We start from the raw sequence: 72,089 nt of genomic DNA on the forward strand, positions 1-72,089 counted from the left end.
GTTCTAATACATTAATATGTAATCATATTATTTAATTAGTATTGATCAAGAATTAATTTACAATTAATTAAGTGATCAAAATGAACTAATTAAATATGGACTCTTATATATATGGAATGGGCCAAGTTCATTTAGGTTGGGCTAAGCTTTCATGGATAGTCCATGCAGTGTTTAACCCATGTATCATATAAAGATGTCATTAGTAGGTGAAATTGGCACTAGTGGGTACACTAAGGGGGCTAGTCGATTTCACTAGAGAGAACCAAGTATCCATATTCTCTAAAGTCTTCCAAGGTGTTTTGGTGATTTGTTATTCCACTTGAGGCTTCCACACTATTGGGGCTAAGCTCTTAAAGCTTGAAGACATCAAGCTACTTCAAAAGCTATGTCATCTAACTAGTACTTTGTAGTATAAGAACTTCATAATATGCTAGTTAGGATTAAAACCTTGGAAAGTTCTTATTTGCATGTATAATAGTGAAAACATAGATCCAAGGTTTATAGGGTTGCATGTACACCATAGGAGTGTTAGAATGCTCAAAACCCAACAGTGGTATCAGAGCCTAGGCTTGTTTTCTTGTTATACTTGCAAAAGAAGCTGGAAAATCGAGTTTTGATGTTGTCTGCCGAGCAGACTCGCCGAGTCCAAGGCAAAATGCATCTAACTCGCCGAGTTGGTTCGTGCACTCGACGAGTTGGAACCCCAAATAACATAAATTCGACTTTTTTTGGCTGGAATTGGATTAGGAACATTACCCTAAGATGATTTTGGACTTATAAACTTGTTTTTGATGTGGTAATGTTCATGCTAATCCAATTTCAAAGATAATTGTCAATAGATTCAAGTTTTGTATTAGTTTAAGGTTTAGACTAATTACATGAAAAAGTTTGATTTGAATTATCTTGTTCTTATGAGTTGCTTAAATTAATAGAAAAGTTAACTGATTATGTGTGTTCAATCCAAATTAATCTAAGAGTTGATTCTAAAATGTGTTTTTGTAACTTGTCCTCAAGTTATATTAAAAGTCACATTTAAGGTTCATACAACTCATAAAAGTTGGCAAAGGTTACAAAAATGAAGAGTCTTGTCTCATTGGATGGTTTTATGACTCCATAACTTGTCCTCAAGTTATCGAAGTTCAAGAGTCAGTTCATTAAGTAATAAAATATGTAACCTTAATTAATTCCATAAGTTATAAAATAAAGAAAAGTTAATTCTTTTATTAGTTTAAAGTCTTCCATAACTTGTCCTCAAGTTATGGAACTTGAAGAGTTTTTGGATTAAAACTACTTTAAACACATAAGTTATGGAATTAATTAGTTTTGAATAATTTCTAAACTTGCCCTCAAGTTTTGGAATTTGAAAAGTTTTCACTTATGAATACTTTAATTCCAAGTTAATCCCGTAGAATTTTAAAGAGTTAAAATTCAACCCTTATACTTTATAATGTTATAAGTTAATAATAATATATATATATATATATATATATATATATATATATATATATAAGAGCAAGTCAGTCTTACCGTTAGTAGGCCTCATTCACGAAGCCAGTCTATAAGGGGGGGTATCAGGCGACTGCCTATAAAATGCCAGTTTAATGGGTGTCCACTCTCACCCACCGCTTCCTTGACTGGTGGAGGGTCGCCGAATGGGTTTGACATGGCTATAATTCTCCCTTCATTAAAAGTATTAATGATAAATAGAAAGTAACTAAACTCTTAATAATACCCAATCTTAGTTACTTAGGAAAATGTGAATAAGGTGCTAATCCATGAAATTACACTTTGCACTTTGTTTAAGTTAAGTAGTGGAGCATGTGTGGTTAACCGGCACACTAACTCGTATTTAAAAATGTAGGCAAAGGGTAACTTAATGTTTATCATAGTATCGATGGAGCGTGTGTGGTTAACCGACACATCGATTGAGGGGTAAACACTTAATGGTACCAAGTAATTTGCATGGTTACTTCACACCTTGTTTTGTGATCCTCGACATCCCAGTCACAAAACCTGAAGGGCACACTCGAGATTGAAACATGCCATTGAAAGTTCAATGAATCTCAAAGATCTAGGAATTTAAAATCCAATTAAAACCTAATTAATTATTTATTTTTTCATGGTGGAAATTGGTGAATCATCATTCACCTACCTTCAAATATTCTATGGCTTTGATTATGGTGGAAATTGGGTCCTAGCCTTAATATTTCATATTGGGTGTTATATTAAGGACCTTAAATCAACTATCTTGAATATCTCCCAAGAGATGTCAAGTTCAGACATCTATGATCTTTGCAAATATCTTGGAACTTCACTTCCTCCACGTCCTCCTATTATTCTCCGTAACCCACAAGTTCAAGGTCACTCAAGCCCTATTGGCAAGGCAAGGTCTAGCTATGATCACATCTTGGAGATGAAGTCACATACTGACAAGCCGGGAGAGTTGGGTGTCAAAGTCTTGAGAAAGTTAGTGGTTCAATTACTTTCTAAGTTACATGGTGAGTTTCTTTTGGACTCCTATGAAACAGACTATGACAAGACCCTTAATGATCTTATCTATTTGCTAAGATCAACGACCTCAAACTTTATGGACATTAACAATGATGACATTGGATATCCAGTAAAGCTCTCTCTTCCCAATGGAAAGGGATCGACCATAGTCAACTTGGTTGACCAAATGGTAAAGAGAAAAGCGAAGTCTGTGATAGTCCCGTGTACCATTACCAAAGGATCCATATGTTTATATTGCCAAAGGAAGGGGCATTAGTTGCGAAGCTTCCAAATTTACCTAAGGATGTTAAAGTCAATATGTTTGACTCTACTTCAGGTAAAGTCCACTATCTAACTCTGCTAGGTTTCTATTCTGAGATTGTTGATATATGATGTGACTGGGTCACATGTTGAGGTTTTAAGAATCAAAGAAAAGTGATCAACCTTAAAGAAAGAATATGCTGAATCTGATCGTGTAGATGGATTTTCATCGTATAGTTTGAAGATTGGATTCATGAGCTATTTCTTAGGAGATATGATCTATTGCTTAGAAATAGATAACAACAAGTTTTCATATGGATTGTAAGGATAGTTTTTCCGCAAAGTTTTTAAAATAAAAGAAAAATGATGATTTTATTTATTTTAAAGTATCCTTAAAATGGCATTTGATGAGAAATTGTTGCTTATATGATTCCATTAATAGCAAGAATGGAAGTATGAAATTGATTCTTTCATTTGTGGTAATGTCTAAATTTACCAAATAAGGAAAGATTCTCATCACCCAAGTTTCAATTGGACCAGGACATGGAATCATGCAAGGTGTATAGCATGATGAATGAGAACTTCCAATTATTGGAAAATTAAGACTAACTACTTGTTCACATGGATGTGTGAGTCATGTAAAGGACTAAGGGATCGAGTACACATTCTTGTGCACTGGTCAAGTCCACCACAAAAGATCGATAAGATTATTCGTCATAATTTACTAAGACTCAGTAAATATGGTTACACTTACAAGCTTAAGTGTAATTCTGAGACATTGGAAAAGGTTCCTACACTCTGAGACATTGGAAAAGGTTCCAATGTATGACAGAGCAAATAAGAAGAATCAAATTAGCAGAAGGATAAATGTTTCTCAAATCAAAAAAAGATGGGAGAGTACTTTAGTATTAGTTTTTATGATCATCTGGCTGATTTAGAGACCTTATTACAATTCATCCTCTAAGTGCCTTCTTATAGCTAAGAAGAGGAGCTACGAATTGTTGAAGTGGTTAAATCAAGAATATGAGTCATAATTCGTTCCAATACAAGTCTTAGAGTCATACTCGAAGATTGTAATTTGAGTGACATGTCTTAAAGAAGGTTTAAAACACTTGTCAAATGTAAGAGTAAAAGTTTCCTACTCTTGTACATTTGAAATTGGTAAGTTGTGATGTTTTGGATAAAACAAAGACCAACTTAGGTTAATTGTGTGAAGTGTTTGTCTTGATTAGAATCTACATTATCTCTTGAATATCTGACAAGAAAGTTTTATATGTCAACAGGACAGTGGGAGTCTTAAAAGTGTTGAAAGTCTTTAGAACTAATCAAGAATAAAACCTAAAGTTCTTCACTAGCACACGACTTGAGGTTTATAACCTATCATGTTGACATATTTTGTGCCCATTCTAGTTAAAATTGGCTTTGCATATGAGTTCTTAGAGTTCTCAATTGGTTGCACAACAACTTGGAAGCAATGGCAGGCCCTTGAGCTGCCAGATGGCAAGAAATTAGATTGAGTTCAGTCCATATGAGTTTGGATTTGTCACTATCCTTGTCATGTGACTATGTTTTTGACAATTCACATGGATAACAACACATACACCATTAAATCTAAGTGTCATAAGGTGTCTCTCTAATTCATGAAGATGATGGTGAGGAAACACTTTCACAAAGTAGATTTTAGCTAGATAGCAATTGTGATATTTGCATTCTCAAAGTCGTTACTGGAGCGTGTGTGGTTTACCGGCACACTAACATGGACTTGTGAGAAGTGGAAAAGGTCTAAACAATTGAGCCTATGATTACGGCATCCCTTCTCATAGTGCTTAAAAATTGTTTAGACACACCTGTGAGCTATCTAAGATAAGGTGTATGATTATGATAAAGTTTTATCAAAGCAATCTAGTATTAGAAATCTGAACTTTGGTAAGAAAGTCAATAAAGTATTGATTTCTAGAAGTCGAGTTGATTTCTGAGTACGTGTCAAACCTAGTGGGAGCATAAGTGTTATGCTAATAATCATTATGTTAGTGGGAGGATGATAATTATGATAAGTATTGCAAGTTAGCAATGTTAATTACAGAAAACAAAAGGTTTCAATTTGGAAAAAGTTGTTTTGCTATAATTAAGGGAGAGGAAATTATACTTCATCTCAAATCTAAAAGCTTAGATTGAGGTTTTAATCGTATTTAGTCAAGAATATATATGAATTTCATGTTGGAATGGCTCAACATAAGGAAATTCTATATATGGTTTTATTATTTGCGTTCTAAAATTCGATTATGATTACGGCATCCCTTTTCATAATCTGAATTATGAGAACTTGGCAAATAGAAATGGAAATATTATAGCAAAAGACTGGTTTAGTCTTTATGTGAGACATCATGAATCGTGTCCCATATACTTCGGATATAGGATCGATTACATGTGCTATATTCATCCTTTCTAAAACAATTTTAAATGCCCGGGGCATTAAGAAGGGAAAAGGTCTAGAATTGGATATGACTAAAATGATTAAGCAATTGTTGAGGACAATCTAAGGTTTACCAAGGATTGGTTGCTCAATCACAGTTGGAAGTACAGTGTTGACTTTGGAAGGACCATATTGACATAGTCTGAAAAGAGGCAACTCTTGTTCTGAAGTGATAGTCAAAATGGAATATGGAAATGGTTCAAAGTTAGAAAGTATTCAATCTATAAGATTAGGAAACTTAATGCAAGAAGGATGTTTCCAAGGAGTTGATCTCCGTTGGAATACTCTGTAATGATTGTTGCCAAGTCGTTGTGAATTTGTGCATAATCATTAAGAGAGGATCAATGCATATAAGTTTAGAATCTAACAGATTTCAGTCAATGGCATGAATTTGGAATTCTTGCATTTGCAGAATGGAATTGGGATTGTGAAATGAGAATCATTGAAGTTATGTTCAACTGGTCTATTTCGAAAAGTAAAGATCATAGAAAAACATAGTATGCATACTTGGTGTGTGGCTTGAGTAGTGTTTAGAACACATAGTGTACATGCTTGGAGCATGGTACAACTAGTGTTTTAATTCAAGTATAAAGTTGATAAAACCGAAACAATGAATAATGAGTAATCAATATGGTGATAAATAAAAGTGTTTATTTATATTCATAGGGTTTGATACCATATCTGATTCATTTATTCTTGTGTTTCACTTTCCATGTTTTGACTTCCAAAATAAACTAGGTTATTCTTCCGGAACTACTAAGTTATTCAAACCATCCACAGTCGATCATATGTTGGAAGTAGATATGAATCAAGACTTCCACGGGTTGGCTTGTAGAGGTCTAAGATGCTGGAAAAAGGGCTACAACACTCATGAGTGCTCATAAGTTCTGAGTATTGGATTCAACCCGTGCTCATCGGAATCACTGCATGGATTTTATCACGTGTGATCATGAGACGATAATATCTTATATTCTTCAAACCCAGAGATATGAGTTTTTACTATAAGTTGGTTGTACATTGATTACACAAAAACGCATTCGGTAACTCGGTGTTATAAAACGTGCCTTTGTGTATGATTCAACAACTAGTAGAACAAGCCATATAAGTAGAAGTTTATCCATTCCTTTTACCTTCAGGATAAAAGCGATATCTGTGGGCCCCTCGATGATTTAATGATGACACATGTGAATGCTTGGCCAAGCCAGGACTGATTTGATTTGTTCAATATGTCAGTCGTCATGAATCGGAAATCGGGAAACAACAAATGGACAGAGAGAATGATTATAATCCATGTCTCAGTCCATATGATATTTAGAATTGAGGAATATATGATCCCTTATCTAATGGACAAGTTCGTTGACAAGATCAGAGTTCGACGGTGGCTTTAAGAGTTATGATTGCCAGTTAGGTTTTAAATTCATACTCAATAATAGTTTTAGACTTATCCAAGTCGGATACTGTTGGATTGATGTCTAAGTCCATAACTATATTTGGTATGTACTTGACCCGACCCGGCATGGTCCATTTGGGTTGCACTTCACCGACACAATTTATATATATAGTCTTTTGAGAATAATATAATTATGATTTATATTAATATATTATAAGTTCTAATATATTAATATATAATCATATTATTTAATTAGTATTGATCAAGAACTAATTTACAATTAATTAAGTGATCAAAATGAGCTAATTAAATATGGACTCTTATATATATGGAATGGGCCAAGTTCATTTAGGTTGGGCTAAGCTTTCATTGATAGTCCATGGAGTTTTTAACCCATGGATCATATGAAATGAAAGGTCATGGGTTTAACCCTAGTCTTCATATTATATAAAGATGTCATTGGTTGGTGAAATTGGCACTAATGGTTACACTAAGGGGGCTACCCAATTTCACTAGAGAGAACCAAGTATCCATATTCTCTAAAGTATTCCAAGGTGTTTTGGTGATTTGTGATTCCACTTGAGGCTTCCACACTATTGGGGCTAAGCTCTTAAAGCTTGAAGACATTAAGCTACTTCAAAAGGTATGTCATCTAACTAGTACTTTGTAGTATAAGAACTTCATAATATGTTAGTTAGGATTAAAGCCTTGGAAATTTCTTATTTGCATGTATAATAGTGAAAACATAGATCCAAGGTTTATAGGGTTGCATGTACACCATAGGAGTGTTAGAATGCTCAAAACCGAACAATAACAAGCGCACCCGCGAGACACCGCTCCTGCAGATGGACTCTGCTACATTCTAAGTTGCTGTAACAATGACAGTAACCGTTGCTATGGCACAGATCAATGCAAACAACACCAATGAAGGCGGTAATAGCATTGACAACTCCGGCCGAAGGAATCAACACAGAAGCCAACAAGTGAAAGCTTATCAAGGAACACTAAACCCCAAGCTTAAGAGTAGGAAGCAAAATCCTAGAAGTAAGAGAAAGGGACAGCCAATTCAAAGGTTCTCAAAGAAGCAACATGTTTTTGTTGTTCATGCAACCATGATCCCTATCACACCAACATCAATGAGATCATATGCTGGAAGCCTTCCAAAATGCAACCAGTGCAATTTCCATCATAACGGAGCCTGCCGGGTTGTTTATTGTAAGAAATGCAACCGAAAGAATCAAACTGCCAAATAATGTAGAACTTATCCATGTCAGAACAGTCAGCCAAACGAAAACAACAACAACAATTGCAACAACCCTAACAACAACACCAATGATGAGACCAGTCACACCTACTATGGGTATGGAGGAGCTGGTCACTTCAGGCGCAGTTGCCCCAAGGATGACAATCAAGGTGCAGAAGGATCAGAAATGGTACCGACCTTGGGTCAAGGCGAAGCAGTCCAAGACCCGACTGTTGTTACTGGTATGTTCCCATTTAACAACTCTTTCGCTTACCCCTTATTCAATAGTGAAGCTTCGTTGGTAAAAAATTCGAGCACTTAATAAAATAACAACCCAATAGGCTAAACTAAGCCTTAACGGGGGAGATAGCTAATGGGAAAAACCGAGTCGACCAAAGATGTTTATGTAGAGTATGCCTTAACACTAAACAACCATTCATTTCAAATAAAATTTAATGATAGTAAATATTAGGAGTTTTGATGTGATAATTGGCATGGTTGGATTAAGCCCCCTCCGTGTTGATACTATGTGTCGCGAGAAGGTCGTTTGCCTTCACCTTCCCAATCACCAAACCCTAAAAATCTACGGTGATAAATTCACTTAGAGAAATTATCGTTATAAAGTTTACGGAAGACCATTCTCTTTTCTCTTGGATTACTCGGAAACATTCTCTTACAAGTACTCAACCTCGGTGGTTGGTATGGAAACTTTCTCTTTTACAGACAACATCGGGTTGTCTGGGAATATTCTATTTACATACTCTTTACATTCTCTTTACCTTTTTAGTCAAATAAACAATAACATACATGCATTAATACAAGATCTGGCACAAACATACTAAACAATTTTTAAAAAATATCGGATTTTTTGGTGGTTTTCAAAACTATACAAATCATTTTCTCAAACATGCTTATGAACTCACCAACATTTTTATGTTGACCGTTTTCAGAATAACTTGTATTCTTAGGAAACTGTTGAAGCAGGATGAAAGAAACAAACTAATGGATATTGTGTGATATTTTGTTTCACTATACTCTTACTAATTTGGCATGTAATATTCAAATACAATACTCGATGTAAAAAACGAATGTTGTTATATTACATGTGTGATGATGATGATGTTATGTTTCAATTATATTCACTGTAATGATATTTCAAGATGAAGTCACGTAAAAGCCCCCGGACGTTTCCGCCGTTTGGGTCGGGGGTGTGACAAACACTTGGGTAACACTATGACTCATTTCTATGTTGTTTATATTAATTGTATGTTAGTTGTAGGCTTAAAGATTTGGAAACAATATTGCATGTATAATTAGATCCAAAGCTTTTAGGGTTGTATGTGCACCATAGGATGTTGTAGTATACTAAAACCCAATAGTGGTATCAGAGACAGGTTGTTTTGTATTATATTTGATACAAATGTAATTTATAAAGTTAAGAAAATCAATTTTTTGTATCTGGACAGTGAACTCGCCGAGTCCACTCAGAAAAAAGTGCAACTCGACGAGTCCAGTTCATGTACTCGCCGAGTTGGTTCATTAAATTTGATTATGTTGTTATGGTAATGATGATTATCATCCAAATTAATAGATAAATGTCAAAGTTTCAATATTTGTATTAGTTTATATGATTAGGCTAATTTCTTGAAGTTTGTTTGATATGAATTATCTTAACTTATGAGTTTAATTAGATCATAGACAAATTGTTTGGTTTTTTTAGTTAGAATTTTTGATCTAAATGTTATTGATGAAATCCATAACATGTCCTGAAGTTTTGGAAAGTGAAAAGTCTCATTTTTAAATGTCATCTTAAATGGATTTAAGTCTTCCATAACATGTCCTCAAGTTATGGAACTTGAAGAGTCTTTTACATAAATGTTTTATGAACTCCATAACTTTTCCTCAAGTTATGGAATGTCAAGAGTCTATTCATAAAACCTATATTAAACTCATAAGTTATGGATACCAAAAGTTTTCGAATAGTTCAAAACTTGCCCTGAAGTTTTGGAATTTGTAAATGCAAAGTCTCACTTTGGAACATTTAGTTCCAATCCCTAGAGTTTTAAAAGTTTGAAATCAACCCTTATACTTTATCATATTATTATAGGTTTAGTAATACATATGTATAAGACAAGTCAGTTTTATCGTTAGTAGATCCCATTCACGAAGCCGGTCTAGAAGGGGGTATAAGGTTACTATCTATAAAATGGCAGTTTAATGGGTGTCCACTCTCACCCACCGCTTCCTTGACTGGTGGAGGGTTGTTAGCCGAACGGGTTTGACAGGACATTTAAATTCTCATTAAACGTATAAAGAAATACTAAGTAACTAAACGCTTATAAATTCCTAATCTTAGTTACTTAGGAAAATGTGAATTTGGTGCTAACCTATTAAATTGCACTTTGCACCTTGTTAAGTCGTTAGTGGAGCAGATGTGGTTAACCGACACACTAATCTGGGACTGGTAGTGCAAGGCAAAGGGTAGTTTGATGTTAATCATAGATCAATGGAGCGTGTGTGGTTAACCGCCACATTGATTAGGTGGTTGGAACGTTTAGTGTACCATGCTAATTTGCATGCTTATTCTGACCTTGTTTGTGACCCTCGACATCCTAGTCAGAAACATGAAGGGCACAATCAAGATTTAAACATGCCATTGAAAAGTTCAATGAATCTTAAAGGATCTGGGAATTTCAATCCATTTAAAAGCAAATGATCAATTTCGTTTTCATGGTGGAAATTGGTATATTTTCATTTACCTACCTTCAACTATTTTGCATTCGGATTACGGCATCCCTCTTCCGAATTGTAAAATATTGTGTTGGGTCCTAGCCTTAATATTTCATCTGGGTGTTATATTAAGGACTTAAATCAACTAACTTGAATTTCTCCCATTGTAGATGTCTAGTTCAGACAACTATGGTCTTCCAAAATATTTTGGAACACGATTTGCTCTTGAAGATGATATCCTACGTGACGATAAAGGTGAATGATTAATCCCTTTGTCGTGCATTAGTGGAAATGGAAATCATACCTCACTTCCTCCAACTCCTCCAATTATTCTCCCTAACACACAAGTTCGAAGACTTGAAAAGTTCAAGATCACTCATGCCCTATTGGATAGCAAACACAAGGATGGAAAGTCTGTGTCTGCACATGTCTTGGATATGAAGTCACACATTGACAGGCTGCTAATGTTGGGTGTCATGTTCCTAAGGAATTTGGCTATTGACTGGGTTCTCCAGTCACTTCCCGAGTCATATAGTGAGTTTGTTAAAGACTACTATGTGACCGATCACGACATGACCCTTATTGATCTTACCTATTTTCTTGTTGTTGCTTGATCAACAATGATTAGGCGCACTGGAAAAGAATTATTTTGGAAGATCTACTTCTCAAACTTCCATGGGGACTGACAATTGTAAGATTGGAAGTCAATAAAAGATTTCTCTTCCTAATGGAAAGGGATCAGCTATGGTTAACTCGGTTGACCAAATGGTAAACAGAAAGGCTAAATCTGAGATTGTTGCATATGTCATTCCCAATGAGCCTGTTTGATTCTATTGCCAAGGAAAAGCAGCATTGGTTGCGAAGCAATAATATTTACCTGAAAGATTGCAAGGATGATAAAGTCAAAAAGTTTGACTCTGCTTCAGGTAAGTCCATTATCTAACTATATTAAGTTCCTATTTGGAGATTTTTAATACATGATTTAATGTAGTTACATTTTGATGTTTTGTAGGATCAAAGGAATGAAAGCAAATTTAAAGTAAGAGTAAGTTGATTCTGATTGTGAAGAGATGGATTTCGACCGCATGGTTCGATGATCAGAATTTTGAGCTGCTGCTTAAGATTTATGATAAATTGCATAGGAATAGATAACAACATAGTTTTCATATGTACTTGCATTGTAAGGATAATTTTTCTGCAATTTTTATAAATAAAGAAAATTTTGAAATTTATCTTATTTTAAAATTTTCCTTACAATGGCATTTTTCAAAAATTGTTGCTTATATGTTTCCATTAATAACAATATTGGAAAATGGATTTGATTCTTTCATTTGTGGTAGTGTCATATATTACCAAATAAAGAAAGATTCTCATCACCCAAGTTTCAATTGGACGAAAACTTGAAATCATGCAACTTGTTATGTATGATGAATGAGAATTCTCGTCTTTGGGAAATTAAGACTAATTCATTGTTCATATGTATATGTGGATCAAGTGAAGGACTAGGGGATCGGGTACACTGGGTGTGCGCTGGTCAGGTCCACCATGAAGAACGATAAGACTATTAGTCCTGATTTACTAAAGTTTAGTAAATATGGTTATGCTTACAAGTTTAAGTATAATTCTGAACATTGGAAATATTTCAATCTGAAGAGATGGGAGAGTACTTTAGTGTTGTGTTTTATGATCATATTAATGATTATGGAAAACCATATCACAATTGATCCTATAAGAATATCTTAGTGCATTTGTATGGCTAAGAAGAGGAATTGTGAATTGTTGAAATAGTTAAATCTAGAAGATGAATCATACTTCATTTCAAGAAAAAATCTTAGAGTCATACTCCAAGATTGTAGCTTGAGTGACATAATCTTAAGAAAGGTTGATAACACTTGTCAAATGTAGAGTAAAATGTTTTCTACTCTGTACATTTGAAATTGGTAAATTATGATGTTTTGGGTAAAACAAAGACCAACTAAGGCCAAATGTGTGAAGTGTTTGTATTGATAAGAAACCACACTATGTCACACCCCTAAACCAAGGATGGCAGAAACGTCCGGTGGTGGACGACTTCATGTATAGTATCATAACAACAAATGCAATAGTGATTTAAGCAAACACAACCAACATATATATAATTGAAAAAGTTACATAATTATATGAATTACATGTTTCCAAATCAATTACAATATGTTGACAAAATGTGAAAACTTTGACACCTTAACGTCCCATCCTCAAAAGCACTTGGTTACCGGTTTAGTGATTTCCTGAGAATACAAGTTGTTTGAAAATGTGTCAACACAAAAGTTGGTGAGTTGATAAGTTTTTGAAATAAAGAGTTTGGAAAACCTTTCTTTGTAATGTATTGTGTGTCATCAAGAAAAATGCAATATTTTCCTTTAAAAAGTTATGTGGTCCTAAATCCCAGAACCAAGAATGAACAAGTATTTTTCCATACTTAATGATATAACCGTGGTTTTAAATTAGCATAAAACCCTTTTTGATATGAAAGCGTACAAGTATTTTTTTTTTCCATACTTAAAATAATTTTTGTGAGCTAAATCGACATAACTTGCTAATTTGAAGTTAGAACCCGTAAATCTTATGATTTGTTAATACCACATGTGATCTATCATAACCATACTTGACATAGACGACCTCGTAAGACGACATTCTTTAGGCGTCGTCGTTAAATGACACTTGTCACCACAGACCTGCCGGTCTAGCTATTGTAAGCAGCTCAGGTGTGGGTTTGTCAAACCCAATATAGATCTATACACAACTATCACGTTCTCCCTACAAGAGACTCTGGTTACAATTACAGGACTTTTTGACTTTATTACTTTGGAAGTAACCCGAAGCAAATGACTCACAAATTTATTCATTAACAGATTTACGTGAACTAAACTAAAAACCTTTGATAAATAAGTTTGAGAAGTAAATGATACATAAACTATACCTATTATACTTTATTTGAAATGTTTGTAATGTATAAGAACTCTTTTATGAAAACACATTGGTGTTATAAATCCATAACTATGCTTATTATAGCTAATATATGTGTTCTAAATGAATGAATAATCTTATCATGAATGACTAAGTTTAAGTTTATGATGATAAAATAACAAGGAAACACATTCAATATTTAGAACTCATTGTTATACACTTTGCTCAACATAATACAAAGTGTCATGAAAGTTATAAGTTGTTAACAAGTTTTTAACCTTTCTGCGTTGTTTTAGAAAAGTCATAGAAAAATCATACGAAGTCGAAAACTAAATCCGTAAATTCTGAGATTTTCTAAAATGTGTCTAGTTTACTCAAAACTTTTATTATTATTTTTCAGGACATCCAACTTGTGTGAAAAGGTCCATAATCACAGACTGGTCCGGATTGGTTTTTGAAATGATAGGAAGTTTTGTAAAAATCACCATAAATCGTAGAAAAATCGTGTGGAGATGTACAAGTAGTCATTTTAAGTTGCCCACAACAGTCCGTGAATGGAGTCCAACTTTTCTGATGAAAGCTGTTAGAAAAGTTTAGTTATGTTCTTAGTGTTTTAACTTGTATTTGTTGGGTTATGAGCATTCTAACACTCCTAAGTGCACATGCAACCCTAAATTCCTTGGATCTATGTTTTTCTCTATTATACATGCATATATGAACATCCAAGGTGTTATCCTAATCTAGTATATAAAACTATCAATATAACAAGATAGAATACACACCTCTTTGATGTAGAAAGTCTTCATGAAGCTTGAGTGCCTAGTGCCTTAAGTGTGACACCTCAAATGGTTCACACAACACCAAATACACTTGGAATAAGGTGAGAGAAATCCACCACTCATGTAATCGACTAGCCCTTATTTTTACACACTTTAGTGGCCAATTTTGGTCAAGAATAAGATCTTTATATAGTGTTACAATTAGGGTAAACCCTAATTGTCATGAATTTCCATTTCCTTGGATCCATGGTTTCAAATACACCATGGAGCATCCGTGGACCATCCTATGGGATTTAGCCCAACTTGATTATCCATGGAGCATTAGCCCACTATTGAAGTATGGATGATTTACACAATCAACCCATATATTTAATTAGTCTTCTTTTGATCACTTAATTAATCCTAGATTAATTCTTGATCAATACTAATTAAATAATCTTATTATTCTTATTATTAATATACTAGAACTTATAATATATTAATAACCATAAGTGTCTTATTTCTCTCATTATAGTCTATCAAAGTGCATGATGCCATGCAACCAAAATGGACGATGTCGGGTCGGGTCAAGTCTTACCAATTATAGTTATGGACTTAGACATTAATCCAACAGTCTCCCACATGGATAAGTGTAAAACTATTATTGCGTATGACCTCAGGAACCAATTGGCAATCGTAGCTCTCAAAAGCTTCTGTCGAACTCTGACCTTGTCGATGAACTCTGACCATTGTCAGTGATTTGTCCATTAGATAAGGGATCATATATTCCTCCATTCTAGATATCATATGAACTGAGACATGGATTATAATCATTCTCTCTGTCCATTTGTTGTTTCCCGATTTCCGATTTATGATGACTGACTAATTGAACAAATCAAATTAGTCCTGGCCCTGCCGAGCACTTCCATTTGTCATCATCAAATCATCGAGGGGCCCACAGATATCACTTTTATCCCGAAGGTAAAAGGAATGGATAAACTTCGACTCATATGGCTTGTTCTACTACTTGTTGAATCATACACAAAGGCACGTTTTATAACACCGAGTTACCAAATGCGTTTTCGTGCAATCAATGTACAACCAACTCGTAGTAACAATTCATATCTCTATGTTTGAAGAATATAAGATATTATCGTCTCATGATCACTCGTGATAAAATCCATGAAGTGATTCCAATGAGCGCAGGTGGAATCCAATACTCAGAACTTATGAGCACTCATGAGTGTTGTAGCCCTTTGTCCAACACTTTAGACCTCTACAAGCCAACCCATGACAGTCTTAATTCATATCTACTTCCAACATATGACCGACTGTGGATGGTTTGAATAACTTAGTCATTCCGGAAGAATAACCTAGTTTATTCTAGAAGTCAAAACATGCAAAATGAAACACAATAATAATTGAATCCAATATGGTATCAAAAGCTATGAACATAAATAAAACACCTTTTATTTATCACCATATGATTACACATTATTCATTGTATACTGTCTCAGCTATCAACTTTATTCTTGAATTTAAAACAATAGTTGTCCCATGCTCCAAGCATGTACACTATGTTTTCTAAACACTAGTCATGCCATACACCAAGTATGCATACTATGTTTGTCTATGATCTTTAATTTGTGAACTAGATCCATTGAACATAACTTCAATGATTCTCTTTTCACACTCCCAAATCATTACTGCAAGTACAAGAATTCCAAATTCATTTCGTTTACTGAAATCTGTTAGATTCTAAACTTATATGCGTTGATCCTCTTGTAATGATTATGCACAAAGTCAGAAAGACTTGACAACAATCATTACAGAGTATTCCAAAGGAGATCAGGTTCTTGGAAACATCCTTCTTGCATTAAGTTTGCTAATCTTACACAGATTGAATAATTTCTAACTTTGAAACATTTCCATATTCCATTTTGACTATCACTTCTGAACAAGAGTTGCCTCCTTACAGATTATGTCAATATGGTCCTTCCAAAATTATCACTATACTTCCAACTGTCCTTGAGCACCCAATCTTTGGTAAACCTTAGATTGTTCTCGACAATTGTTTAATCCTTTTAGTCATATCCAGTTCTAAACCTTTTCCCTTCTTAATGTCCCAGGCATTTGCAAAATTTTAGAAAGGATGAATATAGAACATGTAATCGATCCTATATCCGAAGAATATGGGAATCGATTCATGATGTCTCACATAAAGACTAAACCAGTCTTTTGCTATAACATTTCCATTTCAATTTGCCAAGTTCTCATAATTCAGATTATGAAAAGGGATGCTGTAATCATAATCGAATTTTAGAACGCAAATAATGGACTCATATACAAAATTTCCTAATGTTCAGCCATTCCAATATGAAATTCATATATATCCTTGACTAAATGATTAAAACCTCACGATCTATGCTTAAAGATTTGAGATGAAGTATAATTTCCTTTCCCTTAATAATAGCAAAATAACTTTTCCCCAATTGAAACTTTTGTTTTCTATAATTAACATTGCTAACTTGCAATACTTATCATAATTATCATGCTGTCTGGGGGTCCAACTCGTCGAGTGCACGAACCAACTCGACGAGTTGGATGCTTTTTGCCTTGGACTAGGCGAGTCCATTCATGGACTCAGCGAGTCTGCTGGGCAGACAACATCAAAACTCGATTTTCCAGCTTCTTTTGTAAGTATAACAAGAAAACAAGCCTAGGCTCTGATACCACTGTTGGGTTATGAGCATTCTAACACTCCTAAGCGTACATGCAACCCTAAATACCTTGGATCTATGTTTTTCTCTATTATACATGCAAATATGAACATCCAAGGTATTATCCTAATCTAGCATATAAAACTATCAATATAACAATATAAAATACATACCTCTTTGATGTAGAAAGTCTTCATGAAGCTTGAGTGCCTAGTGCCCCAAGTGTGACACCTCAAATGGTTCACACAACACCAAATACACTTGGAATAAGGTGAGAGAAATCCACCACTCATGTAATCGACTAGCCCTTATTTTTACACACTTTAGTGGCCAATTTTGGTCAAGAATAAGATCTTTATATAGTGTTACAATTAGGGTAAACCCTAATTGTCATGACTTGCCATTTCCTTGGATCCATGGGTTCAAATACACCATGGAGCATCCATGGACCATACTATGGGTTTTAGCCCAACTTGATTATCCATGGAGCATTAGCCCACTATACAAGTATGGATGATTTACACAATCAACCCATATATTTAATTAGTCTTCTTTTGATCACTTAATTAATCCTAGATTAATTCTTGATCAATACTAATTAAATAATCTTATTATTCTTATTATTAATATACTAGAACTTATAATATATTAATAACCATAAGTGTCTTATTTCTCTCATTATAGTCTATCCAAGTGCATGATGCCATGCAACCCAAATGGACCATGCCGGGTCGGGTCAAGTCTTACCAATTATAGTTATGGACTTAGACATTATCCAACAGTATTCCCCCTAAAAACTTAAGAAAACATGAAAATATAGGGGTATGAACTCACCTTGAGTGATTTTACTGGGTGAATGTTGACGATGAGAAGTGTTCAACTCAAGAACACTTGAAGGATCACTTGAAGATTCGAAGATCTATCATGAATGTGATGATGTTGGTGTAAGTAATCTATGATTTTGAGTGAAAGGAAATGTAATACCCATAAGGAGAATGATGAAACTAACCAAAAATGAGAGAAAGTTTGATGATCAGCCATTAAATCTCGAAATTGGAGTGGGAGGATTTGAGAGAAAAGTGATGTTTGATACTTGGAGAAAATGAGGAAAAATGAGTGAAGTGAAGAGTGAAAGAGAGTTCTCCAACTACTTTGAAAGTGGGTTGCTGGGAAAGGAGTGGAGTAGGGCCTTGAAGTGCCTAGGAGTAGTGGGGAGTACAAGGACTGGTCAAACGAATGGGCATGGGGTGGTGGTTTGTGTCAAATATTATGGCAAGATCCACACTCCACCTCAAGATCTCACTTAAAAAATTTTATTCTTAAATAAATATTTCCATGAAAATAAGTCTAAATTATGAATATTTAAGGTCTTATATGTTAAAATATGATTTCTGGAGAAAATCCCACGTTAAAATAATAAAAAACGGACTTAAAACGGAGAAATGATCGAAAACTGGGTGAAAAAGGGTGAAATCCGAAGTTCATGGCGAAATCTCAGTCATCAGCAGCCTAAAACCGAACAGCGGGTGCGGATCCGGGGGAAGGAGTTGCGGTCCGATGGTCCTGACGCGGCCGTGGCTGTGGCTCGCTGGCTGCGGTCGGGTTGCGGCTCGCTGCTGCGGCTCACACACTGCGGTTCCAACCCAAGAGGGTATGGCCTCTAAAAGGCTTCGGCCCTAGGGGAGGTTCCGAGTCCTTTGGGGTATTTTACCCGTTCTAACCTTGGTTTAAGCGATTTTTGACATGGTTAAGGGTCGGGATGGCTCAAATGATCAAAATAAATCGAAAGGGGGTTTTGAGAGAGATTTTGGGAGAGATTTTTCAACCTTGGAGAGATTTCTCATATAGAGAGATTTGGGAGAGATTCCACATTCTTGGAGAGATTTCTCATACAAAGAGAGATTTGAGAGAGATTCCACATTCTTGGAGAGATTTCTCATACAAAGAGAGATTTGAGAGAGATTCCACATACTTGGAGAGATTTCTCATGCAAAGAGAGATTTGGGAGAGATTCCACATACTTGCAGAGATTTCTCATACAAAGAGAGATTTGAGAGAGATTCCACATACTTGGAGAGATTTCTCATACAAAGAGAGATTTGAGAGAGATTCCTCATTCTTGGAGTGATTTGGGACAGATTTGACATTCTTGGAGAGATTCTTGATAAAGAGAGATAGAGTGAAAACACTACTAGAAATCAGCCATTTATGACGCTTATTGCGCGTCGTAAAAGGCTCAGACGACGCGCAAATGCGCGTCAAGGAAGGCCCTATCATAAACAGAGACGACGCGCTTTTGCGTGTCTTCTATAGACGACGCGCTTTTGCGCGTCTTCTATAGACGACGCGCATTTGCGACGATCATTTACGACGCGCAATTACGACGCGCGTTTACGACATGCAATGCATATCAACGAAGGCCCTGACATAAAGGAAGACGACACGCATTTGCGTGTCGTAACCTTACGACGCGCACTTACGACTCGCATTGCGTATCATTAAAGCTCCTGTCAAGAAAGGCCATGTCATAAAGAAAGATGACACACATTTTTGCGTGTCATAATTTTAAATGTTTTAAAAAAATATATATTTTTCATAGATTTGCTAATTTTCAAATTAAATAACACATTTAAAGTCTCTTAATGCAAAATAAAATACTTATATAACAAAACAATGCATTTCATAAAATAAATGTACTAATATTCAAAACAAATCACATTTAATTGTTAGTTTATTAACATCATTCAAACTAGAAAAACAAATCTTCCTAATCCAAATAAGAACAACAAGGAAATCCCAATTCTTGATCAAGAACAACACGGAAATTCTACACAATAATCATGTCAGCTCTACAATATCAATATGAACTAATTAATAATACAAATGGTATGTATGTATGAGAGTGGAATCAAAATGATCTACCAATAAGTGTTTTGTACTGCCTTGAATCAAAGTATTTTTGGTAGCCTCAAGGACAGCTCCCAAAGGGTACTCCTTCATATACCCACCTGCATATATGCAAATATAGATGTACAATATTGAGTATGTCATGGGAAAATTGCTGAAAATAGCAACATACTTTCAATACTGGTAAAGGGGTAAAATATTAATTTGTGGAGTATATTATTAGGCATTGTGACTTTATATATACCTTTCAAGTATGCCAAGATAAGCAGAATTTGCAGACTCTATCATCTTCTTAAGCAATGATCTCACCAAATAGTTACCAGCCATTATCTTGGCATGTTTTTATTTAAAATATATTAATAAATAAATAAATAAATAGCATATAACATATTTTAGTTTATTTTATTGACATACGTACCTGACTGTGTAAAAGGTTAAGAACTGCTGAACCCACAAAATTACTTGTTGATGCCTTTCTTATTACTGTTGATGATGCTTGCATTGATCCCATCATTAGTTGCAAATATGTAAAAAGGCAAAAAATATGAATCTTGAAACCAAAAAAGAAAAAACTCATCATAGTTTGTAAATATATTAACAAAAAATGAAGTTTATAACAAATGAAATTACCTGACAATAGAACCATAATCCATGTATAGAGAGTCTTCCTATTCGAAATTGATGTTCAAGCTGTGCCACCATGGCTTGATAATCCTGAGAAAAATAATTATTTATTATAATAGCAAAATAGCAAATTCATGGAACCTTGACACTAATATGTGTTATATTGTTATATTTATCTCACATAGTCCATGTTCCTATTGAATAACTTGACTTGTTATTATATTAGTAAATTTATCACTCACTATAGCTTCCAAAACTTAGAATTTGCAAAGTTGTATTGCTGTGTATATCAAATATGTAAGAATCTATATCATTATTTATAACTATATGCAGTAAAAACCATCATCCAATAGGCAACATTAAACATAAATGTATTACCAAAAGAGGGCCCTTAGTGCAGTAGCAAAGGCGTTGTTAACTAATCCAGACTTGAACTATGATCTTGATTCCACAAATTGATTGATAATCAAATAGCTCTTGCATAAAGGGAATATTCTTTTCGATGATTCCTGCATTTTCTTGCAACATTTATTTCCCAAAAGTGAAAAGAGTTCCATGAAGTTATAGATACATACATATGTGCATCTGTGTATGTATAATTCTATATGTGAAGATTCTTAACCTGGAGTGCCAAAACCATAGATCCATCAACATTGAACATAATAGAGTTATCATTCCCTCCAACTCTATTGATCGAAATATACCGTCCCTCAATCCCAACTAAAGCAGATAGAAGATCATCAATTACAATCAGTTCCTGCATGTGTTGAAGCATTATCACAAAATCTTCACTTATCTTTAATTTAAAATGATATTCTATAGTAACTTGTTTCTAGGTTTCAAAATTGACATTAGTTTAAAAGGCCAAGAATTGCACAAGGAAGCATAAAAACAATTGTAGCTGTACCTGAACAGAAGCATTGTAGCAACCTATCGGCTTCTCAGATTCCAATCTGTACAAAACATACCACCAGACCTGGAAGGCTGCCCTATTGGCTTCTCCATCTACTACATCTGGTGATTCCTTCTCTTCGACCTGATAAGTGAATATCATAAAGTAGTACCCAAAAACAAATTATTAATATTGTTTTGCTGTAAATAAGGGAAATGATAAAAGTTAGGTTCCAAGAAGTTAACAGCAACAGGTTACACACATTGTATTTCCTAGTGTTTTATGAGAGAGAGAGAGGGGGGATGTTTGGATATGAACTGTTTTGTAACTACCTACATAAAACTAATTAAAAGGAAAACTTCCATGCTTCTATTGATATTGCTAATCACAAATTCTGTTTCAATATATTTTTATATAAATATACAAAAAGAATTTGGAAAAAGAAGACTGATCAAATTTTAAAATAACCTGGTCAAACATATTAGCAGAATTGTTCCTTCATACGGAGAGACTGACTCTCACGGTTTGTCGACAAATAACAAGAATATATATCTTAACAGATTCAGACTCAGTGTCCTTCATACGGTGGTGAGATATCATCTGCATAGATGGAAGCACAACTGCGAGCAATGTTTGGTACGGGTGGAAGGCTAAACAACTGACATATCCGATATTTTGAGCGATGAATACCCATCAGGTGTTCGGATGTCAAATAATCTCATAGAACCATCGACAAAGCCAGATGCATATTGACCTCCATGAACTTCAGAAGCAATGTTTTGAAAACCAGACCAGATATCGAACCGGTCGTGTTAGGGCTTAAATGTTGTAATAGTCGAAGTGTCAGTTAGATTGTTACGAAGTTTATTTTGTCTTCGTAAGAAGGAGTCTTCGGATGTAATGTTATTTATACTAAGGCATTATAAAGAGTAGTCTTAATGTCTAGTCCTTAGTATTGTTATGCTTTTGTTCTCCTATAAATAGGGGTCTGTACTAAGTGATTAAAGAGAGCTTTTCACTCAGTCTTTACAGTTTATTCATTTTAATCTATAAATTCAAAAGCATAATACGAGCTGAAAAAATATTCTATTTACTCTCGTATTCATCGTTATTACTCTTCCATAATTTGTACTTGAATCTGTTTTAAACTTGATTACAAATCTCATCAATTGGTATCACAGCAGGAATCCTTTCTGTGATCTGATTTTCATACGTTCAAAAAGATTTTTGAATCTACTATTTGATTCAAAAAGTTTCCGTTCTTTTTGAGTGTGAAAAATTCTTCTTGATCTAACTCTAGGATTCGATTCTGCGAACATATTTGTGAATCGAGTGTTCGTTGTGTGATTCTGATTTGAAATATACAATTTGATTTCAAAATTATTAAAGTTTTCGTATTCATCGTATCATCTTGAAGTTTTTGTTCGTACAACAATGGCGTCATTCAATCTGAACTCCATGACATCATTTTCTCATTTGCTTGCTTCATCCACAAAAATTCTGATGCTTATTCGAGAATATTATGATCAGTGGGCAGATCGTATGCAAGATCACTTGAACGGAGATGATGAAGAATTATGGAAGTGCATTTCAGGATAAATCAATCAACCTGCAACAGTTCAGCCAATCGGTGTGTGTTCAAGCAGTTCGGAAGTTGACAATCAATCCAATTGTTTAAAACAACTGGAGAAGAAATGCATGAGGGAATTAAGAGGTGCCTTGCCTCCTGTTGTGTACAATTATGTCAGAACATGTACAACAGCTAAAGAAATCTGGAACAATCTCAAAGATAAATTTCAAGGAAGTGAAAAGACGAAGATCACATCTGTGAAACAATGTCTGGTGGAACTCAAAGATTTCAAACAGAAAGAATCTGAATCTATTGAAGTATACTATGATCGGTTCAACGAGTTAATCTATCGTTGTAATTGTTATGGTATTACAAGGTCATCAATGGAGTACAACTTGATATTTGTAATGGGACTTCGAAAGGAATGGAGGAGTGTGAGTATGATGGTGAAAAATCAACAAAGTTTTGATACTTCGACTTTGAATGACTTGTACAATCAATTGAAATCTCATGAAAATGAGGTTAATGAAATAGCTGAGGAAGCGATAGCAAGTCTTGGTGGACCATTGGCACTCGTTTCGAAGGTTTCAGAAAGAGAGAATGAAAAATCGAAGTCTGATGAAGAAGAAGGTTTTCTGATGAATTCTGATGATGAGGCTGTTGCATTTTACTCAAACAATCGAGTAAAGAAATTTTTTAAGAAACCTTTTAATCCAAAGAACAAGTCATCAGATTCGAAGGGTAGTTTTGAGAAAAAAAATAGAGTGGATGAAAAGAAGAAAGAAGTGAACACGGATTCGAAGAGTGAAATTGAGCAAATGAAGATGTTGAAAGGTGATACAGGGATTAATTGTCATTATTGCTTTGGTGCAAATCACTTAGTAGTAGATTGCTTGTTGAGAAAGAAGGAGGAAAAGAAAAATAAAACAAAGGATGAAGCGTATTACACTGAGAAACTGGAGGAAGTAAAGTCGAAGGCAAAGAATTTGTCGTTAGTGGCTCATGGAGAATTTGAATCGGATGGCACATATCAAATATGGTCCTCAGGTTCAGACGATGAAGAAATGAAGAATCCAACACATGGGGCCATGTATGCAAAAGTTGAAGAAGATTCAGATGAAGAAGAGAATTACGAAGTACGTGGACAGTGCTTCGTATCGAAGTCTACCGACAGGTCGCCCATGACTACCAAGGTACGTAAACTTCTTGAATCCTTTAAGATTCCAATTTCTGCATATAATTCTGAGTTAGTATCTTTTGATGAAACTGTTACTTACTTTGATTCAATTGTCGTGTCTGCTAGCAATGAAGCGAAAAAGTTAAATGATCAATTACTAGAGACAAGAAAGAAGTTAGAATCAAAGTCACTAGGGTTGATTATTTAGAATTGCAAGTGTCGAATATTATGGAGGATAGGGAGAGCTTAGCAAAGGAAATAAACTTATTGTTAGCACAAATAAATATTTTCTGTAATTCTGCGAAAAGATTGTATGGAAAATTAACTGAATTACATCATTCGAGTGAGATAAGTAAGGAACAACACAGAAAATTGCTACCATTTTTAGCATATGATAGAGCTAAGGTAGATAGTGTTTCATATGATTGTGAAAAGGAAATTTCTGATTTTAACAAAGTTCCAGATGATAGGTATAGATATGGAATTGCTAAAGTCGAAGATTATCTTGATGCTAATGATTTAGTAAAAATTGTAAATGAAACCTTAACTAAATCAGAACAACATCGAATTATGAAAAAGACTAAGAATTCTACATCTAATTGTCAAACTAATTTTTCTGATATTGAAGATAATTCTGATAATATTAGTGAAATTAGTGATTTAGAGGATGTAGATTGTACTCAATTGTCTGTAATAAATGTAGCAAATTCTTTTAAAGGGAAAGACAAATTTGAGGAATTATTGGTAAAAATTGATATTGATGAACCCTCAACATCAAAAGTTTGTGATATGGAATTTGTGGAAATACATGATAGTCAAACCGATGATAGCGATAATGAGGAAGAAAACACAAATTCGAAGATAATTCAAAGTTCGGAAGAAATTTAAATTCCTCGAGTGGTATTTGATCAAGTTTATATGGATACACAAGAATTTGAGAAAATTCTTAGTGAAAAAGGTGCTCATTATCTTGAATCGAATACAGTCGTTTATCCAATCTTTAAATGCACTGATGATATTGTGTTCCCAAATCAAGTCTTCGTAACAACAGGCAATGTTGAAAATATAAAGTCTGAATTCAAAAAGTTGGTTGAGGAAGACAATAAGCAAACTTCAAATGAAGGTTTCTTTTCGAATCAAAGCACAGTTGAAAACAATCTCACAAAGAATTCATATATATTTCAACATGGGTTGAAAACCAAAAAGAATATGGGTTGAAAACTCGAAAGTTGAAAAGAAGATAGTTAACACAACTACAAATGTTTTCACGAAGCAAGAAGGTGTTAAAACAGAGGTTAAAGCAGTCAACAAAGCAATAAAATTGAATTCAAAAGAGTTTAAAGCTCAAGTTGAAAATTTTTCAAAGGAAAATAATATTTCAAAACGTCAAGCAAGAAAAACAATTTTTTGGCAAACTATTGAGACATTAAATATGACATCAATAAATTTTTCAAAAGAAGGAAAAGTTTTTAGAGGAAAATCCAAGACTCAAAATTTTGAAAAGAAAAATGCTTCATTTTCAAATATTAAAACAAAAGTTTCAAATGAAACAAAAACAATACTTCCAAGAAAAAGTTTTTAAGAAAAAGGTTGAAAAACCGATTACAAAATCACAACTGAATACTTCTTATCATGAGTCTTATCTATCGAAACCAAAAGTGGATTATGTTCCAAGTTTAGCAAAATGTTATAATCTTCCGAAGAAGCAAGCTGACAAAATCTCAAATGCGAAAGGTATAACTACTAAAAGAAATATTGATCATTGGTTGGAAGGAAAAGGAAAACTGTATCAATCAAGTAAGTTTTCGAAAGAACAGATACATGAGGCATATGAAAAGTATGTACATCCTTCAACGAATGGTAGTTTGTCATCCAAAGAATCAAACATTTCAGTTAAAGTTCGACAGCCGGTCACGAAAGCGAAAAGTGAAACATCACAAACTCAAAAATGCGAAGGGTATAATCAGTGAAAATTTAAAAACAATAAAAACTCATATATCTGATCCTTTGAATGAAAATGTTAAATTTGTTGACAGTTTCAAAACAAAAGTTTGTGATTGGGTTAATGGTTGTACTTTGCAATTGAAAAACAAACCTAATATGAATGGACCCAACAAGGCTTGGGTACCTAAATTTTTTCAATAATCGCAGGTACTTTGTGACGAGCAATATGATAACAAGTGGTATATCGATAGTGGTTGCTCACGTCACATGACTGGGAAGAAGGAAAACTTGCGTGATTTTCGAAGCTTAGAAAATGGAGGAGTGGTAAAGTTTGGCAATAATCACAAATGCAAAGTCAAGGGTTATGGAAAGATAATGAATGGCACTTTCACTGTCAATCAAGTTGCACTTGTTGAAGGTTTACAACACAATTTCATAAGTGTTTCACAACTTGTTGTGGGTACTGGAAATCAAGTTATTTTTAATGAAGAAGGAAGTGTCATTTCGAATGTTGAGACAAAAGAAGTTTTACTCAAGTCGAAAGGAAAAGGTGATATGTTTACATTGGATATAGTTCCAATTGTTGACAAACCTGCTTTGTGTTTACTTTCGAAGGCTGCTGCCGATACAAGCTGGCTATGGCACAGGAGGTTATCACATCTCAATTTTCGAAACATCAACAAACTTGTTGTACAAGATCTGGTAAGAGGTTTACCCATTCTTAAATATGATAATGACAGTTTTTGTGCAGCATGTGAAGTAGGAAAACAACACAAACAAGGTTATCCAATCACAATAGATTCGAAGATTGTTGAACCCCTCGAACTCTTGCATATTGATTTATGTGGTCCTTCGAAAATTGCTACTCTTAACAAGAAAAGGTACATTCTAGTTATTGTGGATGATTTTTCAAGGTTTACGTGGGTTTATTTTCTCAGTTTAAAATCCGAAGTTCCACAAATGATGATTGATTTTATCAAGAAAATGGAGATGTCGTTGAAGAAGTCAGTTTGAAAAATTAAAAGTGATCATGGAACTGAATTCAAAAATCGTGTTTTTGATTCATTTCTGGTGGAGAAAGGCATTTCGCATAATTTTTCATCTCCTTATACACCACAACAAAATGGTGTAGTTGAGAGAAGAAATCGATCATTATGCGAAGCTGCAAGAACAATGTTGGCATATTCGAATTTACCTCAATATTTTTGGGCCGAAGCTGTTCCGACTGCTTGCTTTACTCAGAATCGATCATTCATTCATAGACGGTTTAATGTTACTTCTTATGAAATCATCAGTAATCGAAAACCTAATGTCAAATTTTTCCATGTTTTTGGATGCAGGTGTTTCATAATGAATCTTAAGGATAATCTTTCGAAGTTTCAAACAAAAGCTGATGAAGGAATTTTCTTGGGATATTCACACAATTCTGTTGCTTATAGAGTCTTAAATAAGCGAACTCGCAAAGTGGAAGAAACTTTTAATTTGACATTTGATGATCATTACATTAAAAAGTCTAATCATCAATGTGCAAATTATCCTACTTTGCAAAATTCTTCGAATGAAAATGATTCAATTGAAATGGATAATGCTAATTATGAATCGATTTTTGGTATTTCAGATCAAGCAATTGATGCAGAAAGAAATGCAACCGGTAATCAAACATCAGAAAATTCGAAGCATGATAATGATTCAATTTTGTTTTCAAATCGAAACACAAATGAACAATCTGATGGTCTAGTGGAGGGGGAGCACTTGGATTCGAACAGTTGTGTTGAAGGGGAGCATTCTAGCGAAGGTGATAACATGTCAATCAATGTTAATGTTGAGGGGGAGCCAATTATTGAAGAAGAGCCAATCATCGAAGCGGAGCAAAACATCGAAATGGAGTCAATCATCGAGGGGGAGCCCATACTTGAGAAGAATCCAATTCTTGAAGCAGAACATTTTGATGATGCTGAGGATGCATGTTCCATAAATGGATCAGAAACAGATGTTATGTTCGAAGATTCACCTTTGGATTTTGATCCTGATTATCCACCATTGGATAAATGGACAAGAAATCATCCAAAAGAACAAATTCTTGGTGATCCACAAGCAGGAGTAATAACAAGGGCACAACTTCATGCAAGAAATGAGGTATTGAATAATCATCAAGAGTTATGCATGTTTAATGTTTTTATTTCCAAAATTGAACCAAAGACAGTTAAGGCTGCAATGGAACTCTCTGATTGGGTTGTTGCTATGCAAGCTGAATTGTCTGAATTCGAAAGAAACAAGGTTTGGAGATTAATTCTGAAACCTATTGATGTGTCAATTGTTGGACTCAAATGGATTTATAAAAAAAAAATTGACAAATATGGTAACATTATTCAAAATAAGGCTAGACTTGTTGTTAAAGGATATTCTCAACAAGAAGGAATTGATTACGAAGAAACATTTGCCCCTGTCGCAAGACTCGAGGCTGTTCGTATTTTTCTGGCTTTTGCAGCTCATAAAAATTTCGACGTTTATCAAATGGATGTAAAATGTGCATTCCTAAACTGCGAACTCGAAGAAACGGTATATGTTGAACAACCTCCAGGTTTTTTAAATACTAAACATCCTGATGATGTTTATATTTTAGATAAAGTTGTGTATGGGTTAAAACAAGCACCAAAAGCATGGTATGCAACTTTAACATCATTTTTAAAACAATCTATGTTTAAACAAGGATTAGTTGATCCCACTTTATTTCGAAAGAAAATTGGGAATCACCTGATGCTTGTTCAAATTTATGTTGATGACATAATTTTTTGCTCTACTAACCTTGCTTTATCCAAAGAATTCGAAGACTTTATGAAAAGCAAATTCGAAATGAGTACGATGGGTAAAATTAATAACTTTTTGGGTTTGAATATTCGTCAAAATAGGGAAGGCATCTTCATTAATCAAGAGAAATATACGAAGAATTTGTTAGAAAAGTTTGGCATGACGAATAGCACAAAGTTACGAGTACCAATGACAACGGGCATAAAGCTAACTCCTTCGTTAGAAAAATCTGCTGTTGATCTCACTCTGTATTGAAGCATGATTGGGTCTTTATTGTATTTAACTGCAAGTCGACCTGATATTATGTTTTCTGTTTTTAATTGTGCAAGGTATCAATCAAATCCACGTGAACCACATTTAACAATGGTGAAGAATATTTTTCGATATTTGAAAGGCACTACTTCGTTAGGTTTGTGGTATCCTTCGAAAACAGGGTTCTTTGTTCAAGCTTATTCGGATGCGGATCTTGGAGGATGCAGTCTTGATCGTAAAAGCACAACTGGTGGGTGTCAATTACTAGATGGAAAGTTGGTCAGTTGGCAATCGAAGAGGCAAACATGTGTTTCGATATCTACAGCTGAAGCTGAATATGTTGTTGCAGCTACGTGTACATCACAAATAATTTGGATTCAAAGTCAATTACGAGATTATGCTATTAATATGAAAAGATTCCTTTATATTGTGATTCACAAAGTGCAATAAGAATTTGTCATAATCCTTTGCAGCATTCGAAGACTAAGTACATTGCTCTTAGATATCATTTCATCAAAGATCATATCGAAGAATGAAATATTGAAGTTCATTTTGTGAAAACAACGGAACAATTGGCAGATATTTTCACAAAGGCATTGGACGAAAAATCATTTCTTCGAATCTTGGACAGATTGGGTATGGTTGATGGAAATTCACTTACATGTGATAAAAGTGAAGGATGAGGAGTTCGGATGTTTTGGTGTACCGAAAGTTACTGTTGATGGTCAACGCTTCGAATGCTTCGCATTCGTAAGATTTATTTCTTGGTGAAGTACATAATAAGAGATTACCGTTCAAGTCAACGGTTCGAATGCTTCGTGTTCGTATGTTTTGAAGGCATTTCTAATTCAATTGTTCGCATTTAGTACACATCTTGTTTAAGGATAGAATTTTGGATTGTTTAATTTTTCTTTCGGAAAACTTTAAAAATCCAAAAAGATTTTATTTTGTTATGTTCTTAATTTTGAAAAATTAAAAATCCAAAAAGATTTTAGTTTGTTATGTTCTTAATTTTGAAAAATTAAAAATCCAAAAAGATTTTATTTTGTTATGTTCTTAATTTTGAAAAATTAAAAATCCAAAAAGATTTTAGTTTGTTATGTTCTTAATTTTGAAAAATAAAAAATCCAAAAAGATTTTATTTTGTTATGTTTTTTATTTTGAAAAATTCAAAAATCACTAAAATATTTTTGCTTTCTTTGTTCTTTAACCTTTGTGTGATGAGAATTTAGTACAGGACCAAAAATGCGAAGAGCTCATATTAGTATCTTTTATGGGAAGGTATGATTTCAATAAATTGTGTACTAGTTAGGATGTCCCTAGAAGCATGCTGCTGCATGTTGCCTTAAGCCTCATATGATTCTATGTGTGGGAAATGAAAGCCTTGCTGAAATTATCTCATGAAAATTTCTTCCCAACAAGGCTTGTATTTGCATAAGTCAACAAGAGCTACCTTACTCTTCTCACATGAGTTAAGAGTTTTCTGTTTTGTCCATTATAACAGAGGTACATTTCACAAGTCTGTGTTTATGATCTAACATCATGAGTCCGTGATGGAGGTGAAACCCAAATATCATAACCCTTAAGGAATTGACGGGGAACTATGTTCCAGAACTTACGAAACATTTGTTTCAGTACCTTCTATACTGAAAATCATATTCATTTCTTTTGAGTGATCTTAATCAAACATTCGAAACCTACGATGTTTGTTCCCAACAAGATCCAGTATAAATTTTTTTTGTATGAATATGATTTCTGTGTGAGTATATTACGAAAATCCTAGTTACTTTGAATATCTTTCGACACCAAGTTGTCAATGCCTACACTGCTCATACAACTAATTTTGCTTACAATTTATCACCTTATGTTAAGGTTGATATGTAACAAAATTTTCGAAGCCACCTATTTGCCTTTTAAAATAAAACCCTTCGAAACTTCTCTGCAAGTTATCGATTGTAATTCACGGGAAACCAAGCGAGCTGTTAATTATCTCTCTTGATAATTTTCGAAGAAATCGTTGCCTGGGATTAAAATGTTTTTGTGTCAAAATACATTTTTGACATCACAAGTTTCCAAAAAAAATTTATTTGTTTCTCATCTAAATGTTTTTTGGAACACAACACACACGAAATCCTTGAGGTTTGAGTAAAACCAACTTAAACTGATGATTTCGAAACTCTGGCATATGACTTCACTTTTTAAACCCAAAAAGTGAAAGAGCCTGCCCTCTAATCTGAAGGAATCCGACGGTTACAATTCTCTTGCGGAATATCAAACAGTCTTGTCTCTTAGTGATGTATGGTATACAATAAGCGTATAAGGCGTGCTGACAGTTATGTTTGTTACTTTTTGATGAGCGAAGTCCATATTTCAAGGTGCCATGTCAGCAAGCATTTACTGCATCCCACTTCAAATTCAAAATTCTAGGGTTACATATAAAAAGGGAAATCATGAGTCAATAACACTTTATGCGATCAAACATTCCGTCATACGAAATTCTCTTTGTAACTCAGCTCTTCAAAAAGTCATCTTCTTCATACCTTTTCTGTTCTTATCTTCAACAATGGCGACTACATCATCACCAACCACAGACGAAGTTGTTAGCGTTCCGATTCCGAAAATCCAGGATTCAAACTAACAAGTGGAATCCGATTTGTCAAAATATCCGGAGGAACTCCAAATGCTGGTGGTTGCTTTACAAAATTCAGTTCTGTCTAAAGCAATGTTCGATTCTTTTGCTGTTCCAATGTCTTGGTTATCAAAGGCGGGTTCCTCTGCATCATACAACAACGAGACAAGTTGTGTGGAATTCACTATGGTTAATAATACGCGTATTAGGGTATCTAAGAGATTGTTTTGCAAAATTTTGGGAATTCCAAATTCTGGTCCATATGATGAAGTGTCTTCTTCTCAAGTAGTGTTTATGTTTAACGAGATGGGCCATCAACCTCCTTTGACGCGAATTAGTGACTTCAAGAAATCTGGATTACCTACGGTATGGAATTTTTTATTTGGAATTTTCCTTCGATGTCTTACTAGAAGAACCGTGGGTCTTGATAAAGGAAGGATGGAGGTATATGCAATGGTTGCTGGGTTATGCTATGATTTGTAGGTTGATTACTCTGAACAGTTGTGGACAGAGTTCGTAACTAGCATTTCAAAGATGAGTGCCAAGCAGGGAATTTCTTGTGCTCGTTATTGGAGTCTAATAATACAGTATGTTTATCACAAGGAGAAAATCGAAGTTCTGGAATTCGAAGAAAAGGCGGTATTTCACATGTATAGTAGTCTGAAGGAAGTCAATGATGATCCGGCCATCTTTACATCAATAGCTCGCATTCCGGATGCGATGCTCAAGAAGGTGGATCCGACGAATGCAGTTTTGGTGTCATATTTGCAATCCATTGACACAACTGTCTTTACCGGGGTATTACATGAAGAAGAGAAGAAAAAGCCTAAGAAATCGAAGAAGGCAGATGGTGGGTCTTCGGAAAAAGTGGTGAAGGAAGAGAAGAAGAAGAAAATTCCAGTGGCTACAGCTGATAAAGTCGAAGAGGTTTCTCAAATTTTAACCTCAGTAGTTGATACACCAGTTATTGAAGCGTCTCCTTTGAAAGAAACAATTCCTTCGAAGACGGGTGTTTTTCAAAAAATCAAAATCAAGCAAAAGTCTCAGCTTGTGAAGAAAACGCAACTTTCTCATCAGGGGGTCACAGTTCGGGAAATTCCAGCTCCGGTGTCTCCATCATCTAAGAAACGAAGGGTTGAAGATCTTGCAAAGTTTTTGAAGAAAAATCAAAGAATCGAAGAAGTAGAGCAAGTTCCTGAGACACCAGAGATTGAAATTTCAAAAGAAGTAGATACCAGTCTGCCTGCTGGTATTTCGAAGCCTGATGATGCGAAGCCTCTTGCACCAACTTCTTTAATCCAGGTTACATCAACAATTGATTCTCCAACATTTCAATCGATTATGGATCAACCATTCACCACCATATTCTCAACTCAATCAACTGATCCACCTCATCCATCCTCAACTATTGATGAAATGATGGTTGATGATGAAACCGATAACGAAGGCTTTGGAGGAACGTTCGAAGCTCTTCATTTTGATCAAGCCGAAGAAGATTTCCCTGACCACATGTTGATGACCATGAAGCAGTTCAAGATTTTGAATTCGAAATTGAATTCTACCTTGCAATCCCAAGCAGATGTGGGCAGTGGTGGAGTTACAAGAATGGAAGTTGATTCCTTACTGAAGCTAATGGAAGAAAGGGAGATTTCGAAGGCATCAGGGTTAATTCGTGATTCGGAGAGTCGAGTTCTTGAGAAGGTTGATCAGAATGATATTTCTACAGAGAAGCGAATCAATTCTCTAAGACTGATTTTGTGACGGAGGTGAAGGATCTAAAGATTGTTACGAAGGAGCGTCATGTGCTCTTCGTACAGGAAGTCAAGAAAGTATGAGAAGATGTCAACTTACAGATCAGAGAACTTCGTGAAGACATGCAGAAGGAAGTTTAGACAACTTAGCAAGATTATGCTTTAGCAAATGAGAAAATTGACATTATTTGTGATGCTGCTGTCAAATGTGTCAAAATGTTTGAGCAGATAAATCCACAACTGATAAATATTTCTGCCAAAGAAGAACAAATCTTTGGAGAATTGGTAAGGTTGCTGAAAGAATTACAAGACTTGTCTTCGAAGAGTGTTTCTTCGATTATTTCTCAAGAATTTATGTCTCAAAAATTTTCTAAATTCGAAGCCATCTTACACAAGAATTTGGCTCCATTACTTCGTATATCGAGCCTTTTACCAAATGTTTCGGATGCCCTACCTGTTTTCACAGGGGTGCAAGGGGGAGAAAAGATTGATCATACAAAGGCTGGAGAACAAATGAAGACAACTGAAGATATGAAGGTAGTCGGAAAAGTATATCCTTCGAAAGTAGTAGTAAAACCATCTGTTGTTTTAGCTGATCCAGTTATTTCGACTGTGATTACAACAGTTCAAATTTCAAAACCTATATCAAAAGGTATTGTAATTGAGAAACAAATTGATGTCTCTTCTTTAAAAGAATATGGCTTCGTCAAACATTAAAGACAAGGGAAAAGGAGTTATGATTGAGAAGTCAAATAAAGAGAAGAAAGTTGAGGTGGCAACTGAGGTTGATAGAATGAGACATGTTCAAAGTATAATGAGACAAAGAGCTTTAGATGGTTCGAATGTTGATAAGGGTGATCCTTCGAAAGTTTTCAACTACGAAACAATAGAATCCAGGGTGATGTTTGATCACATGTATTCTCTTGAAAAGGTTCCGAAAAAGAGCTATATGGTTACGAACACAGACTTTGGTCAACTTAACTTTCCAGTCAATGAAATGATGTTCGTTATGCCACAGTTCAAAACTGAAACAAAATCAATGGAAACCGAAGAGGGAAAGAAGATGAAGATAAGGTTTCATGCAGTATTGGCGAAGGCTCAAGAGGAAGTATGGTCTTCGGAGAAGATTAAGAAGGTGATATCTATAAAAAGGGATGTCATATTCGAAGGGAAGTTCTAAAATTTGAAGTACATTGTGGCAAGAACAAGTGGAAAGTTACAAGAATTCACAGTGGCAGACTTTCCTTTGATGAACACATATGATCTAATCAACATTGCCTTGATGCTCAAAGACAAATCATTTTCTTTTCTCCAAGACACAGAACCAGATGTTTTTAGTCTTGGGTGCAAGCACATTAAAATATTTTTGGAGAATTGTTTTGAGTGCTTAGCTCAAACAGATGTCGAACTTGCTACTGTCAAAGGGTTCGACATAACTGCACCAATGGCACCAACGAAGAAACAAAATGAGCTGAACAAGTACGAAGATTGTGAAATTTGTTTAAAGCCATTAGGGATTGTTTTTGCAGGAAAAGACAAAGCTGGAAGAGCTAAAAGGTTCTTATTTCAAACTTACGAAGTGGAGAGATACACCAACTCGCAATATACGAACTTAATTGTTCGTATGAACCGTTGCAAGAAGAATTCGGAAGGAGATAAGAAAGAGATAAAGAAAGTTATCTCTTGGTACATGGAAATCCGAAGAGTGCTGATGTATGCCGTTCAATCACTGACGTCTTGAAGACTTCGACCTTGATTCCAAAGGGGGAGATTGTTAGGGCTTAAATGTTGTAATAGTCGAAGTTTCAGTTAGATTGTTACGAAGTTTATTTTGTCTTCGTAAGAAGGAGTCTTCGGATGTAATGTTATTTATACTAAGGCATTATAAAGAGTAGTCTTAATGTCTAGTCCTTAGTATTGTTATGCTTTTGTTCTCCTATAAATAGGGGTCCGTACTAAGTGATTAAAGAGAGCCTTTCACTCAGTCTTTACAGTTTATTCATTGTAATCTGTAAATTCAAAAGCATAATACGAGCTGAACAAATATTCTATTTACTCTCGTATTCATCGTTATTACTCTTCCTTAATTCGTACTTGAATCTGTTTAAACTCGATTACAAATCTCATCAGGTCGTCTTATCGAGTTGATCGTTCAATTTGTTCGACTGGTCGGCCCGATTCTAAAAACCGGATGAACCAGACAACGTCATATATATATATATATATATATATATATATATATATATATATATATACATATATATATATATATATATATATATACACACACACACACATTATTTTTAAACTTTTAAAATGAAACAAAACTTTCCAAAATTCTAATTCTAAGAATTTATATGCCGACTCTTTCTCAAAATTTCGTTATTAACGTGATAAAAAAAGTAAAAAAAAAAAAAATAGATTTTGTTGAATGTAAAAAGAGGAATTGATACTTTATGCGTATCCCACATCAAAAAAAATGAAAATGGAAGCCTTAGAGAGCACTATAAAAGGAATGGAGTGCTTGAGTTTCTGAAGCAAGCCACGATCTACATTATGAAGTTGTGGGTCCCTTGAACCATTTTGTAGTGTAAATTTTATAAATAAAAAAAATATGGCTGGTATTTTTTCCGGTTTGACCAACTTGATTTTTACTGGTTTATATTATAAACAAATAAAGCCTAAAATAAAAGGATCAAAGTGAATAAAAAAGTGGAGATTGAAAAGTAGGAGTAGTTGATACCATACAGTCGGATTGCTGCTGCTAATCTACTACAACACCCACACTTCTGACCTGGGTCTGTGACCTTGAATGGAAGAAAATACAGTTACAAGTTTCTGTTGAAATATCAGTTGAATGTTATTTATTGATAATCATCTAACTCGATATCAACAGAGTAATGTGCTGCATTCTTCTCGATCCTTCCGGACCTGTTCACGTTTGAACATGCAAAGTATAACAATCAAAATCTAACTAATATGCAAATAACTATAGTAGACAAGATACATCAAGTAATTTATTGATAATCAGAGTAAAAATAAGCAAGAAGGAAGAAGAATTTCGGAAAAGATAAATAAAGATCATATGCTCCATTGTTCATTATTGCTTGATATACATGACTTAATAACAAGCACCCATCAAATTATATGAGAATTAATAAAAGGCTGAATAACAGTGTAACCTCTTAACACATCAGAAGCCATTAAACTTAAGGAAAAAGAAGCATTAAGCCCCAAAAGAATGAATAATAGTGCAATATGTTGAAAGAATTCATGGGGGTACCACTGTTCCTTTAAGGAATGTGACCTCAAATATACCTTTGATGTACCAGTGATAAATTGAAGCAACCTCACCCTATCTTCCTTGTTAAATAGTTTCAGAACCTCCCAAAACCACACAACAACACTGTGTATCCTGTGTATTGAACATTCGCCTTCAGATCATCCACTGCATTAAAAACAATTAACAAGGCTAAGGTTAAATTTAATCATGTAAATATGTTTATAATTTGTTTTTAAAATATACTCACAAAGGAAACAAAACAAAGGAAACATGTACCTGATAGCGTAGACAAAGTAGTGGTCTTCCCAACTCCATTTGTCCCCCAAAAACCAAAACATTCACCTTCTTAAACCGAGAAAGTCAATGAATTGACCGCAACTTTTCATTCCAACATAATGAGGACTGTAGGGAATACAAATACAACACCACTTCCAATACACTTTTCTAAGCCTACAAAGACAGAACAATGTTAAGATATCAAGAGTAGAAGATGTATGTATCTGTGCAATAATGTTGACATGACAATGAAGACAGTTGTTTAACATAGTTCTTCAAAAAAAGCTTCTACATACAGATAGTACTGATGTAGATACTTACAATGTACCTTGGAAAATGTATGTAAAATCTGAGTTTGGAGACTTCCCAAATATGTAAAAGAGATAGTGTTGGTAACAATCCCCTTGAAAAAATGTGACTTCTTTCACTGTCAAAAGAAGCAAACATTTAATCAAATAGTTGGCGGGCATTATGTTACCTCCGAATTTACTCTGAGAGAAACAAGCGAGGCCTGGTGTGTGTGTGTGGAAAAATTCAAATACAACACTGAGATAAAGATATTCTGGAAAGTGGGTTACAACACTAAGATAAAGATCGGAAACATAAAAACAATCGCTAATATCATAAATTTTGATTCGATGAAAGGAATTCTATCAGGAAGATTTCTTCATTCAATGAAAGGAATGGAAAGTATATAATCGGACCTAGGGCTTGTAAGGACAACAAAAAATCACGAGTAACAAACGTTGTGAGGGATTAGAAGTCGTAATTCCATAAATCACCGAATCTAGGATATAATTAGCTAAAGGAGGTGTGACACTGGGGGGGGGGGGGGGGGTGTCGGCGGTGGAGTGTCGGCGATGGTGGGCGGAATTGGGTTTGTCTCAAGGAAAGTGGGTTGGAAGAGGGAAAGAAAGTGTGTGATGAGAGGGGAAACCGGGTAGAGCAAAGAAGAAATATGGCGATGACAACCATGTTGTTGCCTTTATGGATGCCGACAACTGGAAAGAGAAGGCGATGGCGGTCGGAGTACCAGGGAAAGAAGGAGCGCTAGTCGATGTGGGTAGAAAAAGATGATTGCTTCAAGAAATAATGGAACGTGCTCACTCTTATTTCAAGACATTTCCTTAATCGCTTCTAATATCCAGATTTATAAAGTCAAAGTTACAGCTTCTCCTATTCTAACATCATATACTCGATAGAATCCTATAAGATCAAAAACAAAATCCTCAGCAATCAAACATTCTGAAATGATTGCCTTACATCTAACAAAAATCGAGTTAAATAAGCATCAGATTCAAAAGAATGACACACAAATACTAATTTTCATAAGTCGTAACAACGATAGGTGCATTCTTGGTGTTTCTTCTCTTTTCGTCTCTATCCCAGAGGGAGACTAGGGCTTGAAATTTCTTGATCTTTAGAGTGACACTAGAGCAAATATTCGATGAGATAATTAACATGTAAGGTAAGGAGTAGCAGAGAAGCGGATCGGAGAGGAGATAGTGGGGATAATCGATTCCGAAGATGAAAGTTAGAAAGAAGGTAGAATAAAACAAGGCGGGTTTTCAAAATTTTTGGGATTTCATTTCCCTCGTATCTACTAAATGCGTGTTTCATTAAAATTATAAAGCGACACTTATAGAGGATGCCTATATAAGATACAACGCCCTTCGTGTTTTTAATTTTTTTCCTTATGACATTAATTTAAGGGCACGCACTAATGTGTGACCTAAATCCTTAAATTTTTTAGAGAGATGACACTTTTTTAATGTCACTCTCTTTTGCATAACATAAATTAGTGAGTGTCGTGGTTTGCACGTCGTAAAAGGGTCTTTTTATTGTAGTGAAATGATTGAGAGAGGTTTCGTGTGTGGCATTTGTGAGTGTTGGGCTTCGCAAAACAAGGTCCGTAAGCCCCATTAAGCCATGTTTTAGGAAATTACACACTCCAGATGAGTATGCAACATTGTTTTATCAGTTTGGTTCATTGTTTAGCACTAAGGCTAAGGAAAATTAAACACACAAATTTTCCAAATTATGTTTTCTCATTAAAATAGTGAGTTATACAGTAATTACATAACGTAAACCCTAATATACAAGGTTTAATTGACTTGACCGGTTTGTCTCGCTGACTTTGTTTGACTTTAACTTGACCCGAAATTGACTATTGTCACACACTAACTCTTGAATATTTGTTTGTTATGGAATGTTTCTTGAAAAGAGAATCTTATATGTCAAGAGGTCAGTGGAGTCTTAAAGATCTTGAAGAGTTTCATGAACTAATCAAGAGTAAACCTGTTGTTAATCACTAGCACACGACTTAAGGTTTGTAACCTATTGTGTTGACATATTCTTGTTTTTTTGCCCATTCAAGTCAATTTGACTGTGCATGTGAGCTCTATGAGTTCTCAATTGTTTGCATAAACAACTTGGATACAATGGTAGGCCATTGTGCTGCCAAGTGGCAAGAAATTAAGATTGAACAGGTTGAGTCCATATGGGTTTGGATTTGTCACTATTACGGTTATGACAAATTCACATGTATAGGAACACATATACCATAAAATCTAAGTGTCATAAGGTTTCTCTCCAATTTCATGAAAATGATTGTGAGGAAACGCTTTCACTAAGTAGATTTTAAATAGTTAGCAATTGTGATATTTTCATTCTCAAATTCGATTATGATTACGACATTTCTCTTCATAGTTCGAGTTGTGAGAAATGGAAAAGGTCTAAATATTTGAGACTTATCGATGTAAGTTCTAAAATTGTTTAGAAACACATGTGAGCTATCTAAGAAATTGTGTATGATTTTGAGAATCCTAGATAAAGTCTTACTGAAGCATCTTGTATCAGAAATCTGAACTTTGGTAAGAAAGTCAATAAGTATTGATTTCTAGAAGTGTAGTTGATTTCTAGGTACATGTCAGAGTTAATGGGAGCATAAGTATGCTAATAAGAATGTAATTATTATGCTAGTTGGAGCATAAGTATTATAAGTATTGCGAGTTAGCAATGGTAATTATAGAAAACAAAAAATTTCAATCTGTAAAGATGCAGGGTTTGAAAAGTTGTTTTGATATAATTATGGTAGAGGAATGCATACTTCATTTCAAAATCTAAAAGCCTAGACTGAGTTTTTTTTTATCAAATTTAGTCAAATATATATGAATGTTACATTGGAATGTTTCAACATAAGGAAATTCTATATATGGAAATTTTAATTGCATTCTTAAAATTTGATTATGATTATGGCATCCCTCTTCATAATCAAGATTATGAGAACATGGCAAATAGAAATATTATAGCAAAAGACTGGTCGAATATCATGTCTTTATTAGTCGTGTCCCATATGCTTTGGGTATAGGATCTATTGCATATGTTGTAATATTCTTGTGTTTTAATTTTCAAAATGCCTAGGGAGTTAAGAGGGAAAAAAGAATAGAACCGGATATGACTAACGTCACTAAACAACTATTAAGGACAATCTATGGTTCGCCAACGATTTGTTGCTTAAGGATAGTTGGAAGTATAATAATGGATGGACCATATTGAAATTATTATGAATAGACAAGAGTCTATTAATAATGAGTTGTCATATAGCAAATATGAAATGTTTCCATACTCGGAGTTGAAGAATAGATGAGAAAGTTAGAAACTTTTATGCAAGAAAGATGTTCAAAGGAATGTACTTTGAATTTGAGACTTCATTTCCATGGAATTGTCTTGTAAAAATCTCCAAAGGAATATTTTGTAATATCACTGGCCAAGTCTTTGCGGCTTTTGGTACCTAGACATTATAAAATAATCATTACATGATAGTTTAGATACTAACACATTCTAGTAGTGGCAAGAATTGGGAATTCTTACACTTACAATAAAGATTTGGAATTATGAAATAAGCATCATTGAAATGTTTTCAATTGATCGATTTCACAAATTAAATACCATAGAAAACATAGTGTGTGCTTGGAACATTGTACAATTATTTTTTTAATTCAAGTATCGAGTTGATAAATCGAAACATCATACAATAAATAATGTGTAATCAATATGGTGATTAAATAAAAGGTGTTTTATTTATATTCATAAGTTATGAGACCATATTGGATTCGATTATACTTGTGTTGCACTTTGCATGTTTTGACTTCCCAAATAACTTGGTTATTCAAAACCATCCACAGTCGATCATACTTTGGAAGTAGGTATTGAGGCAAGACTGGCATGAATGGGTCTGTAGATTTGTCTAAAGGCGTTTAGGCATAGCACAAGTTTGCTGCAGTGTTCATGAGTACTCCTAGAATAAGATTCAAGTATTGGATTAAACCCATGCTCATTTGAATCACTTCATGGATTTTATCACGAGTGATCATGAGACGATAATATCTTATATTCTTGAAATGGAGACATGTGAGTTGTAGTTGCAAGTCGGTTGCACATTGAAATATGTAAACGCACCAGTTAGTTGGTGTTATAAAACATATCGTTGTGTGTAATGTGATGACTAAATAGAAGCAAGAATTTGAATCAAAGGTTATCCGTTCCTTTTACCCCATGTGGTTAAAAGCGATAACTGTAGGCCCCTCGATGATTTAGTTATGACACCCCTAAGTGCTTGGCCAAGCCTGGACTTATTTGATTTGTTCACTTTGTCGGTCTTCACAAATCGGAAATGGGAAACAACAGATGGACAGAGAGAATGATTATAATCCATGTCTCAGTCCGTATGATATCTAGAATGGAGGAATATATGATCCTTTTTCTAATGGACGCGTCATTGACTAGGTCAGACTTCGATAGCGGCTTTTAAGGGCTATGATTGCCAGTCGGGTTGTGGAGTCGTACTTGCAATAATAGTTATTTGACTAATCCAAGTGGGAGACTGTTGGATTAGGTGTCTAAGCCCATAACTATAATTGGTATGTACTCGACCCGAGAGTAGCATGGTCGATTTGGGCTGCATATCACCAGGATAATTTGATAGGATGGAGTTTTTAGAAGAGGTTTGTATATAATTTGTTAATATAGTATAAGTGCTAATATATTAATATGAAATCATCTAATTTAATTATTATTGATCAAGAATTAATTTGGAATTAATTTTGTGATCAAAAGAGACTAATTAAAGTATATGGGGATTGATTGGTAAATCATTCATTCTTATGGTATTGGCCAATTATCCATGATTCTTTAGGTTGGGCTAAACCGATGTCACAACCCATGGATGATCCATGGAGGTTTATACCCATGGAGCCTAAGGAATATGGAAGGTCATACACATTGGGGTTTACATGGTGTAACCCTAATCTTGCCACACTATATAAGAAGCCCGTTTGCATCCAAAACGACACACTAGTGATCTTTAGAGATCCATGTAAAACCCCGTTTATTTATTAAATAAATAAATAAATTAGTGAATGGCTCGTAGCCCTAATACAAATAATTATATATGAAAGCATGGTCTCGAAGAGCTAATAGTCACAAAATTTATGAAGGCGGGGGCTGCGTGGTAACTATTAGGACTTGAGTTGTAAGGAATGATTTAAGATAGGGGTTATTTGGTTAATATTGGACTTGTTTTGAAAAATCTTTATGGAGGAGGGATCAAAAATGGAATAAGGGGCTATAAGTTTGAAAGGAGCACAAGATTTAAAAACCCATCACTCCTTCCCTCCCGTTGAGACACAAGTAACCCTAGCCTCAAGTGTTGAAGCTGCCATATCCCTTAAAACTTCAGCCGCCACCATCTCTCTCGTAGTCGCCGTGCACCACCGTGTGGAGGATGCAACCCATCGAGTCAAGCGTTGCTTTCGCTGTTCCTGTTGTTGCTGGAGAAGGAGACCAACGAAGGAGAATGGTTCAGTAAAAAATGGCCAGAGAAACCCCCCCAAGATCGGAGTATAACTATGAACGAAGAGGGGCAGATCACGAACAACCATAACCTCTCGGTTAGACCATCTCGTCTCGCGTACCTGTGCTCCTCGAGGTGTTTGACGTCGCGAGTGCCACTGTTGTGACTGGTTTCTTTCCCGACTGACTTGCGTCACCACGAGAAGTGGCTGAGATCGGACTGCGTTACCAGGCTGAGCTCACGACGAGTTGGTGATCTGTGGACGTAGGTTGTTGGGCAGTGAATCAAGGAGACTCGCCACCACCTTGAGGTGGTGGCTGTTATCGCGATATGCTTCCTACCACCGTCGCTGTCACGCCACTGATGTCGTCGCCACCGACCACAGGGGGGTCTTGGATTCACTTTGCAAGCAGGAACGTGTGGGTGTGTGTGTTCCGATTGTAGTGTGTGACTTTATTTGGCCACAAGTTGAGAGAAAGGCCACCACCGGCCACCATAGGGTGGCTGTGTGTGTTTATTTTTTTAGTGTGTGTTTATTTTGAGAGTTAGCATTGTAAACTGTAACCATAACGAAATAATGAAAAGGAAAAATCAAACCACCACCTATGGTGGTGGCTACTGCCTCCTGTCGCCACCGGCCACCGTGTCGGGTGGCGGTGTGCTTAGTTGTGTTAGGATTGCTAGTTTGGGATGTTTGGACAAAGGACTAAAACCTTAATGGGCCTTGAAATCCTAATGGGGCCAATGAGGCTTAATGGACATAAAAGCCCAAACATGTGATCAATGGGCTTAAGGAAACCCTAATGGGTCTAATAGACCCTAATTGACCCAAAGAGACCTTAATAGGCCCATTAAAGCCCTAAATGACCTAAAAGCCCAACAAATTAATAAATGGGCTAGTATTTGGATTAGAAACCCTAATTAGCGTTTGGAAAACCCTAATGCCATCAAAACCCTATTTTGGGGAATTTAATCGGAACACACGGGAATTATTAATAACATGAAATAATAAATAATAATCATTGGCAAGATTAATCTAAGCGATAGTGGACTTAATGGATTATGTCCTTGGAGGATTAAGTCCTTAATGGGTTAAGTAGGAAACTTAACCCTAATCACCATTTTATGTGAAACCCTAATTTCACTTGGATTTATTGTTGGACCTTTCATTGGGCCTTGATGATTGGATTATTAATGGGCCATCCAAGATCAACCAAATGGACTTAGAATAATGAATGGGATTTGAGGTAAGGCACATATGAGTAGTTGGGCCCAATTTGGAAAATTGGGCCATGGATACGCCACAGTTTTGGCCTTAATGATTAGGTGATATTGGGCCATTAGAATGTTGACTGTTGGACTGGACTTTTTGGTTGGGCCTCATAATAAGACCATGTATAGGCTTGGGCCCAATTTGGAAAATTGGGCCATATATTGGGCCTTGAGTCCTAGTTGGACTTTGGGCCTACTGATTGGGCCTTGGGCTTGAATAAAGCCAACCTTGGGGTAATGTAGTAATTATCCAAGTATGAATTTATGGATATGTGTTGTGACCCAATTATTAATTGGTTGTTATTTTGGTGTTGACAGTTCGGGAATCTGTCATCCAGCAGTTGGGGTTGAAGTTTGCGGGACTTCAGCAGTGTGGGATTGTATCTTCGGGACTTCAGCAGTGTGAGGTGATTTACCTTCCAGTCGCGGTGGGTCTATGGCCATAATGCCGACCCACAAGTAGGAGTTGTATGTTAGATGATTGTCTTTGTGATAACATCTAGGTTTTCTACTACCTGATATCTTATATGCTGGCATGATATGTTATATGTGATAGTAGTAGAGTTTGGTTGTTAGGACCGAAGGGTAGGTCAGACACCCCAGATATGTCTGACAATATGTGATGATATGTTTATATGTTGGCATGACATGTTATATGTGATAGTAGTAGTAGGAGGGAAATAGTACCCAAGTTCGGTTGTTAGGACCGACGGGTAGTTCGGACACCCTAGATATGTCTGATAGTACGTTTATGTTATGATATATGTGATAGTAGCAGTAGGGGGTGAAATAGTCCCTGGTAGTCGGGTGAAATAGACCGACGGGTACGTCAAGCACCCCAAAATGGATTGACCTGGGTATGTCAGATACCCCAGAATTGTCTGACAGTACATTATGTTATGCTATGTGGTAGTAGTAGGGGTGTAATAGAAGCCGGTAGTCAGGTGAAATATACCGATGAGTACATCAAGCACCCCAGAATGGCTTGACCTGGGTACGTCGAACACCTCAAAATGGTTTGACCTGGGTACATCAAACACCCTAGAATGGTTTGACCTGGGTAAGTCAGGTGGACCCAGAATTGCCTGAAGGTATAGTGTATGGTATGTGGTATGATGGAGGTACTCAGTTAGCTTCGTGCTTATGGTTTATAGTTTTGGTTTCAGGTACTCGTTTTCAAAGGAAAGGAGCTGGCGTGATCGCAGCGCATCATACCATGTTTTCCGCACATGAGATCTTTGGGGATTACACTCTGATATGGTTTTATGATAATATGTTTTGATTACTGACACTTTGGTTTGACACGAGATATTATTATGAATGTTTTTATAATGATGGTTTTATGTGATAACTTATTTAAAAATGAGAATTTTGGCCTTGAATTTTGGGATGTTACAAGTTGGTATCAGAGCCTTGGTTTGAGGGATTTAGACATACTCTCGGGCGTGTCTGACCTCAAACTAAGGGCTTTGTATGAAAATTATCAAAAGTAAAACCATTTTATAAAAAAGGACTTTGAAAAGAATCTGAAAACATAAAAGAACTTTGAAAGGAACAATGTGTGTGATGCGTACAATTAGCCGAGCTCAAGTAAGTTTTCCCCAAGATACCCATATATGTGACGTTATGATGTGATATGATTATGAGAACTGCATGCTAAATTAGGGCTAAGGATCTAGGAGGATGCCATATATGGCTATTATATGTGCTTGTAGACTTGCATGCTAGTGTTGATCAGTCAGTGATAGGATAACCTGTTTAGGTTATGCCTGATGGTATGAGCCTTTGAATTGCATGTATAGATTTATGATTAGAGGATATAATGATTTGATTGGAACATGATTGTTAGAGTTTCCATTGTCTGAATGCTTCTTGCTTTGTGCTTTGTGGGACTTTTAGTAATGTGATCTAATTATTAAGTGACTGCTAAGTGAACTGTGGCACATGCTGGATAATCTCAGAGTGATAAATTTGACCCTATTGTGTAGCTCTCGTTTGAGTCTAACCGTTCTAGGGATGAGTCTTTTACTCGAAGGATTATCTGATCTCTGTTGCATGTGGCTATATTCATGAGGTAGCTAGTTGACATTACTGGGAATCTTTCAGTAGCTGAGGATTGGGTGAGTTCGGGAACCTAGGGAAGCCTAGGATATATTTCGGTGGGTTAGTAAAGACGATGATTGAGACTTGGGAGTACCAGTTTGAGGAAGTGACTTGTAGGATTCGGGAGGATTGTCGAGGAAAGTATGGATAGGTGTGGAAGGTAGTATTGGACCCGTACTACTGAAAGCACAGGATTCATACTCGAATCTGTGAGAGTCTTGGAGAATCTGAGAAGCTTCAGGGAAGAGTTTGTGACCCAGTTTGGGGACAGAGGATATTCCAGTTGCTGCAGCTTAGCCATTGGCAAGTAAGTTAGTGAGCATGGCAGGGTGTCAGACCATGAGGGATATGATTTCCATGAAGATGCAAAAGCGAGATCGATTTGGAGCACTTTGAGAAGAGAGGTTTGTGCTAGGTGCGTATAGTAAGCGTCTCAGGAAGACACCCATGATTTCTGATCATCATGTGAAAGGCTAGCAGGGTCGGAGTCTGTGCAGCAAATACATGACAATGCACAAGGGAGTTTGTCGCTCTGAGGGTTTAGGCTACTTCGTGGTAGCAGGGTTGATCATGTCAGAAGAAGGTGATTATTATTCCTTCAGATGTTGCGGTTATGTCATCTTCTATTGCTACTAGATGGATGTTGGGGGTACGTGTCGCGTTGGAGTTATGAGTAAGTTTGGATAAGTTAGATCTCGGGTCGGTCTCCTGCTAGTGTTTGGGTTATCAAGGATCATATATGCCACCCTGCATGCGAAAAGTCGTTGATGAACCTACAAAGGGATGCATCTTGCGGAGTGGGTTTCACGTGTACCGTTATCATTCTGGATCTATGTTGAGATCTATGTACGAATTTTGTTTGGAAGATCCTCGGTCAGGGTTAGAGTGATAGTTCTCCAGTGAAGTCAGTGTTCAGGGGTTCTATCATTGTTCAGGTATGGTCGGTAATTGTCTATGGATGAACTTTGGAGTTCAAGGCACTACCGTTGCTAGGACAGAGCTGGTGACATGAAAAGGGTAGTGTCAGTCGCGGGTGTTAGATGCATAAGTGGTTGGTCATCACATGTTCAAGAGAACTGTATTTTTGCGTGGGTTGTGTTCGGTTAGAGTTCAGTGGTACTACAAGATTGGAAATGAGAACGAGGATTCGCCGGCCAAAGTGAAGATTGAGACCTTCAATTGACAGCATGGGACCAGATTTCAAGAGTACTCTTCAAGATTTATGAGAATGGGCGATCTTAAGGTTTTATTGGTGATGGATCGCTAGCACTGGTAAGTACATGTTGTCATCAAGGGGATACTAGGAAGTGAGAAGGATTGGAAATTCTTCAATTCCTGCGTGCAATGAAGACTTAGTCGAATCTAAGTGGGGGAGAGACTTTGTATAAAGTTCTCCAAATGTGAGTTATAGTTGCGCTGGGTGCAATCTCTTGGGCACCTTGTCAACCAGAAGGGTATTCTAGTTGATCCAGCCAAGATAGAGGTCGTGATGCAGTGGGAGATTCCGACGTCTCCATCTGAGATTCGGAGTTTCCTGGGTCTAGTAGGTTACTACCGGAGATTTACATGGGACTTCTCTGAGATTGCGGTTCCTTTGAACCGACAGACCAAGAAATCGGTGGCCTTTCGTTGGGGGCTTGAGCAGCAGGCAGCCTTAGAGACTCTCAGACAGCGGTTCTGCGAGGCACTTATTGTAACACCCGGTTCTAGAATTATCTATTTATGAGTTCCCGAGATCAAGAGTAACGATGTTTCAGTCCTTAATGTGGATATAAAGTTCATCGGGAACGGGCTTAGAATAGAGGAGTTATGGCATTTCGAAGATATTGTCAATTATAGCCCTTAATGGGAAACGTTGATAAGGAAGGCCAAGTATGAGAATGGGACACTTTGGGTACACCCAGCGTAGGCTAAATACGCCCAACGTAATTGGGTAAATGAACGAGGGTCTATGGGGGCGTACGCCCAGCGTACGTCCAGAGTCTTTAAACCCTAATTTGAGGGTGAGCCAATATATAAGGAACATAATGGCTCAAACCCTAGCATCATTATCAGTCTCCCCAACCTCAGAGAAACCCCAGAACGCCTCACCCTTCCTTATTGTGAGATCTTGACCTTGGGAAGCTCATTTTGGAGGTTTAAGCTTGGAAGAGGAAAAGAGGAAATTGTCAAAGAAGGATTTGGGAAGTTGGAGCTTTTAGATCTGGAATAACATCATCTTCTGGAGCCTTTTTGAGGTATAAAGTCTCTTGCTTGATATTTATTTTGTGTGGATCTTGGTGTTATGAAGTTTTGACATCTTTCTTGTCCCAGAAGCCTCATCTTGATGCATGATTCGAGTTGGTTGAGATTAGTTGTCCTTTTAGACCATAGGAGAGGTCTTGAGTAAGAAAAATGAGGTCCCAAGGGCTTTGGTTGTCTCATATGTGATATAGATGGGCCTTAATGGATTAAGACCTTGAGTTAAGAGCTTTATGGACGTCCCAAGAGATAAAGTTTGAGACTTTTTGGGTCCTAGGAATGTTTGGTCGACGGATCTAAAGTTTGGGATTAAGAGCTTAAGCCATTAAGGACTTATGAGGAGTTTGAGTTCAGCGGGTTTACACCCCGCGTAAAGTGATGTATGCCCAGTCTACTCACCATTCTGCATGTACGCTTAGCGTACATGGGAGGTACGACCGATGTACTCTGTCTGCATGGATCATGAGTTTTTGGGCCATGGTTTGGGGCATGTTTGGGTATTTGGGCCTTAATGGGCCATTAGAAATCATATTTTATTGACCAAGGATTATATGGTGGGCTTAGGTTGAGGCTCATTAAGGGATTGGGCCCAATGTAGCAAATTGGGGCATTGGTGGGCCACTAGTGGGCTTGAGAAGCTTACCTAGTGTTGGGCCATCCATATTCTAGTGTTGGGCCTTAGTCTTGGACCAGTTATAGTTAAGGGTAAATTGGTCAATTCACCCCTTGGAAGGATATTGTGCTTGGGCTAATGATTATGTTGCTGCTTTGGATAGTTCGGGATTTTTGGTGAGACGGTGGTTCGGGCATATGCTTCTTCAGTCAGAGTTTCGGCAGTTGCGAGGTGAGTTATCCTCACTATATCAACAGGGTCTAAGGCACCAAGGCCGACCCTGTATCGGATTGTAATCCGAGTATTGTTGTTATGTCGTTGCTTTGCCATGATAGCATCTTGGTAGTTAGGATGGCATATGTTTGAGACCTGGTTAAGGTTGGTATCCTGGTATATAGGATGATGCTATGCTAGTGACCGGTTAGATCGGTATCCTTGTTAGGATGAGGTTATGTTATGTGATCTGTTAGATCGGTTTGATTGGATGTGTATTGTTATTGTTGGATAAGGTGTCTAAGTCCATAACTTATTTGGTACATACTTGACCCGACCCGGCATGGTCCATTTGGGTTGCACTTCACCCGAACTATTTATGGATAATTTTATGAGAGTTATACACATATGTTTATTAATATGTTATAAGTTAGAATATATTAATAAGAAGTCATGTTATTTAATTAGTCTTAGTCTTAAATTAATTATGAATTAATTTAGAGATTAAAAGGAAGACTAATTAGATTATGGGCTATTGGTTTTATATGGTGTGGGCTAACACTCATTTGTTAATGGGCTAGGCTTATATGGAAGTCCATGGATGATCCATGGAGCTTTTAACCCATGGATCCTTGGGAAAGGAAAGGTCATGGGTTATTAGGGTTTCACCCTAACCATGTACACTATATAAGCATGCTTATGTTGCATGAAATAGCCACTAGTGTGTGTGTTTTGTGTGTGGCCGAAAATTACAAGTGTGTGTACAGTCTCTAAAGTTTTCCAAGTGTTTGTGGTGATTTTTGATTCCATTTGAGGCATTCACACTATTGGTGTTTGGCCCTCAAACTCCTTAGGAATCAAACTCATCATCAAAAGGTATGTAATCTCATCTAATTCTTTTATGTTTAAAAGTACCCCATGCCATGTTAGATAGGTTATGAACCTTGGAAAAATTATTATTTTGCATGTATTTAGACAAACATAGATCCAAGGTTTATTAGGGTTGCATGCACACTTAGGAAGTGTTAGATTGCTCAAAACCCAACAGTGGTATCAAAGCCTAGGCTTGTTTTCTTGAATACTTGATGCAAATTGCTGAAAATCGAAGATTTTATGCTGTCTGCACAGCTGACTTGCCGAGTCCATGAAGGGACTCGACGAGTCCAAGACAAAATTCATCCAACTCGGCGAGTTGGTTCATGCACTCGACGAGTTGGAACCCCAGACAGCATATCTTCGGGTTTTGGTGCTGGAATTGGTCTAGAATCATTACCTTAAACCGTTTTGATCTTATAAAACCTGTTTTTGATGTGGTAATAATGATGGTGGACTAATTTCAAAGTTATAATCAAAATTTCAAGTTTATATGTGTTCATATGATTCTTGAAATTGTTGATGTGGATGTTCATGTTCATATGAGTTTTGTTAGATCATAGGAATTATTTGCAAATTGTTTGTTAGTTAATTCTTGATCTTAATGTGTTCTAATGGAATTCATAATTTTTCCTCAAGTTATGGAATTCCAAAAGTTTTTTCTTTCAAATGTTTTTTAAGAAGTCATAAGTTACATTTTCTTGAAGAGGTTTCTAATAAATGCTTTTATGGACTCCATAACTTGTCCTCAAGTTATGGATTTCCAAGAGACTCTTCATTAAAAGTTTTGAACACTTAATTAAAACTCATAAGTTATGAATATCCAAAAGTTTATGAATTGTTCAAAACTTGCCCTCAAGTTTTGGAATTTGTAAAGTCTCACACAAACTTTAATTCCATACCCTAGAAGTTTTAAAAGTTAAAATTTAACACTTATACTATTTATAACATTAATGGTTAATTATTATATATATGTATAAGAACAAGTCGTTTTACCGTTAGTAGGCCTCATTCACGAAGCCGGTCTATAAGGTGGGTATAAGGTTGTTGCCTATAAAATGGCAACTTAATAGGTGTCCACTCTCACCCACTACTTGCTTGATCGGTGGAGGGTCGTTAGCCGAACGGGTAGGACAATGACTTTAAATTCTCATTAAAAGTATAATGATCATTATAAAGTAACTAAATATTTTTTTATTTAATTCCCAATTTTAGTTACTTTAGGAAAAATGTGAATTTGGTGCTAGCCCATGGAATTCACTCTTTGTACCTTACTAAGTCGTTGGTGGAGCGTGTGTGGTTAACCGGCACACTAATTTGGACTAGTAAGGATCACGAAGGGTGACTTAATGTTTGTCACAGATCAATGGAGCGTGTGTGGTTAACCGGCACATTGATTAGGTGATAATATTAAGGTTACCAAGTGAATTGGTATGGTTATTCACACCTTGTTTTGTGATCCTCGGCATCCCAGTCACAAAATTTGAGAGGGGACACTCGAGATTGAAACATGCCATTGAAAAGTTCAATGAATCTCAAAAGATCTAGGAATTTCAAATCCAATTAAAACCTAATAAATTATTTCGTTTTTCATGGTGGAAATTGGTGAATCGTCATTCGCCTACCTTCAAATATTTTATAGCTTGGATTACGGCATCCCTCTTCCAAATTATAAAATATTGTGTTGGGTCCTAGCCTTAATATTTCATATTGGGTGTTATATTAAGGACTTTGAATCAACTAACTTGATTTTCTCCCATTATAGATGTCTGGTTCAGACAACTATGATCTCCCCAAATCTCTTGAAGATGGTGTCCCTCAACATCATGCTTCACTTCCTCCACTTCCTCCAATTTTTCTCCCTCACCCACAAGTTCTTGAAAAGTTTAAAGTCACTCAATCCCTATTGGCAAGCATAGTATATGTGTGCTCACGTCTTGGAGATAAAGTCACATATTGACAAGCCGGGAGAGTTGGGTGTCAAAGTCTCGTGAAATTTGGATGTTCAATCACTTTCTTAGTAACATAGTGAGTCTTTTTGGGACTACTACGAGACAGACTATGACATGACCATTAATGATGTTATCTATTTGCTTGGTGTTGTGGAATCAGCAATGATTTGGAACACCAGTAAAGCAAATTTGATTAAAAGAACAACTTCCCAAGTCTTAAATGGACATTGACAATGGTAGCATTGGATATCTAGAAAAAAGATTTCTCTTCCCAATGGAAAGGGATCGACCATAGTCAACTCGGTTGACCAAATGGTAAATAGAAAGGCTAAGTCCGAGATAGTCTCATGTGCCATTACCAAAGCGTCCATGTGTTTTGTTGCCAAAGGAAAGGGCATTGGTTGCGAAGCTTCCCTATTCGCCTGAAAGGTCATAAGTTTGATCAAGTCAAGAGGTTTGACTCTACTTCGGGTAAAGTCCACTGTCTAACTCTATTAAGTTCCTATTTGTAGATTGTTATTACATAATGTGACTGGGTCACATAATGATGTTTTAAGAATCAAAAAGGAAGCTTAAAGTAAGTATATGTTGATTCTGATTGCGAAAGTGGGTTTCGATCGCATGGTTCGGTAATCAGAATTTTGAGCTGTTGCTTAAGAGTTGTAATATATTGCTTATGAATAAATAACAACAAGGTTTTCATGTGGATTGTAAGGATAAGTTTTTCCGCAAAGTTTTAAAATAAAAGGAAAAAAAAGGGTTCTAATTTTATTTATTTTAAAAATATCCTTACAATGGCAGCTGTGGAAATTGTTGCTTATATGTTTCCAGTAATAGAAATATTGGAAAGTGGATTTGATTCCTTCATTTGTGGTAGTGTCTGAATTTACCAAATGAAGAAAGTTTTTCATCACCCAAGTTTCAATTGGACAAAAACTTGGAATCATACAAGTTGTATTGTATGATGAATGAGAATTTTCATCTTTGAAAATTAAGACTAATTCTTTTGATCACATGTATATGTGAGTCAGTTGAAGGACTAAGGAATTAGGTACACTGGGTGTGCACTGGTCAAGGTCCACCACAAAGATTGATTTGTCATGATTTACTAAAGATTAGTAAATATGATTATACTTATGAGGTTAAGTATAATTCTTTAACATTGGAAAAGTTACAATGTATGACAGAACAAATGAGAAGAATCAAATTAGGCAGAAAGATAAAAGTTTCTCAAATCTGAAAGGATGGGAGAGTACTTTAGTATCATATTTCATGATCATCTTAATGATTATCAAACCATATCACAAATTCATACTCTAAGGACGTCTTAGTGCATTGTTATGGCTAAGAAGAGAGGTCAAGAATTGTTGGATTGGTTAAAATCAAGAAGATGGGTCATACTTCGTTCCAAAACAATTCTTAGAGTCATACTCCAAGATTGTAACTTTGAGTGACATAAAGGAAGATTTATTAACACTAGTGAAATGTAAGAGTAAAATGTTTTGTACTCTTGTACATTTGAGATTGGTAAGTTGTGATGTCTTGGATGAGACAAAGACCAACTAAGACCAATTGTGTGAAGTGTTAGTCTTGATAAGAATCCGCACTATCCCTTGAATATTTGTTTTGTCAAGGAATGGTTCTTGACTGGGGAAACTTATATGTCAAGGGGACAGTGGGAGCCTTAAAGATCCTGAAAGAGTTTCAAGATTTAATCAAGAGTAAAACCTGTAATTTATCACTGGCACACGACTTAAGGTTTGCAACCTATCGTGTTGACATAATTCTTATTTCTATACCTACTTCAAATAAGTTGAATTTGCATGTGAGTTATCAGAGTTCAACTTGGAAGCGTCGGTGGGCCTTGTGCTACCAAGGTGACAAGAAACTAAGATTGAACAAGTTTAATCCATGTAAGGCTGAATTTGTCACTAACCTTATCTTGTGATTATGGTTTTGACAAATTCAAATGGATAGGAACTCATACACTATAAAATCTAAGTGTCATAAGGTTTCTCTCCGATTCATGAAAATGATGGTGAGGAAACGCTTTCACTAAGTAGATTTTACATAGATATCAATTGTGTTATTTGCATTTTCAAAAGTCGTTAGTGGAGCGCGTGTGGTTAACCGGCACACTAACATGGACTTGTGAGAAATGGAAAATGCTTAAGCAATTGAGACTATGATTACGACATCCCTTTTCATAGTTCTGAAAATTGTTTAGACACACATGTGAGCTATCTAAGAAAGGGTGTATGAATCTAAATTTCAGAAGTCCAGCAGATTTCTGGAAATATGTCAGAGCTATTGGGAGCATAAGTGTTATGCTGATAATCATCATGTTAGTGGGAGCATGATTATTACGTTTAGTGTTGCAAGTTAGCAATGTTAATTATATAAAACAAAGTTTCAATTCGTGAAGTTGCAGGGGTTGAAAAGTTGTTTTGCTATAATTAAGGGAGAGGAAATTATACTTCATTTCAATTCTAAAGCTTAGATTGAGATTTTAATCATCTTTAGTCAAGAATATATGTATGAATTTTATGTCTGAATGGTTCGACTTAAGGAAATTCTATATATATTGCGTTCTCAAAATTCAATTATGATTACGGCATCCCTCTTCATCGTTAAATTTTGAAAACATGGCAAATAAAAATATTGTAGCAAAAGACTGGTCTAGTATCATGTCTTTATGTCAAACATCATGAATCGTGTCCCATACGCTTCAGATATAGGATCGATTGCATGTGCTATAATATTCATCTTTTCTAAATTTTCCAAATGCTTAAGGCATTGAGAAGGGAAAAGTTTAGAATTGGATATGACTAAAGTGATTAAACAATTGTCGAGGACAAATCTGAGGTTCGCCAAAGATTGGTTGCTCAGGGAAAGTTGGAAGTATGATGTAAGTTGTCGGAAAGGACCATATTGACATATTCTGAAAAGAAGTAACTCTTGTTCGGAAGTAATAGTCAAAATAGGACTATGGAAATGTCTCCATAGGTGGAACTTATTCAATCTATGTAAGATTAGAAAACCTTAATGCAAGAAGGATGTTCAAAGCAATGTACTTTGAATATGAGACTTCCGTTCCATAGAAGTTGACCTTCTTTGGAATATTCTGTAATGACTGATGACAAGGTTTTGGTGACTATGTGCATAATCATTACAAGAGGAACATTGCATAAAAGTTTAAAATCTAACATATTTTTTTGGTAAATGATAGGAATCGGGGATTCTCACATTTACAATAAGGATTTGGGATTGTGAAATGAGTATCATTGGAATCATGTTCAATTGATCTACATCACAATGTAAGGATCATAGACAAACATAGTGTGAATACTTGGAGTATGGCATAACTATCGTTTAGAAAAACGAAGTGTACATGCTAGGAGCATGGGACGACTGTTGTTTTTATTCAAGTCTTAAGTTGATCGTTTGAAACATTATACAATGAATAATGTGTAATCAATATGGTGATAAATAAAAGGTGGTTCTATTTATATTCAAAAGGGTTCTGAGACCATATTGGATTCGATTATTATTGTGTTTCACTTTGCATGTTTTGACTTCCAGAATAGCTAGGTTATTCTTTTGAATGACTAAGTTATTTAAACACTCCACAGACGTTCATATGTTGGAAGTAGGTATGAATCAAGACTGTCATGAATCGAGTTGTAGATGGGTAAATGGGTTTAGTCATAGCAATGGTTGCTACAACATTCATGAGTGCTCATAAGTTATGAGTATTGGAATAAACCCACGCTCACTTGTATCACTTCATGGAATTTATCTCGAGTGATCATGAGACGGTAATATCTTATAAATCTTCAAACCTAGAGATATGAGTTGTTACCTATGCGTTGGTTGTGCATTGATTGCACGTAAACGCATCAGTAACTTGATGTTATAAAACATGCCTTTGTGTACAATTCAACAAGTAGTAGAACAAGCATATGAGTCGAAGTTTATCTGTTCCTTCTAGAAATAGAAGCGATATCTGGGCCCCTCGATGATTATGTTGTGACCTATGTACCGGCCGGTCAAAACTTAATTGATGTGTTCGATTAAGTTCTTTGTCAAACAAATCGGAAATCGGGAAACAAACTGCTGGACAATAAGTACGACGTTGTTCCATGTATTTGTCCGGCTGATATCATGAGAACAGAGGATTATATGATCACTTATCTAAAATGGCACTTCATAGTTCAACAGAGTTTTCGAGAGCTACGATTGTTGGTTGGTTCCTGAAGTAACATACGCAAATATAGTTATTAGACTTATCCAAGTGGGAGTCTATTGGATAAGGTGTCTAAGTCCATAACTTATTTGGTACATACTTGACCCGACCCGGCATGGTCCATTTGGGTTGCACTTCACCCAAAATATTTATGGATAATTTTATGAGAGTTATACACATATGTTTATTAATATATTATAAGTTATAATATATTAATATGAAGTCATGTTATTTAATTAGTCTTAGTCTTAAATTAATTATGAATTAATTTAGATTTTAAAAGGAAGACTAATTAGATTATGGGCTATTGGTTTTATATGGTGTGGGCTAACACTCATTTGTTAATGGGCTAGGCTTATATGGAAGTCCATGGATGATCCATGGAGCTTTTAACCCATGGATCCTTGGGAAAGGAAAGGTCATGGGTTATTAGGGTTTCACCCTAACCATGTACACTATATAAGCATGCTTATGTTGCATGAAATAGCCACTAGTGTGTGTGTTTTGTGTGTGGCCGAAAATTACAAGTGTGTGTACAGTCTCTAAAGTTTTCCAAGTGTTTGTGGTGATTTGTGATTCCATTTGAGGCATTCACACTATTGGTGCTTGGCCCTCAAACTCCTTAGGAATCAAAGTCATCATCAAAAGGTATGTAATCTCATCTAATTCTTTTATGTTTAAAAGTACCCCATTCCATGTTAGATAGGTTATGAACCTTGGAAAAATTATTATTTTGCATGTATTTAGACAAACATAGATCCAAGGTTTATTAGGGTTGCATGCACACTTAGGAAGTGTTAGATTGCTCAAAAACCAACAGTTATATGATTATATGTTTATGTGCACATGGTTGTTGGATTGGGGTTGGGTTGAGGCGAGACCTGCTTTGTGCTGTAGGCCAACATACCCAGGGCGGACCGGTTATCCAGAAGGCCCAACAAGCGTTCCGGATAGGTTGTATGCCCTAAGAGGGCGGACCAGACACGCCGAGGCTCGGGGAGTGGACCAGGCCGACTGCAGGCCAGGTGCGGGCGGACCAGTCATACTGTAGACTTAGAGAGTGGACCAGGTGGATTGAAGGCCCGGTGCGGGCGGACCAGTCACACAGTAGACCCAAAGTGCATGGCTGTTCTTTGTTCTGATATGATATGACATGTTATGTGTATGGTATATGTGGTTGGTATTTTGGGGGTATCTCACTAATCTTTCGTGCTTACAGTTGTGGTTTAATGTTTTTCAGGAACTTCAAGAGACCGTGGCAAGGCAAAGGCGTGATCTTACCGCTCCTCATAATTATGTTTTATGATGTGGTTCTGGGAAGACTCTGATAAATAATTGTATTGAAAACCTTGTTGTAGTAACTTTATGAAATTAGATTGTTTTTGAAAAGTTTAAATTGGTTGGAATTTTATGGTCGTTTCAAGTTGGTATCAGAGCCTTGGTTTGAGTGAATTGGAGGAACATTCATGTGAATCCAGTCTCAAACCAAGGGGAGTTTTCAAAAGAGATTTTAAAATGGTTTTCAAAAATGAGTAAAGGAGGACGCGGAGGTACGATCAGCCGGAGCCAGTAACCCCAAAAATACCATGCATGATATTTGTTTTTGAGCTATGATGGAACAACATGCTAAAACTAGGTTAGGGATCTTCAGGATTTCATGATGCCTACTAGCCTAGGGTTTCCTCCGTGGGAGATTTCCAGTTTTCCTCTAGGAGTGAGGGTTGAGTACTTGTTATGTGTGTTCTTCACTAGGGTGTTGTGGTGATGGGCCCGTACTACTGAAACCACATGACCTATACGCGTATCAAAGAAGCCACAACCTCTAGGGTTGGGTTGGGGTTGGTTCCCGGGTTAGTGGGAAGTATCTGAGATCTTGCAATGTTTTTCAGTATGGTGGTTACGAGGCATGCTGGGAGCGGATCCAAATCAGGATCGAGAGCAGGAGAAGGCGGTCAGGGTGGGTCAGTACCGCCCGAAATTATTGGTCAGATGAGCACGGACGAGTTGGATGCTAGGATTCGTGAGATCCTGCACGGTGAGGTTGCTACGATGTTCTGGGCCGAGTTGCCGGAAATATTTGGGTCGATCAAGACCGCCATGGTCGAGTATTTTGATGATCGCTATGCAACTCTTACAGAGATGGCTGCTGCGGCAGCTACAACAGCTGTAGCAGCGGCAGGGGGAAGAGCAGGTCGAGGTTTTCAGTATCGGGACTTCGATAATACGAAGCCCCCTACCTTCGATGGAGTTCAAGATCCGATTGTTTCTATGCGATGGTTGTCAGATGTGGAGGGATGTTTCTTCAAATGTTCATGCCCTTCCGATCAGAGGGTGAGGTGTGCTCTGAACTTGTTCAGGCTCGGGGCTAAGGATTGGTGGAGGTTGACTACGGGGTCATATTTGGATGCACAGAGGGCTGCGGTTTCGTGGGATCAGTTCCGGGAAATGTTAAGTACCCGTTATGTTCCACGGGTTCAGAGGGAGAGGTTGGCTCAGGAGTTCCTGGAATTGAAGCAGGATTCGGAGTCGGTGATGGAGATCACCAGGATGTTCACTGAGAGGGCGATGTTTTTCCCGGAGTTTGCTTCGGAGCAGGTTCAGATGTCCCGATATCTGAGTATAATCAAGAGGGATATTAGGCAGTTTGTATCTACGCAGAGGTGCGAGACCTTGTTGGAGTTGCAGGAGGCCACCATGCGGCATGAGTTGGAGATTGAGTTGCAGTTGAGAGAGCAGAGACAGGCCTCGGTGCAGTCGCAGCCAGCGCCGAAACGGTCCAAGACTGTTGATTCTATGTTGGGAGATCTAGGCAGCTGCACTTGTGGGAAGTGCGGGAAGGGTCACACCGGAGTTTGTAGGTCCGGTGGTGTGTGCTGTAAGTGCGGGATAGAGGGGCATTATGCGAGGGATTGTTGTCAGCCAGCCCCAGTTCAGGATATGAGGATTTGTTATCATTGCCATCAGGTTGGTCACTTGAGGGCCAACTGTCCGCAGCTTGTTGCAGGACCAGTGCAGGCTCCAGCACTGGCCACCTTGAGGATTACGGGTGGAGGTCAGGGTGGAGCAGAGCCCCCGAGGGCTTAGGGTCGTGCTTTTCAACTTATAGCAGAGGAGGTAAGGGCAGAGCCGGAGTCAGCTGCCAGTATGTTTTCTTCTTGATATCTTGTTATCTTATGGTTGTTATGAAGTACTATATCTGCTTGTCTTGTTCGCATAATTCATGGTATTGCATTCGTTCGATTTTTCGGGTTTATTGTATTATTGAGGAATCAGTACTTAGGGGTTGAAATCGGTCAGATTTTGGTTGTATGGTCTTGTTGTCGGGTATTGCAATTGCGATTTGAGAAGTGTTCAGCGAAGAGTTGAACTCCCTTAGAGCTTGAGATGTGTGATGCCGGGTAGGAGATTTTGTGGAGATTGCTTGTTTTGATTCAGTTCAAGTAAAGAGAATTGTTGAGTAAGAACGTTTAAGGGATGCCAGTCGGGTCACCAGTGGTTGGTAGTCAGTGCTCTAAGTGGGGGGGAATTAGAAAACTCTCAGGAGGATCGGCAAGTATTGAGGTTTATTAACCGTTGAGATTTGACAGTGTTTCAGTCAGCCAAGAGTATGGGCTGGTGTGAGTAAGTGATAGACCAATGAGGGCAGGGAGCAAACCATGGGTTCAGGAAAGATAGTGGTTGATGTGAGGCCTAGGTTTAGGCCATGGAGAGGATTCCGGGATCAGAACGAGAGTTCGGAACCCCTAGGGGTCTAGAATAGTATGTACAGGAAAGATTCCCTGGAAGGATAGTTGGAATGATGTATGATAGTTTGAGCGATACAGGAAGACTGAAGGCCGGAAGGCGTACCAGTCAGGCCGAAGGCTCGGGGAACGGTCCAGACAAGCTGAAGGCCTGGTGGGTGGTCTAGACATGCTGAAGGTTCTCAGAGTGGTCCAGATAGGCTGAAGGCCTGGTAGGGCAGTCCAGTCATGCTGAAGACTCTGTATGTGTTAGTGGATCAGTATGAGGAGAATGAGGGAATATGTCGCCAGGATATGGTAAATGATATGGTATGGCCCCAAGATTGATCATGTTAGTGGAAGGCAGTGCATGAACCCAAGAGTCCTTGCGGGCAGAATCAGAATAGGTGAAGTTCGAGAATAGCAGATGCTCTACATGACTAGTGTAGAGTGGAATTTAGCTCAGTGGCACGCGCAAGCGCGTAAGAGTTGTTGAGTGGATTTCCTGGAAAGGAATAGGTATGTAGCTTCGGAAGGAGCGTGGGTCCTCTGATAGGGGAGTAAGTGGAGTAAATGGATGACCGTCGTGCCTCTGTCATTGTTGGAGGTACTAGATTGTATAAGATATACGGAAGCACCTGCGGGTTGGCTGCTCGATGAGGTAGCGGCAATTTTGAGAGATGCTCAGACATATTTTCAGTCTCCTTGGAAAAGGAGGAGGTTAGTGGCTCCAGACTGGAGATTTGGAACAGAGGAAAGTGAGACAACAGGTTAACAAACTCGGGAGTAGTTTGGACCGATGCTAAAAGATGGTATAAAGGATTTCGGTCGGAGGCCAAGGGTCTAGAGATTGCGATAGAGAAGATGTGGTAGTAGGGTTGTAAGAACCTGAGTTGTCTGGGAATCGGAGTCTGCAGTAGGGTTCGAGGGCGAAGCCTTATTTAAGTGGGGGATAATTGTAACACTCCGTTCTTGAATTATCTATTTATGGGTTCCCGAGATCAAGAATAATGGTGTTTCGGTCAGCACATAGCATACATATAGCACATGGCACAAATCTCATACATACTGCATAAGACGCTCCGGTCAGCACATAAATACTACTCTAGGTAACGTATAGTAAGAAGACTCACTTCGAATGATGAACGGCTTCTATAAATGTCGTCATTGCACACCAGCCTCTACCTGTGAGCCATATCTATAATGATCTCAAATTAGGATCTAAGTCCTAACCATAATTCTCTAGGTCTAAAGGTAGTCCACTAACTAGTCCATAAATAACCCCAAAACCCATATGGCCCACCAAGGCCCAATAATAAATGAACTCTACCGAGGCCCAACTCTCAAGTCCTAGAGGCAAGCCCAACTCAAGGGCCCAAGGCACATATACATATTCCTCTAGTCCAAATCTCTAGTACAACAAGCCAAAACTCCAGGCCGAACACTTAAGGCCCAATATAAGACTTAGCCCAAAAAGTCCACAGTGGGGTTACGTGGGGCGTACCTCCGTTGGCACGCTTAGCGTACTCCATCATACACGAATCCTGATCAGGGACACCAACCTAGTACGCGGGGCGTACTAGATTTACGCTCAGCGTACGCCCAGATTTACCTTTTCAACTCTTTTGGTCTTAATCAGTTAAGACCATAGGTATACTCTTAGATCTGGATTCCATAAAGTCTCGCACTCAATAAAGCTCGTGACTTTAAGCCTTTGCATGGCTGATCAAGTCCCAAACACAAAAACTCTCACTCTTTAGTACCCAAAATTCTCATATCTCATGCATGGATTGATTCCAACATCCAAGGACTCATTTTTATGAACCCTTTCCACTAGAAACACTTAAAGGGACATATATTATGCTATGGAGCTTAACACCTCATAAAGCTTCAATCTTTGGGACCAAAAACCCCAACAATGGACCCAAAACAAAACTAGTACAACAATAAGCAAGTTTGAAACTTGATACCTCTAGAAGATGCACCAACAAGAGTAGATCATAGATCCAAACACTAGATGCTCAAGCTATTCTCTTTGAAAGCTCCTTCTTCTTCAAAGGCCAAACATAATAAGTCATCACCCCACTGGATCCATATGAGAAAACCACCAAGATTCAAACCTTATGCTTTCTGGAGCTAGATCAACATGATTAGGGCTTAGATCCACAAGCTCAAATCCAAGCAATGCTTCCTCAAGAAACTCCTTCCATAATATGCACCAAAAACTCCCTAAATCACTAAAATGCTCAAGAATCACTCAAATGGAGGCTTAGGGTCGATTCTAGGGTTTAGATGGATGGAGGCTGAAGGTATTAGGGTTAGGTTATGAGATAAGGACATTAAATAGGGTCCAAGACCCTAAAATAGCGTTCAGGTCTGTTTGGCGTACGCCCAACGTTCATATGGTACGCCCAACGTACTCTAAAGAACATTCGCGACTCTCCCTGGTCAGTACGCCCAACGTATGCCAAATTACGCCCAGCTTCTGACGATCCTTATATCCACGGAAAGCTAAATGAGAAGCCCTACACTTCTATCAACTTTATTCGTCCTGAATCCCACTCGAACTCAAATCCAAAATTCATGAAAAGCCCGAACCAACGCCTTAACAATACATTTTGGGATCTAAAGCACAAACCGAACTCTTTTATCACACAACCTACCTCACCTACATCCGAAAAGGGCATAACCTTTCACTTTCGATGCCTCAAAACCTTCTCATACTCAGATTAAGGCCCACGGGCCTTAAATCACAAAATAATCCAGAAATGGGTGTTACAACCCTAATTTTGGGGAATTTAATCGGAACACACGGGAATTATTAATAACGTGGAATAATAAATAATAATCATTGGCAAGATTAATATAAGTGATAGTGGACCTAATGGATTAAGTCCTTAGAGGGTTAAGTCCTTAATGGGTTAAGTAGGAAACTTAACCCTAATCACCATTTTACATGAAACCCTAATTTCACTTGGATTTATTATTGGACCTTTCATTAGGTCATGATGATTGGATTATTAATGGGCCATCCAAGATCTAGCAAACGAACTTAGAATTGAATGGAATTTGAGGTAAGGCCCATATGAGGAGTTGGGCCCAATTTGGAAAATTAGGCCATAGATAGGCCATAGTTTGGGCCTTAATGATTAGGTGATATTAGGCCATTAGAATGTTGAATGTTGGACTGGACTTTTTGGTTGGGCCTTAGAATAATACCATGTATAGGGTTGGGCCCAATTTGGAAAATTGGGCCATATGTTGGGCCTTGATTCCTAGCTGGAGTTTGGGCCTATGGATTGGGCCTTGAGCTTGAATAAAGCCAACCTTGGGGTAATGTAGTAATTATCTAAGTATTAGTTTATGGATATGTGTTGTGACCCAGTTATTAATTGGGTGTTATTTTGGTGTTGACAGTTCGGGAATCTGTCATCCAGCAACTGGGGTTGAAGTATGCGGGACTTTAGCAGTGTGGGATTGTATCTTCAGGACTTCAGTAGTGTGAGGTGAGTTACCTTCGAGTAGCAGTGGTTCTACGACCACAATGCCAGCCCACCTGTAGGAGTTGTATGTTAGATGATTGTCTTTGTGATATCATCTAGGTTTGCTACTACCTTATATGTTATATGCTGGCATGATATGTTATATGTGATAGTAGTAGAGTTTGGTTGTGAGGACAGAAGGGTAGGTCCGACACCCCATATATGTCTGACAGTATGTGATGATATGTTTATATGCTGGCATGATATGTTATATGTGATAGTGGTAGTAGGAGAGGAATAGTCCCCAAATTCGGTTATTAGGACCGAAGGGTAGTTCGGACACCCCATATATGTCTGATAGTATGTTTATGTTATGATATATGTGATAGTAGCAGTAGGGGTTGAAATAGTCCCCGGTAGTCGGCTGAAATAGACCGACGGGTACGTCAAGCACCTCAGAATGGCTTAAACTGGGTACGTCAAACACCCCATAATGGTTTGACCTGGGTACATCAAACACCCCATAATGGTTTGACCTAGGTAAGTTAGGCGCCCCATAATTGCCTGACAGTATATTTTATGGTATGTGGTATGATGGGGGAACTCACTAAGATTCGTGGTGACGGTTTACAGTTTTGGTTTCAGGTACTCGTTTTCAAAGGAAAGGAGCCGGATTGATCGCAGCGCATCACACTATGTTTTCCGCACATGAGATCTTTGGGGATTACACTCTGATATGGTCTTATGATAATATGTTTTCATTACTGACACTTTGGTTTGACACGAGATATTATTATGGATGTTTTTATACTGATGGTTTTATGTAATAACTTATTTAAAAATGAAATTTTTGGCCTTGAATTTTGGGATGTTACAATCCATGAGCCGATTTTAAGGTGCAAGAAACTCTCTCAAAAGTCATCCTTTGTCTAAGGTCTGTTGTGATTCCATTTGAGGTGCAACATGTGGGGTACTAAGTTCTTAAAGGCCAAACACAACAAGTTCTACAAGCTACAACAACGAGGTAACACTATGACTCATATCTATGTTGTTTATATCAATTGTATGTTAGTTGTAGGCTTAATCCTTTGGAAACAATATTGCATGTATAGTTAGAGAAAACATAGATCCAAAGCTTTTAGGGTTGTATGTGCACCATACGATGTAGTAGTATACTAAAACCCAACAGCAACAACATATAATCATAGATATCAACAACAACAACATGCATACAGAACCTTTAGCATGTTTGGACCGCCACACCGGACCTTCAGCCTGTCTGGACTGTTCTGCGGGCCTTCGGCCTGACTGGTTCGCCACACAGGCCTTCAGTCAATCCAGAATGCTCTGGGTCTGTTAGCCTTCCGCACACAGCAGGACTGCCTCAACCCAACCTCCTCAAATATCCACATATAACATAATCAAAATAGCTAGCATATACAGACAATCATATAAGTTTAACGAATCACTATAGCATAACACATCCTATCTAATAGGATGCCAATCTAACAGATCACTATAGCATAGCATGCGTACAATGACCTGGATAACAATCTAAAGTGTTGGCCTTGGTACCTTTGACCCAAGAGTATAGTGAGGACAACTCACCTCACATTGAAGAACCGCACAAAAAACCTCTGACTGCTGGCCCACTAAAATCCCAAACTATCAAAACAAATTAAAATCCAATTAATAATTGAATTACCATCCCTGAATAATAACCCAAACTTAGGGTAAATGGCCACTTTGTCCTATCCTTAATTGGGCCAAGACCTAGGCCCAATTCTTGATCCACGACATCCAAAGTTATATAAGGACCATCATTGGCCCAATTTTCCAAATTGGGCCCAAACTCTTTATTGTTTCTTATCCTAAGGTCTAACTCTTCCCTTGGCCTAAAAAACTCATACTCAGATATACCAAAAAGGGCCCAAGCATTCAAGCCCAAAAGGTAGCCAAAAGCTCGAAGCCCAAAGTCTGATATCCAACACAAGGCGTACATAGGGTGTACTCCTTTGGCGCGCATGGCGTACTCCGAGCCTCGCACTAATGCACATGAGGGCGGCTGACCGAGTCCACAAGGCGTACTCCTCCTTACACTGGGTGTACCGTCCCAAATCCAAAAATCCCATTTTGTGCTTAATGGCTTAAGAACTAAAGCCCAAACTTCATATCCATATCCAAATGCACACGAGAGTCATAAAGTCTCCAACATTACAACTTTACACGTCCAAAATTTCTTAATACAAGGTCTTAATACATTAAGACCCTTCTACAATATGTATGGGACACATTCAAGCAATTGGGACATCATTTTTATGATTAAGGACCCCTCCAAGGGTCTGAAAGGACAACTTAAAACATCCAGAACATGACATGATCAAGATGGAGCATTTGGGACCAAAAAAAAGCATAAAAAGAACCTAACAATAGATCTATCAATAAAACTGTAAAGGTATGAACTTTATACCTTTAGATGATAGAGAAGGAAGCTAAAATCCCATATCCAAACCTTGCTTCAAGTTTCCAAGCTTCTTGATGTACTTCCTTTGCCTCTAAATCACCAAGTATATACTTTAGGGCTCTCGCTCTCACACAAGGGGGCTAGGGTTTTGCAAGAACGATTCCAGGACTTGGAGGCTGAAAGGATAAGGGAAAATGGTCCATAAAGATGTTTAAATACTCCTCAAACCCTAAAAATTATGGTTTCACTCGGACATTTGTACACCCAGCGTACATATGTGTACACCCAACGTACTAGGGCATGCCCCAATATGCTTAGCGTACTCACATGTACGCCCAACGTACTACTACTGCTCCCAAAATTACCATTTTGCCACTAGGTCTCCATAAGGGTACATATTTATAATCCAAGGACCCAAAAATGAAACAGAAAAAACCAAAGGAAGGATTTGAAAAAACCTAAAACCCGGGATGTTACTACTCTCCCCCACTTGATCTACCTTGATTTCTGCTACAACAAAAAAATCTGGGTAATGCTCTCGCATCTTAGACTTCGGCTCCTAGGTACACTCAGAGCCCCTCAGATGCTGCCATTGTACCTTTACTAAAGGTACTTCCTTGTTGAGATAAACCTTCACCTTTCTCTCCAGAATAACTATGGGCTTTTCAACATGGTTCAGGTGCTCATCAACCTGAATATCATCAAAGGATACTATCACATCCTCATCCAATATGCCATTTTGCAACTGCGAAATGTAGAAAGTGCTATGAATCTAACTAAGCTCCTCATGAAGATCCTATCTATAAGCAACCTTGCCATCCCTGGCAATAACCCAGAAATGACCAATATATCTGGGACCCAATTTACCCCTCTCCCTGAAGTGGATCACACCTTTCCAAGGTGAGACCTAAAGTAGCACCATGTCGTTAACCTAAAACTCTAATTCGGATCGGTGCCAGTTAGCATAACTCTTCTGCCGACTCTGAGCAGTCTGCAATATCTGCCTGATCAGTTGAATCATCTCCATAGTATGAAGGAACACCTCGGTCTGCCCCATAACCCTGTGACCAACCTCGCCCCAACACAGTGGGTTATTCCATAGTGTGAAAACTATTGTTGTAGGAGAACTCTGCAAGAGTTAGGTAGGAGCCCACCTCCCACCAAATCAATGACACAATATCATCAAGAGTCTATATCGTCCGCTCACTCTGTCCTTCGGTCTACAGATAATAAGTTGTGCTGAAATGCAACCTCGTGCCTAGTTCCTCGTGGAACTTCTGCCAAAAATGGGAGGTGAACCGAACATCATGGTTAGAAACAATGGAGACCAAACTCCATGGCATGTAACGATCTCGCGAATATACACATCGGCCAACTTCTCGGCCAAAGAGCTCTCTTGAATCGCCAGGAAATGGGCACTCTTGGTCACTCGATCCACGATGACCCAAATAGCATCAAAACTCGTTGTCGTCCTCAATAACTTGGTGATGAAGTCCATCGAAATATGTTGCCATTTCCACAGGGGAACCTCCAGAGGATGCAGCTTGCCATGCAGCCTGTGATGCTTGACATTGACCATCCTGCATGTCAAGCACCTCTCAACGTTCCAGGAGATCTCCCTCTTCATACATGGCCATCAATAGCTCAATTCAGATCTAGATACATCTTGGTGGCCCCTAGATGGATAAAAAAATGAGACTTATGATCCCTCTCCAACACAATCTGTCTAACCCCACCAGACATCGGAACCCATACCTGACCACAACGAGTCAACAAACAACGACTATCCAAAACGAATCTAGTGATCTCACCCCTAATCCTCTCTAACTTCCAGTTCTCTTCCCGAACACCGTCGACATAAGTATCCCTAATCAATCCCAAAAGCAGGGAGTCCAATGATTTACTCATACACGACACCCTACCCGAAGACCTATCCAACTAGAGGCTCAAAGCATCCACCACCACATTCGCTTTACTCGGATGGTAAAGGATCTCGTAGTGATAATCCTTAACTACATCCAGCCACCAGTAATGCCTCATTTTCAGGTTCGACTGATCCATAATGTGCCTCAATCTCTTGTGATCCATGTAGATAGTATAGTCGACCCCATAAATATAATGCCTCCAAATCTTGAGGGAAAAAACCACAGCCCCCAACTCAAGGTCAGCGTGGGATATCTCGTCTCGTGCGGCTTCAGCTGCCGCAAAAACATATGCTATCACTAGTCCTCTCAACATGAGGACCGAACCCAAACTAGAGATGGATGCATCTCAGAAAACAACAGAATCCTCAATTCCCTTGGGAAGGGTCAAGGACGTTGCCTCACATAATCTTTGCCGAAGGGTCTTGAATGCTAACTGCTGCTCAGGGCCCCGCCAAAAATCCACCCCTTTCCTTGTTATATGATTGAGGGGTACCACAATCTTGGATAAATCCTCAATAAAACTCTGGAAGTACCCTGCCAGCCACAAAAAACTCCTCATATTTGAGGGAGATTACGGAACCTTCCACTGCATCACCGCCTCGAGCTTGGCCAGATCCGCTAAAATCTCGTCCTAGTTAATGAGGTGTCCAAGGAATTGAACCTTTCGTAACCAAAACTCTCACTTCGAGAACATAGCATAAATCCGTTCTCACCTTAAAACCCTTAGAAGCTTCCAAAGATGCTCCTCATGCTGCTGTCTTGTCTTGGAATATAGCAAGATATCATCAATAAACATGATAAACGTACGATCAAGCATCGTCATGCATACCAAATTCATCAAATCCATAAATACCACAGGCACATTGGTGAGCCCGAATGGCATCACCACGAACTTGTAAAGCCGATAATGAGTCTGGAACGTGGTCTTCTCCACATCTTCCTCTCTCACCCTGACCTGATGATACTTGGACCTCATATCTATCTTAGAGAACCAAGATGTACCCTGCAACTGATCAACGAGGTCATCAATCTGTAGAAAGGGATAACGGTTCTTCACCGTTAACTTGCTCAACTCCCAGTAATCAAGGCACATCCAGTGTGAACCATGCTTCTTCTTGACGAATAAAGTCGATGCTTCCCACCGAGAACTACTCGGTCTGATGAACTGCTTGCCTAGAGACTCCTTCAAATGAGATGAAAACTCCTGCATCTCAGGTGGTGCCAAACGTTATGACGCCTTAGCAATGGGGGCCGCACCTTGTACGAGGTCAATCCTAAACTCGACCTGCCTCTCAGGAGGCACACCGGGTAACTCCTCCGGAAACACATCAGCAAACTCCCTGACCACCAGGACCACTGAATTTGAAACCTGCTCCGCAACTTGTGTATCGACAACGTAAGCCAAATAACTTGCATACCCATGCTCAATAGCCCTGCTTGCATAACAAAACCCTGGACCCATCCTGGTGCCCTCTCCATAAAAAAACTGTTCTCCCACACTCGGGGTTCAAACTACCACACGCTAACCCTCACAATCAATCATCTCACCGAAACGGCTCAGCCAGTCCATACCGATAATCACACAGACATTCCTCATGGGGAAACGGATCAAATCGATCGGAAAGGATACCCGAAGATCTCCAGCACACAAGCCGAATACACTGAAGAATCAGTAACCCCGTGTTCGTTGGTGATAGACACTCACAATGGAAACTTCAACTCCCCTAAGGGTATATCAAACTCCTAATGGAACGATCAAGATACAAAAGTCTGAATCGCACCCAAGTCAAACATCACTAGAGCAACCAAAGAGTTCACTAGGAACGTACCTAACAAAGTGAGGGTTAGCGTGTGGTAGTTTTCCTCTACAGTGGAAATTCTTCATCGAGCTCTGCTGAGGCATGACTTTATTTGAATCATAACCATACATTTGATTCTATTCTGTGTTCATTCTCCTACTGTTTTGTCTTGTTCGATTTCCATCATCATACCTGTGAAATATCTAATCGATCTAGAATTTAATTCTCATCAATTGGTATCAGAGCAGTATACTGTGTAATTCATACACATCTCTTCTGTCGAAGAAGTTATTAGGGTTTTAATTCCGCATTGATTGACATTAATTGAGCCGTCACTCCATATTGACGTATCTCATTAGTTGTTAATCTAACCCTAACGATATATTACCAGTCTGATCTTTTATAGGTTATCGATCAAAAGTCATTAAATGTCCATGGATGATTCACAAACCAATCCAATCAACATCTCCAACAACATTGGTTCTACGACAAGGATACCAGTCTTGTATACACAAGACTATGAAGTTTGGACGCATCACTTTGAAGATTACGTGATTGGATCGAACGACAATGGATACTTAATCTAGGAAGTGATTACTGTAGGCCCATTCGCTTACTCAAGCACCTCTAAGATTGTCAAAACTCAAAAAGAGTACAATCAGCTTGTTAATGATGTCAAAGATATTCCTCAGGATGAGAAGGAAAAGTTCCAATGCAACATCAAAGCCCTGAGGATGATTAGGTTTGCACTGCAGTTAGATACGTTTCGTTTCTAAGTTCTTGTGCCATGGCTAAAGAGATCTGGGACAGATTCAAAGAACTATGTTCCACTGACGAAGATTTGGAACATTCAATTCCAACTCTCTTCCTGTCTGAATTTGGAGACTTTAAGCAGAATCCTGAAGAGAAACTTGTTCAAGCCTTTGATCACTTTAATCATCTTTTAAGTAAGATGATAAAGCATGGGATTGAAAGGAAATTCATCGAACATAAAGTTACTTTCATGAATGGTCTCAGATCCGAATGGATGGCTGTTATATCAAAAGTTAAAGCTCATGAACAATTCAAGTCATATTCTCTAGCAAAACTAGTGGGTATTGTGAAATCCCATAAGAGTGCACTGTCTAAGGAAATGAATGTGGTTTCTAGTCTGGGTTCTTTATCTCTTGTCTCCAAAGGAAAAAGCTCGGTTGAAGAAGAAGAGGAATTGGATCTTGCCAATTATGATCTAACCGGTGAAGAATATGCCCTGATGGTGTCTAATCCCAAAAAATTTACTCAGAAGAAATTCCCAGCCGACAAGAACCGAAACTGATAGGGTAGCTATAGCACCGAAAAGATCAAGGAGGAACCGAAGTTGCGGTCAATGTCTGAATGGTCAAAGAAAGAAGTGAAAGTTGGAGGAGACTCAGGATTCGACTTCCATTACTGTGGAGGCAAGAATCATTTTGCAAAGGATTGTATGCTGAGAAAGAAAGAAGAAAAGACAAATGAAGAAGGTGAGGAAACGAGCCTCCTGAGAAGACTGGAGGAAATCAAGAAAAGAAAGTCTGATGCTAACAATACTACCATGAATGATTTAATTGTGCAGGATACAGAACACTGTGATGAATTCGGTGATGTGGAAGTTTGGTCCACAGATTAAGAGGAAGAAGAAGTCTGGAAGCCCACTCATGGAAAGGCTATGCTGGCAAAAGAAGAACATGTAACAGGAAAGTGCTTTGTGGTAACCGAAGGTGTGTCCCAAATGAGAGGATAGACAACCAACAGGGGAGTAGAAGACGAGAAGGAGCGAGAGGACAAGTGTTTTGCTGCCAAACCTGTCAGCATACAGATCAACGAATGTAATGAGTTGATCAAAAAGGTACAATTCTTGCTTCTCTAAAAATACCTGTTAGTGACTATGAAAAGGAATTAAGTAACTTAAAATCTAAATTCTCGAGCATAAGTAGCAGTCTCACCCAAACCCATGTCACAAATTCTAACCTAACTGATAAATTAGCTGGATTTTATCAAAGAGTGAGGAAAGGAGGATGTGGATCGAGCAAAAGGAGAAGGAGTTGATTAGGTCTAAGGATGATTCAATTTATTTGCAAAGAGACAATATTAAACTTCTTAAACAGCGAAATGTGTTTTGTTTAATTGCTAAAATACTCTATTTTAACATCACTCAGCTGTAGCTTGATTGTGAAATAGGAAAGAAGAT

Source organism: Lactuca serriola, chromosome 1, assembly GCF_051521515.1.
Source record: "Lactuca serriola cultivar US96UC23 chromosome 1, Lser_US96UC23_V15, whole genome shotgun sequence".
Classification (NCBI taxonomy): Eukaryota; Viridiplantae; Streptophyta; class Magnoliopsida; order Asterales; family Asteraceae; genus Lactuca; species Lactuca serriola.